This window comes from Cricetulus griseus, chromosome 2, assembly GCF_003668045.3.
Source record: "Cricetulus griseus strain 17A/GY chromosome 2, alternate assembly CriGri-PICRH-1.0, whole genome shotgun sequence".
Taxonomy (NCBI): domain Eukaryota; kingdom Metazoa; phylum Chordata; class Mammalia; order Rodentia; family Cricetidae; genus Cricetulus; species Cricetulus griseus.
The window spans coordinates 347146565-347218653 of record NC_048595.1 but is presented as its reverse complement, the minus strand read 5'-3'; positions in this window follow the sequence as shown (position 1 = coordinate 347218653).

Sequence of the window (72089 nt, the reverse complement as noted above, 5' to 3'; positions counted from 1 at the left end):
TCAATTGAGTTTGGAAACTCCCAGATATATATTCTCTGCATTATTATATACCAGTTTTGGATCCTAGTGATGGTCTCCATCTACTACAAAAAGTTTCTTTGATGAAGAGTAAAAGTTATGCCTGTTATGGGAATAAATATAAGTATTTGGAATAAAGTTACAATTTGTATTAGTTAGGAAAATGGGAGTAGAAGGTTCTCTTCTAAGGTCTATGACTTTTCCAGTCAGGCATAGTTGAGTAGGTTTATAGTACTGTGCATGATTTTTCTCCTATTGAGTGTGCCTTAAGTTGAAATGGACAGCACTGGTTACATCCAAGATAAATGTTACTACACACCACCAGAGGTATGTTGGTGGGCAAGTCATTGTGGGTCACAATATTTATAGCTGTGTAAGACTAAGAGTTGTGCCACATTTTTGACATCTTCCATCCTAACTTACAATACTATAAAAACCTGTAATCAGAAACAGGGTCAAAACTTCCAGGTCAGTCTTAGCTTAATTTCAGATATCTCTAAATCAGCAATCTGAAATAATACAAAAACTAACACTTTCCATAAGTAAGAAATTCTACAATACAAAACAATACAAATTATTGTCTAAAATCTCTGCAAGGTATGTATATATGGCATGAACTAAACCCATGCGCATTTCATGTTTTCATTTGGGTTTCATCCATAAAATACTTAACTATGTAAATGAAAACCTTCCAAAATTCAAATGAGAAACACTTGTAGTTCCAAGCTTTTTGGATAAGTAACACTTGACATGGATTTTAGAGTTAGCATAACTATTTTATCCTCAAAGAAACATAGATGGCATAAAAAGAAAGAAAAAGAAATCTTTTAAGAATAAGAACATTCTCAAATGCAATCAGGTCAAACTAGTTCAAGAATTAGTTCAAAATAAAATTAAGAAATGTTTAACCCAAGGAGAGAAATTCTCTCATAGCACACCCAGAAGATGAGGAAGCAGAAAGTGTGGGAAGGAAAGTCCCAGCAAGCTGCAATAGCTTAAGAAAGAAAATTTATCAAAACAAATATTAAAGAGAGCATATGAAATGAGTTCCACCTGTAATTTTGCCTCCTTCTTCAATTAGGTGAATCAGGCATGTGCCAGTTCACTTTCTTGCTAGTCACTGCCAGCCATTGGCTTATGTTGTTTTTGTACATAGTCTCCGTTCCTTTTGCAAAACAATATAGGCAAGGTTATGTAACCATTTTACATATTAAGATTCAAAACAAACATTTAGAAAGACTAAATCTTATCTTCGTATCAACTAAGCAATGTGTTAAATCACCAACATAACTTGATTTATATTGTAAATAATTTTGTTTTCACTAGAGTATATTCTCATCATGATTTACCCTCACTTTTGCTCTTCACCTCCTCACCCATTCTATTTGATGTCTATTTATCTCTTTTTAAAGAAAAAAGCAAGCAATAAAATGAATAAAATAAAATAAGAGAAAAGCAAAAAGTAAAAGCACAAGAAGCACACATACCATAAAACTACAAAACTGGAAATCATGATAGATACACAAAAGACAACTAAGGTTAAAAAAATGTCCAAAAAAAGCATTACTATGAGACATCTCCAAAAATTTCAATGAGTTAGTTTTATGTTGGTCATACACTGATAGACATGGCATGTCCCTTAAATGTGGTTTGTATACTCAGTAAGCCTCCACTGGAGAAAACTAATTTTTCCTATCTTGTGCAATAATTATTCTCTGTATTAATTCCAATACATTATGGGAGAAAGCTTTTCAGATTCTTGATGACTGAGACACTGATCTATAAGTATAGCAGAATGTCATTTTAGGGGTCATTTTAATGTGTTTTCCTTTAGTAGAACAATAGTATTTAGTTTTCCTGTAGGCTTATGTCTTCTCTGTTCACAAGCTCTTGGATAGCTGAGCAGTGTCAGGCTGGGTACCATCTCATGTAGTGGGCCTTAAATCCAACCAGATAATGGTTGCTTAATCTACATGCTTTGTGCCACTATTGCAAAAGCATATTAGACAGACCCATGACCACTGTAGATTGGTGTTTACATTTCTCTTTTGTTATCATTCAGATAAACTTCCAGAGTCATGAACAATAATCAGTAGGAGTAAAGTCTCTAGTTAGTCACCAATTTGACTTCTCTATTTGATGAGCATATAGGTGTTATCTTCAGCAATAATGCCTTTCCATCTGTTAGTGCAGAGCAACCAATAGCTTTGGCAGAAGCTGGGTCAGCCCTTAATGAGACTGAAATGTTAAGATTTGGTTTATTTAACATAGACAAGTTATGAATTCTGTGGTGCTGAAAAAAATACCTCCAGGGTGCTCAGGTTACGATGTCATATTGAACAGAAGTAAAAAATTGCTATATATAATAACATACTTTTAAGAAAAGTTGTATCTTTGGAAAATATAAGTGTTTCACACTAGACATACTTTCATCACTATCTTCCCTTCTCTGTCTGTGAGTTTCATAGTATCTTCCAATCAAGTACAGTTATGTTTACCAGAGCCAGACACTAAAATGAATTAAACTAAGACTGCATCTATTGTCTTTCTGATGTCTATATAAATTCTCTCACTACCAGTAGTAACTTTGAAGACATACTTTCTTTTTGAAAAAAGTCTTTGTTTCCAAATTTTTATTCAGTACTACACATCAGATTGAGTTTGAATAGAGAAATGTTACTATTCTTTGTGCTTTTAATCTTTGACAATTTTATGCTTTCCTCAGTCTCCATGAAAGAAAATGAGAGTGGCATGATGAATAAATTTTATATGTTAGATACTCTCAATGATAGTGTTATGCTAAATTCTCATTGACTTTCATTTGTTATCATTACAAAAAAAGAAAACAGTTATTTTATTTGTTTTATTTTACATGGAAGGTGAAGAATAAAATTATGTATTTTAAATCTTTACTATTCTATAAATATAATGGAACAGATTTTCCAAGATATTCAATAACTTTATTCATTTACAAAATGGTGAAAGATCTAGTAGAAATTTTTTGTTTTCCTGCCTCTCAAAACTTATATTTATAAAAATATACCCCCTTATGAAAACATGGTAGAGCTATAGGGTTTAAAACAGTGTTAGTATCTACATCCTGGAACTAACATTTCTATGAGTAGTTTAATTGTTTCTTTAAGTGCTAATGACATCATTGATTTTGACCTATTTAAAAAGTAAGAGTCAGACCAGAATGTAGTGTTCCAGTGCTTAAAGTATAGATAGGCACATCGCTTTGTTTTACATTCCAAGCACTGAAAAGTAAGTGAGAAAATACATATTTGTTCAGAAAAAACTACAGACATTGAAGTTAGATACAAATGAGCTGGTATTTTCAGAATACTTACACAAGATATGTGTGGGGAAGTTTATATTTTTTAATCACACAATGCAACTTCCTGAAAGATGGACACACAAAACATGTACTTTACAGATAGCCAGCCAAAGATATATGAAAAATTGCCAAAAAATTTGTTAGTCACAGAGCTCAGGAGTGCCAAAACTCATGTCCATCAAAAAGCAATCAGAATTATTTGCAATAATTAACATATGCCAGAAAAATTTCTTTAAAGAATAAATGAAAAGTAAAATAATTAATCTGCAGGTATTAGTTTTTCTCTCTTGTGGAATGGATGGAAAATCTCTCCTGTGTAATCAGAGACTGACGATCCATCTGCCTTAGCAGAAGATTAAGATTTCATGAATGCAAAAATAGAATAAAGAAAGCTACTGGGAGGACAGCTAAGAACGGTCTTTATAAGCTGTGATCAATGGCTTTGTGTCTGAGATCAAATTAGATCTGGCTGCTTAGAGTTCGTTTCCCAGCAGCAAGAAGTCCAGCTGTGTTGGTTGTTAGGATCCCCTTTGGTCAATTAGATGGACCAAGTATTTAACAGTCCTCTGATTTGTCTGCAATAGAGATTCTACCACTAGTGACAAAATAGAACACCAGACATACTGAACATGAAGCACAAATAACAGACATAAGAAACATAATAAAACCTTGCTGACAAATGTGTTTGTTGTATGTGGTGTGGTGCAAACTGTTGTGATCCCAATGTATAGGAAGTGGAGTCAAGTTCATACTTTGAATATGTATTAATCTCAAGGGTTTTCATATGTATCAAGGAAAATCCTGCATGAAAGGTAATTGTGTGTAATTATTTCCATACACATTTTAAAAGTAATAAATTGCACAATTGAGTTTGTGAATGAGTTAAATTAAACCTTCAGAATTGGGTTGATACAGTCAAAAGGCATGTAACCATGACTTTCATCACTAGTGTTTTAAGACTGTATGGAACAGAAGTTTAAATGTAGCTACCCATAAGAACTTCAAAATAATTCCTTATTCAGTTGACATATTTTCATTAATAATTATTGCTATTATTAACTATTTAAATTACACAATTTTATACAGATTTATAATAAAGCTGTGTATGATAAATTTACTGAATATATGCACTAAATTAATATGTATGCAATCCTCACTCTTGGGACTTGATTTCGAATTCTATGATTCATTAACTTAACTAGTTGCTGAGTTTGTTTGTGGAACCAAACTATGGATAATGTCATTCAATTCAGCTTCAGCTTCTATCCAAGCTCAAAGCAGTTAATCTTAATTAGGTTTTTAAGCTTGAAATGCAAATTTAGTGATATTGATGGAATGGATGTCTAGTGAGCTTGCTCAAACTCAGACCTGATATTAATCAAATGTTAGTGTGTCCCCTATAGCATTAAAATTATGTATGCACAGCAGAATGTACTGAGACCATCCAAACCACCTCCTTCAATTTGCACAGCTGGTATAAAAGACAGAAGTGATACAACAGATTTTTTGCTCTAAATTCAGTATTCTTTCTCCTATTAATTTTGAAAACTATATTCTTTATTTTGTTATGTCAGAAGTAACTTTTTCTTGATTTTTTACATTAAGTATAATTACATAATTTTCCCTTGCCCTTTTTTCCCTTCAAACCTTCTCATATAACTCTCCTTTCCCTCAATATTGATGATCTTTTCTTCATTGTCATGATATATACTTTTATCTCCATGTATATTTCTACACATATATAGTATTCTTAAGCATATAAATACAGTCTAGTTAGAACTGCATATGAATGCAGTATGTTCCACAGGAGTATAAGAAACCTACCATTAGCCATATATTCTTTGAAGAATGGGTCTCTCTCCCAAGCAACTATCTACTGCTAATATCCCCTCAGTAAAGATTAGGGACTGAAATCACATAGTCTACCTGTCAGGAATGATTGGCTTGATCCAGTGCAGGCTTTTAACCACAGATGCCCTGAGTTCATGATTGTGAAACCAAGACATGTCAATAAAATAGAATCTCACAGCACTCATCATCATACCTCAGCTCTTAAATTCTTCTTTCCTCTGCTCTCATGATGCTGAGTGGTCCTTGTAGGTGGTAGGCTTATCTTCATTTAGAGAAGAGTACTGACTGTCTTATTCTCAGCACACTGACACATTAAGTATGACTTCATTGAGAAGATGTCCTAATAGTGTCTGTAAATATAAACATAATTGTCTAGGAGCACTCCAATCACATGGTAATTTAACAAAATAATAATTGAGGGTTTTACCACAGGATTTATAACCTCTTGAGACATAGATTTTTTGACCAGGGCTACTGAAACAAGCACAAAATTCTTCCTGTGGAACAGAACTCAATTTCAATCAGAAATTGGTCAGTTATCCTGTAACTGTCATACCATTGTTATAACATATATCTTGCCTGGAAGGAAGGTATTGCAGGATACATAGACTTCTGAGGGAGAAATTAATCAGCTTGCTTTTTGAATAAGGTAGTCAGTAAACAAAATGCTTAAGGATTCTGAGCTGTAGCACAGCTTGCACCATTACAGTGATTTCTATAAAAAACACTCAAATAATGATATATATTTTTGAAGCACATGAACCAAAAACAAGTCATTTATTATCAAGTGTTGCATACTGAATTTATTTCTGTCCTATGATTTATGAATGTCAGTATAGTAGGTCTGATTATTCCATCATAATCACAAAAAATATGACTAATACCAATAGATACTGAAATCACCAAGAGATAGGAATTCTTCAGGTTCATTGGAATATTATGGGAAAACCACTAATTAAGCATTCTGCCATTGACCATAAAATCATTACTCAGTATATAACAATACTATTCATGTGGATGCTATTGTTGGAAATTCATATTATATGTTGATAGTATTTTTTGAAATTCATATTCCCCAAATTTCATGTGTTAAATCCTTACTTGCTTTAGAGGGAGGATTCAGAAAGTAGTATTCTTTAAGAGATTAGGTCATAAGTGTACAGGAATGGTATTTATGCTTTTTAGATGCATCTGAGAAAGCTCTTTTCAACTTAAGAGGACAAAGGAAAGGATCACCTGTGGTCCATTCAACCGAGTAGGACACAGGTAAGCATCACCTGTGGTCCAGTAAGTGATCACTTAAAACGCAAAAGACCTGCTAGACCCTAATGTCAGACTTTCGATATTCCAAAATTGTAAGAAATGGACATGTAGCTTTTGCATTGTTGATGGGATTTCTATTTATACAATTTTCCCTAGTAGCCCAAATGGCCACATATAACTGACAAAGTAAGGTTAACAGAGGAGTACTTTCAATAGCTATATAAGACTTGTTATGCACAATTATTAAATGCCAGCAATGTAAATTTCAAAGATTATGCAATAGTAAGATGCCAATAAAGGTAAAAAATAGATTGTTTTGTTAACACATGCTTTTATGCATCTATATTCATTTAAGAAGTATTTTTATTGGGGCTGGAGATATGGCTCAGTGGTTAAGAGCATTGCCTACTCTTCCAAAGGTTCTGAGTTCAATTTCAAGCAACCACATGGTGACTTACAACCATCTACCATGAGATCTGCTGCCCTTTTCTGGCCTGCAGTCCTACAATTACAGGCAGAACACTGTATATGTAAATAAATCTTTGAAAAAAGAAGTATTTTTCTGACCAGCTGAGTGACACTGTAAACTAAAATATCTGACTCTGATGAAACACATTAATATAGTATTTAGTATTTATAAAAAATTAGACAATGAATAAAACCAAAAGAACTCTTGTAATTGTGTCACTGGAATCAACTTGAACACTATGTTTCTTAGACAGATGAGAAAATTTGAAGGTGACATATACCTGTATGCATATTGAAGTGCGACGCTATGAAGTATAGGTGGATGACTGAATAGGGTCTCTATACAGTCCAGGGCCACATAGGGATAGGGTCTCTGACTCAGAACTCAAGCTCAAGAAGAATTCTTCTCAAAAATCTATTCACAAACCTGTGAACCAGGTTTTTATTCAGGTCGATTTCAGTTATTACATAATATTCAGAATAAAATAACAGCACGTTAAATAAAACTGTCAACTGCTAACAAAACAATTCCCACCTAGCATGATAAATTTAAACTTCTACATAAATAAAATAGAAATGCAATCTGCTTTGGTTTAAGGAATTTTTTCTTTTGTCAGTGCTTTTAGAAATTGGTGAGTCTGTGATCAGAAACATAAGTGTTTCTTTAAGCAAAAAGCATTCAGCTCTGTAGTGTTTCCCAACTCCTGTTTAAACACAACCAGGCTCTCATTGTACTGCTGGAGTAAGAAGCTATCCCTAAGTTACTTACAAAAGAAAATGGTTCTTCATTCATTCATTTCGTGTCTAAGCTTGAAACTTTTTGTGACTCTAAGAAATTGTTCTTTGCTGCTTTCACTTTCTCCCTTGATGCAGGGTGGTGTGGGAAACATCTGAATTCCTTTGTTTCAAAGGAATACTGTTGGCCCTTATTCAAAGCAGACAAACCATAGGCATAAATGTGGAGGTTACTGGCAATGAACTATGAAAGCAATTCCTACTTGCCAGAGCGCTCTACTTATTTATATTGGACAATAATGTTCAGAGTTTTGAACAAATTAGAGAAATATGAAGACAGGCAGTAACAAAAATGCTCACTAGCACTATTGATAATGAAAAAAAAAAAAAACTTATCCCATAAAAGAAATATCAAGTAACTAGAGATATGACATTCTAAATAAAAGTGTGCTTCAAACCAAAGAAGTATTTTTAAGGAAGCATCTCTTGTTTATTTTTCTTGCTTCTGTGAAAATTTCACAATGGATTGTCAGACTTTCTAAGTTAGTCAGTAATTTAAGAACCACAGACACAGGCAGGGGAGATGGCTCACCAGGTAAGATCACTAGCTGGTTTTGCAGAGGACCAAATGTCAGTTCCCAGCACCGACATGGCAGTCCCAAATCACCCACAGCTGCTGCTCCAAGAGAGCTATGACCCCCTCCAGCCCCCAATGCCACTAAGCACTCATGTGGTACATGAACATACATATCTGCAAAACACACATGCATACATATAAAAAATAAACAAAATCTGATTTTAATTAAAAAGAACCACAATCATGGGCTCTTCCTGGATTCTGTCTGTGACTATTCAATGCTTTGTATCCCTCATTGTATACAAGCATCACATGCCATGTTTTCTGAATTTTCATTTTACACACTTTTTCAAATTTGCTATGTCACAAAGAAATTTCACAAGTTTAAATGATCATTATTTGAAGAGATGTTTTTTTCATTTTCTCTACTTGCATTACCACCCTGGCCTCTTGTTCTGAAGACCATTAGTTTTTACAAAGCTGTACCTATAAGAATTAATATAAATTTGGTCAAAGTATTCAATTAGCAGGTAAGTTAATCTAGGGAAAATAATTAACAATTTGAAATTTATGGAAAGTTGTAGAGTAAATCTATTTATATGATGAAAATACTAGGTTGTGAGGCATTGGAAAATTTGTACCCAAAATTCAAATATTTTTAAAAGTAACACCTATCATTTCTGTTTCTTATGGATGGTTATTTCAGTTTCTCATTTCTCATTTCTGTTATTTAGTTCCAAAGTTGACATATCTCACACAAAAATTAGCTGTTCTCAGTCTTCTATGCCTTTCTTTTGCATGCAATAAAATTATCTTGCAATTTTCCACATCAGGAGAAGGTGCAAAGTAACTTCATTCCGTCTATTCTTATAACTTAATGATGTAAAACAAGCCTAAATATCAGGTTTCGGTAGTTCATAATTATTACTTTAACAACAAGTTATAAATATCAACAATATACATGGTATACCTTGACATAATCATTCATGCTAGTTTTCACTTACAATTTCCATTATGTATCAATATAAGTAGGTGATTTAAAATTCCATGAATTAAAAAAGTTTCAAGTTGCTTTTCTTCAAGAAAAAAGTCATTGCAGTTACCTGATTAAGAATATGCTGTAAGGACTCCAAGAACATGGTTTTCAGTGAGAAAACCTCGGAAATGTACAGGACCTCCTCTGTTCAGTATTTATCCCTAGCATAGGTGTGGACTTTGGGAGCCCTTTCCACATAGAGGCATACTCCCTGAGCCAAGAAACACGGGTGTGGGCTTAGGGCCTATCCCAAAGGATATGATAGACTCTGATGACACCCTATGGAAGGCAGAAAGGACATATGAAAGGTAGGGTTTTAGTTGGGGAGGGTGGTAGGGGAGGAGGAGAGGGAGAGGATTGTCGTGTAAATCAATCTTGTTTCTAATTCAAATAAAAACATCTGCAAAATAATAGAATATGCTGTAAGTGGTGACTGTGGAGCCATGTAAGCCTTTCTGTAATGATTAAGAATACAGACATGCTGTTTTTATATAAGGTTGAAATAATAGTGACAAACAAAATGTCAAATATTTAAAATCCTAGTATTTAATTTTAAAATTAATGATCTTACATTTAGTAAGTGAATTCACTTATGGCCAAGCTATTCTACATTGATACAAATGTTTCACATCAATAGTTTTAAGAAGTACATAGATGAGGCATAGCTGGAGGTATAACAGAGACTCAAGGTTAAGAAGTTAGTCTTTCTGTCTGAAACAGCTTCATTTTCTTCCTGGAAAGTCATGCATGAGCTGTGTGCAGCTGGAAGAAATGTATATCATTTTAAGGACCGTACTGCTTGCTTTCAGAAATGAAGGGGCTACCTTGCAATACTATCTTCATCCTCAAATGGAACATTTGTGTTTAAAAAAAGAACTTTGGAAATGGGGTTAAGTACAGAATAGCTACGTATTACACTCTTGAGAGAAGAGGTTAAGAAAACGAGTGGCAAATCAATGGCAGTCAAGATTACAGGACACAAAGCTAAAATAAAACTAGAGGATGCATTAAGCTTAACTCTCCCCTTGAAAACAGCTTTTATTAAAATAATTGAACTTAATTTCTTAAATAAAGCAGGAAGTATATTTCTGATTTTTCTAAGAGATTTGATTGATGATTCTATGGCATAGAGCTTTGTATTTAAAGCAAGTTTATAAAATGTCAGCTTTTGAAATGCTTCCAATATTAACTTCCAATGTTAAGTCAAAAGTTATAAAGTAATAAGAAAATTATTGTTATATTGAATATTATGTTCAAATAGAATTTGCTATTAAGTAGTCTTTTCAGGAGGAAAAACTATTCACTTTTTACAAGAAGAACTTCATTATCAGTCACAGGGCAACCGTTTCACTCTGCCATTGTTCTGAATCATGCAATAAAAGTTTCATCGGGTCTCACTTCAAACTCTTCCTAAGTATCCCTAGACAAAATTCTATCATTGCCATGATACCACCTTTAAATTACTTGTGAATCTAGCTCATGATCTTGTCTCAGTAAATTTCCTTGCTTGCCTACACTTTCAACTTGACTTGTTTAATGAGAGTTGGAATGATATTGTTTTGAAAGGAAGGGACTAGACTAGTCTCCCTTCCTTTTCCAAGTTGAGTGGCTTCAGGCAAATTGTTGCAGCCTATTGGGATGTGGAATCCTCATCTATAATGTGAAGCATTTTTCTTCAGGTCACTGCTACAAATATTCAGTAAAAGTATGGATTCTGAGCTGCCCACATAGCTTCTGAACACTAAAGGTATTAGAACATAACCAATATTATGATTGTTTAAATAACCTGCTTTTGAAGCTGTGATGTTTCCACATTATCGGTGTGGCACTAAATTCTTTCATGATACTAAAGGACTCTCTTGAGAAATCACAGGAATAGAGAGGGGATTAATACTGGAACACACAGTGCAAAATATTGTGAACTTATACTGGGAACATTTTATTATGTGTCATATAGCTGCAAAAAAGGAAAATCACATATGTTACCCATAGAATATGTGATAACTGATCAACTGTTGTACCCTCTTTTACAGATGGATTTATTTCCCTTACTGTACCTTTAATTATTTGTATTATTCACCATTTATGATGTATTCTGGCAAATTTATTAAAAATGAAGCATAAAATTAGAAGTACTAATTTTAGAAATGTAATCAGAGATAGTTCCTAAATTTGATAATATTCACAGCAACACTTTTATCAATGGGCTAATTTTTTTCAACAAGCTAAAACTGTGTGTACATAGTTGTGTATTGACATTCTTTCTTTTTATTGATTACAACTTCAAATTTTATTTAGACTAAACACATAAAAATCCTAGGACCAAGAAAATAAACAGTGTTGGTTGGTGCTATAATTTCCAATATTCCTGGGGTCCCACGACTGCATACATGGATGTCAGGATTCAGGCAAAATGCTTAAGTTACCCCAGTGTTAGCATTTTCAGAGTCAGTTGCAAATGTGCCATTAGCATTTGGATAAAATGCCTAGTCTTTCCAGGGCCTTGTGTAACTTCTGTGCATGCATGGTGTGGTTTTCAAAGGCCCCGTACACATGTGCTGGACACCCTTTAAAAATAGAGACACCTGCTCTCTTGTTGTCCCTCTCTCTTCAAATTTCTTCCAGACAGGCCTATACACCCCTTACTTTCCCACTCTCTACTAATAAAACTCTTAGAGTAGGTTTTGTTGTATATTTTGTGGTCTGTTCTCACACAGGATTAACAACAGAAAATGGTATAGTGAAGAATGAGAGATAACACAGGGCATTTTCATTGCTGTCTTCTTGTATGTTTTATCTGCAATTTGAAGGTAGCTGAATTCTACAAATGCTTGCAGGCTGAAACTAAAAAACTCAAGGATTTAAAAAAATTAACAGAAGCCAGAGGGGAAGGGCTATGCAGTAGTCAGTGGGTGGACTTTAGATAGAAATTCCCTATGTTTTGTCATATCTTCATATCTATCTCTCCGGCTCTATCCCCCAAGTCCTCCTTCCTCAAAAACTATTTTCAAGGCTCACTGTTTTTTCGGCAAGCACAGAGGCCATCACACTGCACCCACATTTTCCTTTCAGACCAGCACATTTAAAATACTGAAAAAAGTGCCCCCCACCAAACTCTGGGAAATATTCTGATTACTTTTTCTATTTTCCCTTTCTGTTTCCATTTGACCAGAGACATGATGAAAAACCATGCATGGGTCTGATTCTCAGTCAAAATCAAGTATAATCAAGGCCATTTGTGATGAACCACCAGTTAATATTAGAACTACATACAGTGACTTTCTAGGGGACAAATATATCCACAAAATTTGTCTCTGTAGGACAGTAGAAAAACATAGTCACAATATCTCAATAATGGAAATATTAATCTTTGATAAAAGACCTCTCAGTGCATTCATGGATTACTAGACAATTGTTTCAAAACAGTGTCAAAAATTATCTACATATTTGATGCAACTGCAGTGACATAACAGAGGCAGTCTTCAAGCTGAAATATCCTGAAAATTATTCACGTTCATGAGAATTGTATAAGATTTTGAGCATACGAATAAAACACATTCCTAATACTAAATAAATTCAAAATGTTTTATAAAACTTTTATATAGTAAAAACATCATTTTATTTGTTGTGGCTTACATCTGAAATGTCCCCTATTGGGACATTCCTAATGCAAGCTGCTGTCATTTGCCTGCAAGCACTGTCTCTCTGCCAGAACTCTGCTAACAGTGAGACTGAGAGTTCTTCAGTATTGTGCCTTCAGCAGCAACAACCATATGCTATGCTTATTCTTTCCTGTGTGTTGAACTATCCTTGTATTCCTAGAATTAATTCTAGGAAATTATGAAGAATCATCTTTAAAACATTATCTTTGGATTCTGTTTAGTGGTACTTGTAAAGGTTATTATTTGAACACTTGCTCTTCCTGTGTTACAATACTATTTGGAGACATTATGGGGCTTCCCAAGCACAGGTGAGTCACTGAAGATTGTGGACTTGGTCTATTGCAGGTTGACTAAATATGAAACATAGCTGACATCTAACACTGTGGACAGAGATTGCCCCACCTCCTGTCAGTTTCTGCCATGACAGACAGAAATCCTGAGAAACAGTGAACATCACAGGGATAAAACCAGGTTCTACTGTCAGGGCCCTCTCAGATAATCCAAGCTTCATAACTGTCTCCCACATACAAAGGGACTAGTTCAGTCCCAGGGAGTCTCTGCTGCAGTCAGTCTAGAGGTCATGAGTTCCCAAGAGCTTGGTTCAGCTGTCTTTTTAGATTTTTTCTTCAGGATCTTGATCTTTCTTGTTTTTTAATAAAAAACTAGTGGGTCAGGGTTAGTACTTGAACAGGAGAGTGTTCTGAGTATTAAATGAACATATACCAAAAATAAGGCTTATAAAGCTTTACTTATTTTAGCACGTTATAAATCCATAAAGTTGCTATTTTTTATTTGAAAACTAGGAAGAATGAAAAGGAAAAATGTGCTTTACCATAGAAAAAGCCAATGTGAAGTCAGGGAAATGGGGAGAGAGAGAGAGAGAGAGAGAGAGAGAGAGAGAGAGAGAGAGAGAGAGAGAGAGAGAGAGAATAGACAGTGACAGAGAGACAGAGACAGAGACCGACAAATGGCGGCTTTTGAAAACAGAATGCATTTTTAAAGATTGAGCCTTGCCACTATTAGTAGAAGCACCCATTTAAATGCCCTTTAAGTAATATGAGCCTTCCATTTCCTTTTCTCTAAATGATTTTTTTAAAGGTGATGGTGCTATTTGATTATAATTTTGAGGTACAGAAAAGAAAATTGGAGGCGTAGCTAAAATTTAAAATAATCTTCATACTTGAGTTCTTATTTGGTCTGAAAGCTCCTTTCTTTTTAAAGTGGTGTATTAAAAAAAAACTTTATCTCAGTAAAAGCACATGACAAGGGGAAAGCATGTGACAAGGGTTCTCTCTCCAACCAGACTAAAATCACTGCCTATATAAAAGAAGCCTACTGGGCTTGTTGTTCCTACCACCATTCATGGGTAAAATATGAAGATACCATTGAATCAGAAACTGCTCTGGAATAATCCTTTTATATACTGTGAAAAATTGTCACTTAGATTGGTTTAATAAGGGCTAAATGGCCAATAACTAGGCAGGGAGAGGTTAGGGTGGATTTGCAGACAGAAAGAATGCACATGGAAGAATGAGGTCAAGGTCACCAGACACATGCAGGGGAAGCAGGAGATGAACACACTGTGCTGAAAAAAAAGGGGGGTACCTCCATGTGGGAGACTGTAGATAAGAAATATGGATTAATTAAGTTGTTAACATAAGCTAAGTAACAAGCTTAAGCTATCATTTGAGAATTTATACTTAATAATAATTCTCAGTGTCAATCATTGTTGAGCAGGGTCCTGACAAAAAATTCCCCAACTATAAGAAACTTTGCCTCCTGTGGTCACCAAATCTGCAGCACCTGTCCCTCCCAGAAGTGTAAGCACTGCCTGTGTGCTCTGCACAACAGAAATGCCTTCTATATGGGACTTTAGGCAGCATCAGCCTGAATGACTAAGCAATGAGCATTACTATGGGGTTGTTATATCTTCTATATAATATTCTGTAGAATAATTTTCAAAATGGAGCTGTACCCCTAGCATTTATGTTGAAAATCCATGTAACTTAAAACCCAGAGGACCACCAGCTTAGAAATTTATTTGTATCACAGTTCCTTCCCTTCTCTTTAAAGAAGAAAGTTTAAGTAATGCAATTTCAATAGAAAAATGTTATTTCTTGACGGATATTCAAATTTGTGACCTAGAATCTTCCAGTGCTCTGTCCAATTCTTCTCCCAGAAGAAATATAAGATTTTGAATTTACCTTTCCTAATGGTCCCTTTGACAATGGTGACACGCACCTGCAGCCTAATACCTACACTCAAATGGAACACAGTTGATTAATAGCTCCATCTTCCAGTGCTCTGTGTGGGATGGACCAGCAGGGCTCCTTTCCTTTGGGATAATTTCACTTCAGTTGTGGAACAACCCAGTGGGAGCTGGGATACAAAAGACCTACAATGATAGATTTCTACATCATATTACAACAGGTTAAAAATAAAAGTCACTCTCATTTCTTCTCAAAATAAAAAATATCTCAGAAGATATTTTCATATTTGACCCCAATAATTGAATCCATAAGATTCTAAATTAATAAAGTCATTTAATGGTAGAAATTAAAAGAATGTTCCATTAGTTGTGATTAATGATACCTTTGATAGTGAAAACTTTGTGTCTACATGAATAAAATTATTAAATATTCCTGTTCTCATTATCATATATGTTTTTTTTTGTTTTTGAGACAGGGATTCTCTGTATTGCTTTAAAGCCTATTCTGAAACTCCCTTTGGTAGGCCAGCCTGGCCTTTAACTCACAGAGACCTGCCTACCTCTGCCTCCCGAGTGCTGGGAATAAAGGTGTGTGCCACCAACATCTGGCTTAGTATCATAATTTTAGTATAATTTTATCTTTGTGTTTATTCATTATTATTTTGGTCAAAGCTTGGTAACACCCACTTAAATTATTTCTTCATTCCAGTTTTACTTATGTAAGCACCATTTCATGTTGTCAGTTATATGCTAGACCAAATGTGAAAGCATTTAACCTCTGTAAAAACACACACAAATGCACACACAACACATTCTCATAACACACACATAGAAGACATACTCCCACAGTATCCACATAGGCAAACCCACAGGGACACACACATACACATAATCACACACTGACAATGCAAATTCACAGGGATTCCCAATGAGAAAAAACAGTATAATTTAAAATTTAAAACTATGTAAATGGTAAGCACTGCTAGTATCTTTGTAATTAATATAGCAGTTGAATTTATCATTGGCATTAGTTTTACCTCTCTTCAAGGATTATAAATACCCCAAGAATGTGTTAACCACAGCTTTAAATCTTCAGATGTTTGTTTGACTTAGAATGTTTGCAGACACCATGAAGCTAGAATAGGGAAATGGGAAGTGCAAGTGGCCTGAAGTTGATTAGGTAGTAAAATATACAGGAAGGAAAAGTGAGTGGGAGAACACTGGGGTCATAAGATTAAAACAGGAACGGGCTTCTGAGTCCGGGTACACCATAAGGTAGAAAAGGAGAGTTAACCAAAGCAGGAGATGTAATAAGTGATATGCACTCATTACTTAATAAGCTAATTAAAATGTATTCTCTACAAAGAATGATAAACTGAGATCCCCTAGATTATGCCTCTCTAGAAGCTATAAGTGATCAAATCAAATTTAAAAGCCAGGTGTAAAAATTCTTTTCCGATGAGTTATTGATCAGAAAGCCACTGAGCCTGCCAAAACAGCACAGACTGCTGCTGCTGCTCTTGCTTTTTCTACCAACCAGAACTGGGTGCTATCTCCATATTGTTGAAGACACTATATATCTTAGTTGAGAGGCACTGAGAAACATGGATATAACTGAACTGGAGGCTTCTTCCCTGTTAGAAGCTCTACATAAATATGAAGGGTCTCAGTGAGAGGAATTATCAACATTTTTTAATGTGATCTTACATATTATATTATTAACCTTCCAGGAAAGACACTATAAATACAATAGTGGTATGAGTTTAGGTATAGATAATAATTCTATTATTGAATCTGAAACATCTCCAAAGGAGATAAAATATGCTTGGTACTGTAACCTCATCAAAATCACCTGGCTAGAGAGGTCTTAGATCCCATGAACACATAGTAATCCTATTTGTGCTATGTGTAAATTCTATCTAACTCCATTATTATTGATTTTCTCTAGTATGGATGATATTATAGTACTCTAAGTTTTTGTAAAAATTTGTTTTTCTATTTTAAAGAATAAAATTTTGCAAATAAAAATGTCTAACTGATCTTCACTATCTCCCCTTCACAACTGTAAAACATACACAGTCCTCCTATGCTGTGCCAGTTCACTTATTCTGTTATAATCAATATCCATAAACCCCGAAGTTCTTTCAAAGAAGTGTGCTTTAAAAATTATTAGATGGTAAATCAGTTATTATCTGCTCGTCCACACCATACAACAAGTAACCTCCAAAAGCATTACTAGTTGTGTTTATTAGCATATTTATTTTGAAAATAAGTAAGTCACATGTATGCTACATTTCCAGGAGAGAGACTGTGAGAAATTGGTGCATTAGGGCTTCTTTCCTGCTTTTGTTTCAGGAGCAAGGGACCTGCTCATACATGATCCATGTTACCAGACTAACTAAATTATGTCTGGATCTATTTTTGAAAAGTCCACTTTCTTTCATGCAACATTGCTGTATCTTTGAATGCCATCACTTTTTCTCCTAACCCCCATTATAGAAAGTAACTTTCCTTTCCAAACAGATCAATTCTTCATAGCTGTACAAAAGAAAAATGAAAGAGTATATGTGCTTACCCTTTATGTATATAGGATCATGGAAACTTTATTCTGTTAGAAGATTTTTCGTGAGTCTACATTACTTTCTTCACATCCATGGTGTACTGTGGTAGCTGTCTTGATTTGTTTCTCTTTACTTCCTAAGTGACTCAGTAAGGCTACTTCTTTCTCTAAGTTTACTGACAACTTTGCTTCCTAACACGTTCCTGAATGCCCACAAACCTGGCTCTAGAGTCATATATCCAAATGAAAATGAAGCACTAAAAACCATACATATTAGTGGGCATTTCATATAGTAGTGGAACGTATAGTGCTCAGATTGTGGCTAGCCTGTCTTGCTATTTAGCAATGTGAGTAAATGGTGAGGTATTCAATTTTAAGTCTTGAAGTAAAACAGGAACACTTCATAACTGCTTTATTCTCTCAAAATATTCCCTTGTAGGCTACACACAATACTTCAAGAGTCTTTCACTGACCTGAACTCAACTGTGTGGCAAAGTAAGCTGGGAAATATGTCTTTGTGTTTGAAAAGTTAAGTGAAGTATTATGAAGGAATTAAAAAGAACATTCAGTTTTTTCTCAATTCTCTCTATATGACCACCATCTAGTACCAAGAACACCAACTAATTTCTGTTCCTTATTTAATGGTCCTTTATTTTATTACTAAAATACAAACTATTTTGATAATTGGCTAAAAACCTTGAAACCATCAAAACTGTCATGAATATCTATATATGTAGGCAGGGCAAACTTTTAACTCTCATGTCTTCACCCAAAACCAACACTAATATTTAACAGTTATCATTTCAGTTTTAAAATTATTAAATTATTCATGAATCTGAAGTAAATTAAATAATCTTTTTATATTACCCCCTTCTATTACTGCAATAACTAAAGAGGTAATAAGCTAATTGAAAGCAATGATTTGTTTTGTCTCTTAATTTTACTTGTTTCAACTCAAGATTATTTTACCCTATCACTCCTGGATTGCTTTTAATGGTTGATGGGGAAGTGTTCATTGTAGATATGAGGAAGAAGGAAGTCAATAGACTGGACCTGGTCATTGAGGCTTTGGATGACAAGAGATGAAGACAAAGAGAGGACCAAGAAAGAACATAGTCAAAATACCAGGTTATCCACTCCTGTATTTTTGAAAAGGCAATACATGGCCAAGTCACTCACTCTCTGGACAGAAATGAAAAAGTTAAAAACCGAGAGAGAGATTTTCACATTCCTCTCAAGTGTTTGCCCTAAATGACCAAATGCACTCACTAAGTCTGTTTTCCATCACTATGAAAGTCTGTTTTCCACCACGGCCATGGAAGTTCTTACAAAAGAAGGCATGTAATTGGGACTGGCTTACAGTTTCAGAGGTTAATCCATTATACTCATGGCAGGGAGATTGGCAGCATGCAGGCAGATATGGAAGCTGAAAGTTCTATATTATGAACTGAAGGCAGCAGGAGACAGAGAGAGAGAGAGAGAGAGAGAGAGAGAGAGAGAGAGAGAGAGAGAGAGAGAGAGGAGAAAGACAGACAGAGAGGGGAGGGGGAAGACAGACACAGAGACAGAGAGACTGGACCTGGCTTGAGTATTTGGAACTCCAAAGCCCCACTTCCAGGTGCACACTTCCTCCAACAAGGCCACACCTATGCCAACAAGGTCATACCACCTAATCCAACTTAAGTAGCACTATTCCCTAATGACTGAGCATTCAAATTCAGGAGCCTGTAGGAGTCATTCTTATTCAAACTAGACATTGTGTGATATATTGTTTATGATTTAGTAAGGATTACCTGAAGTATCAGAATACAAAGCCAGTCACACTAGTTATCTTTAGAGCTAAATGGTGGTATACACCATTAATCTAAGGACTCAGGAGACAGGTAGACAAATTTCAGTTCAAAACCACACTGAGCTACACAAAATTGATGTGGTCTAAAAGAGGAACAGCTCACACAAAGGTGACCTCAGCATTTGGATCCCTTGTTTTTAATCCCAGGATTTGAGAGGTATGAAAGGAAGAAGCAAAGGAACTCATGTGAGATGTATTCTTCAGCATGCCAAGGACAGGACAGCCCTTTCAGCCTAACGTAGAGGTAAGAGTGGCTGATACTTTGCTTATCTGACCATTAGCTTGAACCCAAATATCTATCCTTGGGTTTGTATTTTTTGTGTTACAAGATCCCATAGGCTTGTAGCCATAACACAATGCAAAATGAAATTAATACAACTTTAAATGTTCCCAAATTCTATAACAATCTCCAAGTTCAAAATCACCTCTGAGACTCGTGGCAATCCCTTAACTGTAACCCTTTTTAAAATCAAAATAAAAACTATCACATACTTCCCACACACAATATATTTCTATTCCAAAAGAGGGGAAAGGGAGCACAGTGAAAAATTACTGGACATAAAACATAAAACAATACCCCAAAACAGCTAGGTAAACTGCTAATGCTGCATTTTCATGTTTTGTGTCAAAGATATCTTCAGATCTACAACTGTTTATTTTTTAATAAATCCCAGGGACAAAAGTTCTCCCTTAGTGATTTCTGAACCTCTAACAATATCAAAGTACATTTTAGGGGGCAAAGTTATTGCTTAGTGGAGTGGCATTTATTTTCAGTACATCAGTTCCTGGTTCCATTCCCCAGCAGCAAAATGAATAAAAACTAAATTGATTTGACACCAGATACCTCCAAATAAAGATGATTTTGTATATTGTTGAAATTCATTTCAATATGGACCACAAAAGTGATGTTGAATTTACAATTTATGGAGTTTTAAGAATACCAATTTTCAGAAGATTCACTGGTGCTGAGACTCAATATTTAACTACAAAAATAGAGATAGACACTTGCAATTTCATCTATTATTTGTCTCTTGATCAAATGAGAAAGCTTTATTTTTTTAGAAATAGAATATTCAAGAGATCCAAATGTATAGTTTCAAACTACTGTCTGGATGTCAAAAAGTCAGGGAAATAACAATCTAAACAGACAAACTCAATATCAGGATTATAGATGAGTAAGACCAATGTGCAGAATTCACTATAACTGTGTAAATAAGTTTGGCAATTTGGGCAAGTTGATAAGGAGTCAGACAACCAATAATTTCCAATACAGCAAAGAACATAAACTTATGTGATATTGTATGCATTGTTTCTGCTAATTTTAGCCTGGGAAATGAGTAGTTGTACCTGCTCCAAAATATTAGGACTAAGCAAATCCTTAGGAATAAAAATTGTTTATCATGGGTGTATTTGTACTTATGTCTGCCTTGTGTTATCTGAAACAATGTGTCTCAGGATTAGGATTGATAGGATGAAACTCCATGAGCAAAAGCAACTTATGAAGGAATGAATTTATTCCCTTACTAAATCCACAATGCTGTTGTCACTGAAGGATGTCAAGACTGGATCTCAAACAGGACAGGAAACTAGAAGGAAGGAGCTGATATAGAGGTCATGGGGGAACACTACTTGTAGAGACTTGCTCCTTATGGCTTGCTCAGCCTGATTTCCTATGGAATGTTGAAGCATCAGTTCATGGGTGCTACCATCATCAATCACCAACCAAGAAAGCATTTTATAGGCTTGCCTGCAACCCTATCTTACAGAGCCATTTTCTGAATTGATATTGCCTCATCTGTGATGAATCCTCCTTTGATCAAGTTGACATAAAACTACCCAGCACAACACAATGTGTGTGTGGGGGGTGTAAAATCACATTCACCAAAATGAATGTGCGCGTGCGTGCACACAAGCGCGAGCGCGCACGGGCGCGCGAGCGGGCGTGCGCAAACACACACACACACACACACACACACACACACTGTATAAATAGTTGAACACATATTTTTAAAATGTGATGCTCTCTTCATCTCACCAAGTGTCATACTTGAGACTTCTCTAGCAACCTTCCCAATCTTAACCTTAGGATAAGTCTGCAAAATTGATATGCACTTGTAATAAGCATATCACCTATGAAAAATTCATATGAAATTATTTTAAAGATTTTATAGTAAAATAAAAACTTTACCCATTGGTTCTGTTAGAATGTTATAAAATTATCTGGTCATGGAAAATGAATAAAAATTGTTATGCAATATTTATGAGAATCTTTGAAAGCATCAAAAAAGCTTCTATCATATGACTATAGAAATATTACTTAGCAATTATGTAATTGTCTTACAATTTAAGTTTACACATTTCATTAGTAGGGAGTATTAACAGTTTGAATGTTTTTCCTCTGCTTACAGCTTTGTGCTTGAGAATATTGTCTGCAAGAAATGATTAGCCTTTCTCAGTTTTCCACTGGTATTTCCTTTCAATTTTATCACATATCTCATCTTGCTAAGATACCAAATCCATCTTTAAATAATAATGTGATAAAAGTATATATATCAGGAAAATGATACCCTTTATTGGAATTCAAATTGGTGTAGACATTTCAAATTTCATCTTGTTTAAAAGAGCATCATTTGCAAATATTAAGAAATTCTCCAGAGTGTGCTACTATATTCCAAGTGGAGGTTGGATTTAAATAATTAGTGAAATCACTATTTGGTCTAGAAATATGATATTTATTTCACTGCATCTAACTACTTTTTGAGATTAAATCCAGAAAGCTTATCTTCCAGGGGCTTGGAGAGTCATGGCCTTGATTGAGCCACAGGGAAAGTTTACCTACATTTGTGAGTCTGACTGTTTTGGTATAAGTGAATCATTATCTAAGAAGAAGATACAGAATTAACAGTCTCCTCATGGAAAAGCAGGACTAAATAATGAGCATAAAACATTAGAGGCAATTTTTCTTTTCGGTTTTTAATCAAAAGGCAGGATACAATTCTTTCACAGGTTTATCTCAGGGCTAGTCTGTTCAGGATGGGAGGGGTTAGTGGATGAAGAACTGGACAAGTGGCTTTGTGATTTATTTGGAGCCTCCAAAGAAAATGAATGTGCATGATAACCACATACACAGAACCTCAGCTTTTCAGTAACTAGGTAAACACCCAAGATGGATGGGATATCTAGAAAGGGCTTTGTGACTCCCTGATGTTTAACTATAGGAAATGTGTTTTCAAGTTAGAAATTAAGTAAACAGCCACTATATTAATGCCGCTACATTTATCATACTTTCATAATGTTTGGTATTTATTGAAAATCTAGAAAATGTCTTATGCCAGCATGCCATTTTAAACTTTTAGTAGAATGAATTTAAAATCTACAACAGGCCCAGCAAGATAACTCAGCAGCCAAAAGTGCTTGCTTAATGTCTTATTTAGGGTTACAATTGCTGTGATGAAATACTGTGACCAAAAGCAACTTGGTATGAAAGAGTTTATTTTGATAACAATTTTGCAACATTGTTCATCATCAAAGGAAATCAGGGAAGGATCTAAAACTTGATTGGAAAATGGATGTAGGAGCTGATGCAGTAACCATGGAAGGGTATTTCTCACTGGCTTGCTCCCATAGCTTGCTCAACCTGAATTTTTATAGAACTCAGGACCACTTGCTCAGGGATGGCCCTGCCCACAATGGGCTTGGCCATCCCCCATAAATCAGTAATTAAGAGCATGCCCTCCAGTCTTGCACTTTCTTGTGGAGGCTTCTTCTCAACTAAGGCTCCCTCCTCTTCATGGAGTTTGGCTCCTTCCAAGTAGAAAAGAAACTATCTAGTACCCTGAGCAAGCATGATTCTTGAGTTCAGTCTCAACAACCCAAGGTAGAAGAGGGGAAGCAACTCCTGAAAGATGACGCTTGACCTCTAAATGAGTACACTCACATGAGCACACATCAAACACTGCTGCAATAACAAATAAATTTTCATTCTCTCAGCCTAGATACATAGGGGAGTGCCTAGACCCTGCCCCAAATGATGTGTCAGACTTTGACGATTCCTCATGAAAGGCCTTACCATCCCTGGGAGTGGATGGGGGTGGGATGGGGGACTGATGAGAGGCATGGGAGGACAGGAGGGAGAGGGAACTGGCATTAGTATGTAAACTAAGATTGGTTTCAATGTAAATAAAAATTCTAAATCAAGAAAAAACTTAAAATTTCCATAATTCACAGCATGTGTGTCCAATTTGTTTTACTTATATGCTTACACATGACTACTACATTCATTCCACCAGCAGTTATTAAGTCTTACTAGAATACATGGCCACATTTACATCTGTATCTGACCCACACCCCAGTAAATTGTTGACAGAACACTGACAAGCTATTAAAGCATCATTGGGAAATAACTAAGAAAAATGATTAAGATTTAGATTTCTTTCTAGGTGCTCTATTTTTAAACCACACATATAATTTTAGAATTTTTGCCTCCATGACAGGTTGTGACATGAATCAATCAATACTGGACTCATCACCACTTCCTGGCTTGTGGGCAATTTTAGAGCAATTGTCCTACACTATTGTATTGATCCATAGATAATGGCAGAAAGTTTGACTGACAGTTTTAAGGTTTTGTGGAAATTATGAAATGGGATCACTCAAAGATATAAAGTAAAGCATCTTACCAGAAAGAATATGGCTAATGTAAATAGGATATTAAAAAGAGAAAATAGTAAGTTATAATATACTTCTTATCATTAATTAAATTCACAAACGAATACATCCTCATGTTCTCACAGCCAGTTGTGTTTAAATATTAAAGGGTTAGAATCAGTAGTATTGCTTTTAGGAAAATAATGTTGAATAAATTGTGACACAGTAGAAAGACTACATGAAACCTGGGACCTACTATGAGGACAGTGTGTTTTGAATTATTAGATGCCACAAAAGAATGTGGTATGTGATGAGTATGAAATGCCCTTCTTCATCTCTTTTGATTGATTTTAGTTTAAAGTCTAATTTGTTAGATATTAGGATTGCTACACCAGCTTGTTTCTTGAGCCCATTTGATTGGAAAATCTTTTCCCATCCTTTTACTCTGAGGTATCGCCTGTCTTTGAAGTTGAGGTGTGTTTCTTGTAAACAGCAGAAGGATGAATTCTGTCTTTGTATCCATTCTGTTACCCTATATCTTTTTATGCGTAAGTTAAGACCATTGACATTTAGGGATATTAATGTCCATTGTTCATTGGTTCTTGTTGGATTCATTTTTGGTGGTGTCATTGTGTGTGGATTCCACCCACCTGTTTCTTTTTGTGTTTGTTAAAATTAGATTATCTATTGCCTGTGTTTTTGTGAGTATAGTTATGTTAGTTGGGTTGGAGTTTTCCTTCCAGAACCTTCTGTAGTGTTGGATTTGTGGATATGTATTATTTAAATCTGTTTTTGTCATGGAATATCTTGTTTTCTCCATCTAAAGTGATTGAGAGTTTTGCTGGGTACAGTAGTCCGGGTTGACATCCATGCTCCCTTGGTGCTTGTAGGGTATCTATCCAAGACCTTCTGGCTTTCAGAGTTTCCATTGAGAAGTCGGGTATGATTCTGATTGGTTTGCCTTTATATGTTACTTGGCCTTTTTCCTTTGCTGCTATTAATATTTTCTCTTTATTCTGTAGATTTGGTTTTGATTATTATGTGTCAGGGGGATTTCTTTTTGTGGTCCAGTCTGTTTGGTGTCCTGTAAGCTTCTTGTACTTTCATAGGCATATCCTTCTGTAGGTTGGGGAAGTTTTCTTCTATGATTTTGTTGAATATGTTTTCTGTACCTTTGAGCAGTGTTTCTTCACCTTCTTCTATACCTATTATTCTTAGGTTTGGTCTTTTCATGGTGTCCCATATTTCCTGGATATTTTGTGTTAGGGATTTGTTGGACTTGAGGTTTTCTTTGGTTGATGAATGTATATCCCCTAGCAAGTCTTCAATATCTGAGATTCTCTCTTCCATCTCTTGAATTCTATTGGTTAAACTTACATCTTTAGTTCCTGATTGTTTATCCAGTCTTTCCATTTCCAGCATCGCCTCATTCTGTGTTTTCTTTATTGTGTCTATTTCAGTTTTCATGCTTTGAATTGTTTCAATAACTTCCTTCACTTGTTTGGATGTTTTTCCTTGGGTTTCTTTAGATTCTTTAAGAGATTTGTTTATTTCTTGAATTTTTTGGTTTGTCTTTTCCTCCATTTCATGTAATTATTTGTTTGCTTTTTCTTCTATTTCTTTAAGGGATTTTCTTGTTTCCTCTTTAAAGGTCTCTATCATCTTGCTGATATAATTTTTGAAGTCCATCTCTTCATGCTCTGTGTTGGGCTTTTCAGATCTTGCTGGAGTGGAGTCCCTAGATTCTGGTGGTATCATAATGGTCGGGGTGAATGATGGTTTGGGCTGGGGTTGGGTAAGGGCAGAGGCTCACTCACCTCGTTCATGGGTTGTTCGGTGGAAAGGGATGGAAGGTATGTAAAACAGGTGCTAGAGTACTTATACATTCAAATTTGAGAAAAGCATTCATTGATAGAGAATGCAATAGGACCTCAACAATCTACCCCTCTCTTATTCTGCTGAATTAGGAAATTGGGTGGGTCTCAATATATAATGACTAAAATGAGCATGCCTAGCCCTATACCTTTGTAGAACAAATAATTGCTTACAGGAGAGTACAACTTTTGATGTATCAGAGGCAGATGAGGACAGGAGTTCTAGGATAATGTGCAAGTCAATAAAAACCAAGAGGCAGGGACCTTTAATTTACATGGAAAAAAGGTTTTCAGTGATTAATTTTCAAGAACTAATTATCACAAGTAATTGTGAACTTCTTTGTGTCCTTTGATTTGTCTAAATTTCATGCACTGTTCTTGCTGAAGAATCAATGAAGGACGACACATGTCTGAAGGAACAGACCCTTCAGTCCTTCCAGTTCTCATAAGATAATACCCTGATATTCATCAGAGAATTTTCTTGATGTGAAGTTGTGTGACCACAGATCACAAAAGTTTCAGAATAACATGTGTTGGTTTTGAAGTATTTATTAGTATCTTCCCTTCTAAGGAGTCAAGATTAATTTCTATTTTCTTTCTTGAAGATTCTAATGCATAATTTAACCTGGTGATTATATTTTGCTGATCAAGAATTAATTAGGAAACAGCTAATGCTTCATTTGAGTTCTGTTTGTTTGAGTATGTATTCAGGGAGTTTGTGTAATAAACATATTTCTGTGATCTATGAGCAACTGTTCATATTTGATTATTCCTAGTCTTGAAATGAAAAATCATACACCATTCACTGTTTAATTTGCAAACTCATGAAAATGTAAGAAGCTGGTTTCTTCCAATGGCATTCATTAATGTACTGGTGTCGTAGGGTTACTGTTGTTGCAATTAGAATACTTTGTCCAAAAGCAATTTTGGATAGATGAGGTTTATTTAACTTTACATATTCCAATCATAAAGAGAAGTCAGAGCCTGAACTCAAGGCGGGAACCTGGAGAAAGAAACTGAAACACATCCCGTGGAGGAATATTATTTCCTGGCTTGCTCACCATGGATTGCTAAAACTGCTTTCTTATACCTCCCAGGTCCACCTGCCCATAGGAAGCCTACCGTTCAATAAGTTACAGAGTCTCACATCATTTATCTTTCAAAATAATGACCTACAGACATGACTACAGGTGAACACCATGGAAGTATTCCCTCAATTAAGATTTCCTTTTCTCCAACATATCTAGGATAGTGTCAAATTGACAATTGCAGTCAGAAAAAATGATGTTTGGGGAATATTTAATATGTATCAATATTTCAAATTCTAAAGAAGGAACCTAACTCAAACACAACTATTAACAATTGTGTGTCTGACCATGATTAGTAACGTCTTCCTACCAAAGGCAAGGACATGTTAGTAACTTCAAGAAAAGTCTGCAGAAATCAATGTTATATTGTTCTTTCTGATGAATTTGTGAAACTGAACCTCTGTTTACATAAATATGTAAATAACATATGAACACACATGCAAGCACATCACATTGACACTCTGAAAGCCCTCTTTAACTAATGTTTTGTTCCCATGAAATATAGTATTAATTTTATTAAGGTTGGGCAAAGTGACTATTATAAATGTAAGTTAAATATGAGTTCATTTAAGTTTCTTCTTCTTTCTGAAACTTTTCAAATATGCAATACTCTGTGAAATCATAGAATGCTAAAAGTGGAAATAATTTTTCAGCTTTTTACACCATTTTTTCCTGTAACTCAATGGGGCAAGAGACGTCTCCAAAACAAGTAAGCAATTATACTAATTGTATCATTGTATCATTTGTTGTTGAAGATCCTTGTTTTTGGATTAACTTTGAAATATAACTTTGTTGAAATAACAGTCTTAGCAGGTAATTTGCTTTCAGGGATTTGAATATTTTGTCACATGTCATTTTGCCTTCTAAAGTTTCTAATGAAAGATCTGCTGGATGAAGGCTATAGGATGGCATATAAGTTAGTAATTAATTGCATTATCAGGGTAGGGCATTTAAGGTAGCCTCTCCACTGTTGCTTAGATGGTTAGTTGGTGTCATCCTTGTAGATTTCTGCACATTTCCCTTTGCCTGTTTTCTCTTTAAACATACACTGGCTCCGTCTCTGATGGTTTCTCTTATCTTTGGGGCCTCTAGTAGTAGATCAGTACTAGGCAGCATGGGAATGGACTTTGGGAGCCCATTTCACATAGAGGGATATTCCCTCAGCCTAGACACATGGGGGAGGGCCTAGACCCTATCCGAAATGATACAGCAGACTCTGAAAATTCCCCCATGGAAGGCCTCACTCTTCCTGGGGAGCAGAAATGGTATGGGTTAAGTAGGGTGTTAGTGGGGTACAGAGGAGGAGGGGAGGGAGAGGGACCTGGGATTGAAATGTAAAACAATTTTTACATGTTTACATAAAAAATAGAGAAAAAACTCAAATCAGAAAGAAAGAAAGGAAGGATGAAAGAAAGAGAAAGAAAAGAAAGAAAGAAAGAAAGAAAGAAAGAAAGAAAGAAAGAAAGAAAGAAAGGGAGTTATTCTGATGTCCCTGCCTTTGTACCTGAGCAGGCATTTTTCCTTATGAGATTCTTGTTCTGTATCTTTATCTTGTACTTTACATTGTGTTTATGATGTATTATGGAGAGGTTCTTCTAATGTGTTTGGGGGATTCTAAATGATGTTTTGCTTTGGTGACTAATTCTTCTGGTGGGCTTGAGAAATTTTCTATAAAGATAGCATTAGGTATATTGAATTAGCTGTATATTTCTACTTTTACCTCAGTCTCACAGGCTACTTCATGAATAATTTAGTTTGGTGTCTTGAATCCATACCAGACCTATATTTATAGATCATGATCACTCAAAATTGACTACAGAATAAACAACCTTGTCCTCCATTTCACCTGGGAACTTTTCACCTGGGAACTTTTCACCTGGGTATTTTGAATGAGCAAGGCTTGGCCTCCCTGTCAAATCAAACAGTCAAAGCTTGAAGAAACTCACAAAACTTATAAGGATCAGGAAGTTCATAAATGTGCAAGATTCATAAGGCCCCTCCCATAGGCTATATCAGCAATAATGTTCACTGAGGAGTAGCTGTTCACTGCATGTCATGCTGTCTTCCAGTTGTTCAGGGAGCTGTACAGATGTTGCTTTCATGAGATATCAACCTCAATAGGGTTGGTTGCTTGGTGATTCAACTGCCTTTGACTCACCCTGATTCCAGAAAATAACCCCAATAAACTTACTAATTCACTAAACTAGACTTGCTAGTTATTATTATTATTATTATTATTATTATTATTATTATTATTGTAATCATTTTATTAATATTAATTTATTGTATTATGTCAACTTTGTCTCATATATAGCAAATAACCCTTCCCATTTTCCAGGGAAAATCACACAACAACATGTATAAGCAGAAAATTACTTCATTAAGTTTTGGAAGCTAGGAAGCCAAGGTCAGAAGATGTTTTGTACAGAAAGCACTCTGTTCCTCATAGCTACATCTCCTGCTAGATCCTTCCTATGGATAGGAGGGATAACACCTGAGAACCTGTTATTATTTACTGTAGGACATTAACTCCATGCATGAGCAGAGAATCTTGTGATCCAAGTCTCTCTTAACATTCACAGGAGAGTCACATTTCAAAATAGGAGCACTGTGACCATTCAAACCAAAACACAATGAATTCAGATTAATACACATTAGGGCATTCTTTAAAGTGGTATGCACTTTGTCAACTGATTTTCTAATAGCAGCAGGAACACAACCACTAACAACAAAAAAGACTAACAGAAAAATGTCTTTCCCTTTCTATATAGGAGAGAAGAATTGAGGAAGGCAAAGGGGGATAGTTCATTTTAAGCATCTTCATTTTATTTTTCATAAAATTTTAAGCCTCATTATCCAGAATTCTTTTTTCTTAACATTAACTAAATTTTTTATTTCTTTTTTATTTAAATTCTTTAATTACAACTCATATTTATATCTCCACCCCTATTCCCTCGCCCTCCCATTCTCCCATGTTCCCCAACAACCCCTCCAACCCACCCCAAAACTCTCCCCAGGGATAGTAAGGTCCTCCACAAGGGACCTTCAAAGTCTGTCATATTGTTTGTGGAGGGCCTTGGTCCTCCTTGCTGTATCTGGGCTGTATTAGTATCCTTCCATAGGGAATGGGCTCCCAAAGTCCATTTATGCTCTTGGGATAAAGATTGGTTCCACTGTTGGAGGTCCCATAGACTGTCTTGGCTGCCTAGCAGGCACCCACATTCAGAGGGCTTGGTTTGGTAGGAAATACCCTTGAACAAATTGGTACAGGAGACTGCTTTTTGAACATAACACCAGTAGCACAAACACTGAGATCAACAATTAATAAATGGGACCTCCTGAAACTGAGAAGCTTCTGTAAGGCAAAAGACACAGATCAAGACAAAATGCCAGTGCACAGAATGGAAAAAGATATTCACCAACCCCACATCTGACAGAGGTCTGATCACCAAAATATACAATGAACTCAAGAAGCTAGCCACCAAAACACCAAACAATGCAATTAAAAGTTGGAGTGCAGAACTAAATAGGGAATTAATTCTCAACAGAGGAATCCAAAATGCCTGAAAGACACTTGAGAAAGTGCTCAACATCCTTAGCCATCAGGGAAATGCAACTCAAAACCACTCTGAGATACCATCTTACTCCTGTCAGAATGGCTAAATCAATAACACCAATGACAATTATGCCGGAGAGGATCTGGAGAAAAAGGAACACTCCTCCATTGCTGGTGGGAGTGCAAACTTGTACAATCACTTTGGAAATCAGTATGGTGGTTTCTCAGGAAATGGGAATCAATGTAACTCAAGGTCCAGCAATTGCTCTGTTGGGCATACACCCAAATAATGCACACTCATAATATAAAGATATAAGTTCAGCTATGTTCATACAATTATTTGTAATAGCCAGAACCTGGAAACAACCTAGATGCCCCTCAACTGAAGAATGGATAGAGAAAATATGGTACTACTCAGTGGGAAAAAAATGGAATTTTGAAATTCACAGGCAAATGGATGGAACTAGAAGAAACCATCCTGAAAGAAGTTACCCAGTCACAAAAAGATAAGCATGGTATGTATTCACTCATTTTTGATCTTTAGAGATAGAGCAAAGGATCACTAGTCTACAATCCACACTGCCAGAGGAGCTAGGAAACAAGGAGGACCCCAACATAAGATTGTATAGTCCCTCAAAGAAGGGGATGGGGACAAGAACACCTGAACAAAATGGGAGCCTTGGGGTGGGGAGAGGAAGAAGAGAGAAGGGGAGGGGAGAGGAGAACAAGAGGACTGAGAAATGAGAGGAATAGAGGAGGGCAAGAAAGGAGATGCCTTGATAGAGGGAGACAGTACAGGTTTGGAGAGATTTCTGGCACAGGGAAAATGTTAGGGGATTCACAGGGCTCACCCCAACTAAGAAGCCAGGCAGTGGTGGAGAGGATGCCATTGATGCCCTTCCCCTATAATGAGATTGTTGCCTACCATGGTTACCATTCCTAGAGCCTTCATCAAGTTGTTGTTTGAAGCAGAAACAGGCACCCACAGCTAAGCACTGAACCCTACTACTGGAATTCAGTTGTGGAGAGGGAGGAGGGATCAGCAAAGGAGTCAAGATGGGGCTGGAGAGACCTGCAGAAACAGTGGACCTGACATACTGATAGCAAGGAGACCCTAGTCATAAAGCTGGGGAATCAGCATTGGACCAAACCAACCTAGACAGATTTTTTTTAGGACTAAATTTTTTTATTAGTTCAAATTAGGAACAAGCTTGTTTCACATGTCAATCCCTTCTGCTTCTCCCTCCCCTCAACCCCATCCCTCCTCATCCACCTGCAACCTACCCCCCACCCCATCCACCCTCTGCTCACCAGGCAGGGCAGGGTTTCAACCAGGGCTCTACAAATCCACCACATCATCCTGGGCTGAGCCCAGGCCCTTCCCCATGTGTCCAGGGCAAGAATGTATCCCTTCACCTGGGATGGGCTCTCAAAGGCCCTTCTTAGACCAGGGAAAAATACTAACCCACTACCAGGGGTCCCCTGGAGTGCAGAGGCCTCCTCATTGACATCCATGTTCAGGGGTCTGGATCAGTCCTGTACTGGCCTCCCAGACAGCATCTGGAGTCAATGTGCTCCCCCTTGTTCAGGCCAGCTATTTCTGTGGGTTTTTCCAATCTGGTACTGACCCCTTTGATCTTCATTCCTCCCTCTCTTCAACTAAGTTCCAGAGTTCAGTTCAGAGTATATCTGTGGATATCTGTCTCTGCTTCCATCAACCACTGGATGAGGGCTCTAAGATGCCATAAAAAGTAGTCATCAATCTCATTTTAGGGGAAGGGCGTTTACATTATTCTCTCCACCATTGCCTGGATTGTCAGTTCATGTCATCCTTGTAGGTCTCTGGAAATCTCCCAACCTAGACAGAATTTAATGATCTAAATATATCTCAGAATTTCAAAGCAGGGATAGTTGTCAAATAATATCGCTGTATTTTTTTCCTGAATAAATGGATTATGTGAGTAAAGAAATTTGGTATTTACAAATTAAAAAAAAATGGCAAAAACGCCATTTCAATATTTACCTATCCCATTAGAATGTAAATTTAATATAAGCATATACCTGACACTGAAGCATGTACCTGACATAAGTAAGTGTATATCTGGCATTGAAGACAAACGCCACCATTTTCTCTTTCAGAATTTCCTGAGTCTAGTCTGACTTATTTATTCAGTGGAAAAGATTGTTATCCTCTGGAAAATCATGAGCCTAAAGAATCTTTGACAGCTGACTTTCAAAAACTTATTTCAGTTAACCCATGCTCCATAGCAAAAGGAACAAAAAAAATGGAGATTTGATTTTTCACACTGTGTGTCATTGATAGCACCATTGTGATCATAGCGACTATGGATGAGGAAACTAACCTCTTTATGCATTAAAAGTCGTTAGTATCACAGCTAAAATTCATTAACACTTCCTAAAATAAGTTTGATATTTTAAAGAGCTTTGAGTATATCTGTGTTTGAAATGGAAAGTTTCATGAAGAGCTCTTATGGTCTCTGAGATAATTAGCAGCATTGCACCATTTCAGAATCTGTTTTAGCCTCCAAAGTCATTTCATATGTTCCCAGTACAGAGCACCAGGTCTTGTCAAAGGGAACAGGATGAAAATCTCTCAGATAAATGAGGACATCCAAAAACAATGTAAACAAAATCTTTCTAATCAATATCAGTAATTATCCTGGTAAGACACCTCTAAAACATGCCCAAAATGTTTAAAAGAAGTTTTAATTGAGTCATTGGTGTGGATTTAGAACTGATAATGAAGGCAAACCAATGTAAAAAGGGAGACAGCAACTTGTTCATACCAGAAGTACCTCTTGCACTGACATCCTGAAATCCTAGTACTCTATCTCAGCACTGCCTCAGCGAGAGCATAGCCTGGTGCCAAAGTCACAGAATCTGTGCCTAGCATATGACGCCAGATCTGGTCCCCAGGTCCATCACTAATAGTAAGACAATAAGAAATTGATTATTGTTATCATTGGGATGACTAAAATAATTGAAAACTAGACTCAATATAATTAAAAACATAAGATAAGATTTATTGTAGGAAGTTAATTTATTTCCACAAAGCTATACAGAATGCCTCCAACAAAATATTTTTGCTTGATATTAGATAAGTAAAACTAGACTATAAGATCAGATTTTGCTAGTTCATATCTTGTTGATTTGGATTATATTGGTCATATACATATAATTACTTATTACCAGCTGCCTCAAAAAAAATCCATCTAAAATTGTATTGGAAAAAGTGGTTATTATTCCTTACCCCAACATACAGACTATGGATAATGATTGTCAAAATCAAGATCTTGATTCCACTGAATTATATTGGACTCAGTTCATATCTCTTAATAAACCATATATTACATTCTTATACAGGTTGTTCTTGTCCCACTTTTCACCAGCTTAATAAATTCTTTCACTTCTGGGAACAATCCCAAGGGACCTCCGCCCTTTCCCATCCTCACAAATGCAAGGTGCCTATTTCACCAGTTACAATTGCAGTCCTCCTCAGCTTGGGAGCTGTAGGAGCAGGTACTGGTACTTCCTTCATCATTGGCCAATCCAGCTATATTGAGCTCAATGCCACTATAAACAGTGATGTCAAATAACTCCAAAATCAGATAAGCTACTTAGAGGAGTCCCTTCAATCTCTAGCTGAAGTAGTTTTACAAAACGGAAGAGGCCTAGATCTACTCCTCCTCCAACAAGGGGGCCTCAAGCCACTCTCAAAGAGGAATGCTGTTTTTACATTAACAGTTCAGGAGTCATTAAAGATAGCATGGCCAGAGTCAGAGAGGGCTTAGAAAAATGCCAAAAGGCAAGAGAACAACAGGAAGCCTGGTACCAAAACTGGTTCTCCACTTCCCCATGGCTTAGCACCCTCCTACCTTCCCTCCTGGGACCCCTTGTGGGACTTCTGCTATTGGTATCCTTTGGACTTTGGGCCTTCAACCGACTAGCAGCCTTTATCAAACAGCAGGCAGCATCTGCCACTAGGCCTATTCAGGTTCATTATCATAAATTCTCCTCCAAGGTGGATGACCTTGGCTACCCCAACACCACTCACATTGGGCTGTTCCCCCTGAAACGGAACTAGCGTTATGACCCCCATGGCCAGCTTCAGAGGTGCAGACCTGGATGGTACTACAGAAAGATTAAGATCACATCTTTCGAGGAAAATGCCTGCATAAAACAGGGTCTATGTTCCATATCCCCGTCCCCACAAAAGAACATCAGGCTATCAAACCCCTGGGATGGATCCAAGTACCTGTCCTGTGGGACACAAGAATCTACCCTGCCCAATCTGCTAGGGGTCCAGGCCTCTATCCCCCCTCTGCTACAAAACTTGGACTTTTCCTTTAATACAAGGAATGGGGAATATGTTGGGAGCCATACAGCTTGGCATGAACCTTTAGGCCAAACTTGGCAAGTCATGTAGTTATAGAACTGTCTTTTGATTATAAATGGCTTCTAGAAGCATGAGCACCCAAAAAGAACAGCATGACCCAGACATCAATCATTTGTTTCAACCACAGGCCCACTTACCTAGGCAACCTTCCCTCACCCCATCACTTACCTAAGCAACCCTCCTGTGTCCCACCACTCACCTAGGTAACCCTCCCTCTCCCCATCACCCATGAAGTTTTTACCCAGCCAATATCTTCCTTCTATAGTTTTCTAACATCCTGCTTAAACTAACACCTGGCTCTTGGCCTCTTCTCCCCCTCCCCTTTCCCCTATACTACTTAATATATAAGGTAGCCTCGAAAAAATAAAATTCACCACTTGATCAGAATCCTGTCTTGTGGTCATTCTCTGGGTCTCTTGTCCCCATTCCCCTCCCTGGACTTCTTGCTCTAGGTTGCTGTCCCGAAGGTCAGGACAACTACAAATCAGGTCCCCATATTTTAGACAAAGGATGGGATGTTTCTTTTATAATTAAGCAATACTGGCCCTCTAATTTATACACTCAACCTGCAATTTTGGATATTCAATGGATTAGTCACAAAGGTAATCTCCTAAATTGTGAAGAAAAGGTATGTGCAGGTTTTTCAAAATCAAACTGTCATGCTTCAGCCCTATATTTTACTGTTACTTTTTATTCTTTGGGTAGAAACCTCTTGTGTCATTGGTGCTGTAGCATGTCTATAGGGATGGCTGAAAAACAAGTAAACACATTTTCTTTGATATAAGTTTCTCCCTTTCAAAAGGATTAGTGTGCAATTAGTTAAATCACATATCAAAGATTGTGTTTGTTGGTATGTGTAGATTACAGTTGTAGCTTTGTATTATTTTTTTGCTTTGCTTGCATTTTTTTCTTTGCTTTCCCTCTGAATAATCCTTTAGGAAGGTGGATAATAAACTATGGTTTCAATTGCTTAGGACCACTAATTTTTAAACTGGGTCTTTATGTTTATCTACTATTTTCTTTACATTCGACTTAAAATTAAAGTAAGTTGTAACATAATAAGTTTTCTTGCAACACATATAAAGGTATGTTGACAAATGCTGTCTTGCATGTGTAAGGATTCAAGCATTATGTTGGCCTGCCTCTGTCCCCCTGGCAGAATGCAATCAAGCAGTACCCTGGTCAGCCCAGGTGCAAAGGACCTCTTTAAAAGAAAGACCTCTTCTCACTTACACTCTTCTTCTGCTCTTTCTTTCTGCTCTCTATTTTTCCTCTCCCCTTCTTTTCCCCTGTGGCAGTCAGGATTTTAACTGTCTCCCTCTTTTCTTCTGTCATCTCTCTGTTTCTGTGTCTCTTTACCTCTTTTATCTTTCTCCCACCACTCACCTTCCCTTTCTATTAAAACTTTTCACTAAGCTCTGTCTACCTGGCATGTTTGTTCCCTGACTTGATCAACATCCATGCTTGCCATGGAATCTGCCAAGGTCCCCCTCAATCTTTATTATAACAGTACATTAGTATGCTGATTTCAAAAATTTAGGGAGGCTAGAGAGATGACTTAGTACTTCAGAATTCTTGCTGTTCTTTCTTAGGTCTCTATAGTTGACTATTGAGTGTTCAGCCCCCAGAAGTCAACACTAGGGTATAAAAATTCCACAAATGTAGAAGGGGCTTAGGAAAGTTCTTATCTATCCAATAGTTAGAACTTTTCATCTAAGGGAGAAAAATAAAGAAGCTTTCTGAAAGTAACTTTCTCTTTATCTTGAAAAAAATCCTCTCTCAAAAATCTCTCTTGTTTTTTTCAGTTTCTTAATTAACTCTGTATCTTTCCTCCCAATGTTCTATTCACCCACTTCTTCCTAATTAGCTATATCCTTTTTCTTTGTTCTCTTCTTCTCTTTCTCTCTGCCCTGCCTTTGTTGTTATCTTTCTCCCTTTGCTTCTCTCTTGCTGTTTGCTGCTCTGCTTCTCTGTCTTCTGCCTTTTACACACTATCTTTGTCACAGCCAAACTCTGGACAATCATAGGTCATTTTACAGCATCCTACCCAAAGTCAAAGCATAAGTTTTGTCACATAATTTCTCTCAGACTAGTAATGTCACAATGACCCATGCAGGTAGCTTTAAGTTTGTCAGGGTTCCCAGAGAGAAAATGACATTGGAAATCAAGACTTAACAATAACAATTAGTTAGCTGGACCTTTTTCCTAGATTGAGACTATGTTCAGACTGAAGTTGTTTCAAGCTCTGGCTTTGAGTCAGTAAATAACACCTTGGAAAATGAACTTGTGTGTGTGTGTGTGTGTGTGTGTGTGTGTGTGTGTGTGTGTGTGTGTGTGTGTGTGTGTGTGTCTTCGGAGGAAATCAGCTTGCTTTGAATTTGCTCTGAAGTTTCAAGTTAGCTTATCTGTGTGAAAGGCTGTCTTTGTGATTGAGAATCCTATGTCAGTCTGAGTAATGTAAAACATCCTCGTATTATTTCTGTGCATCAATATTATATATATTAAGCAGAAAATCATCTGCTGGCCATCCACAGTTAAATGTGTGCCTAACAAGTAGAAAAAACACCACCAAAAGCCTGTGTAATGGACCTCACAGCTGTTTTTATTAGGGAGGCATAGCAGTGGTACCTGAGAAAGTTACAGAAACAACAAGTCATTCCGTCAATAACCCCACAGCTTTCCCAAGTGAGAGTCCCCAAAAAGACTGGTGAGTTTGCTTTGCCAACTAGGACCCTCCAACAACTTCTAGTGGGCCAACTTTTTAAAAACTAGTTGTCACTGCTGTACAGTCTCACAGCCCTCTTAAGGTCGAAAGTCAGCTCCCAGATCAATGTCAGGAATAAGTAACTATTTCTAAACAAAGTCCCAAGGTTCTACTTTGTTGTCCCTGAAGGCACCTGCATATATGTGGTACACACATGCACATAAATAAATACACACATATACATGGTGTACGTATTTCAAACAAAGCCTAATTTTAAAATTCACATATTTCTGAGATAATAAAGAATATTTTTAGTTTTTCCAAATACTTACTTCATAGGGAAAACTGATGTCTTACTGTGTTAATCCACTTTTATTCACTGTAACAAGACTTCTGTGATAAACTACTTTATAAGACATGAAATTTTGGCTCCTAGTTCAGGAAACTCAACAACATGAAACATCAGCATGTTTCTCGTCAAGACCTTATGACATCACTACCGTGGAAAAATGGGGAAAGACCCACAAAAAGAGGCTGAAGAATAGTTTAGCTTTTTCTCATAATGTTCTTGCAAAAAACTAACTCACAGGACTCATGGAAACTATTTTAATGTTTTCCTATGGAACATCCCAGTGTCCTCGGAATTTCCACTAGCTGCCATCTCCTTACATCACCAGTGGAGAACCATGATTCCATGAAGTTGTGTCATTCATTAATTATAACTAGAGACTGCTAAAGAAAGTATAAAAGGGTTCTTTCAAACAACCATGTACATACATAACTGTATATGCATGTACAGATATATAAATGTCAATAACCTATCTTATCAGAAACAGTATTCAAAAAAGGTCAAGATGAAAGAAGTAAAATGAATGTATCATGGGGAACGTAGAACATAACTTCTGCATTTTTAAGGCAAAATGACATTGCAAGATGCTAAGCTAATGTGGATATACAATGTGGCAGTAAATAATGTGAGGTAGTTCTACTTTCCTGTGCTCTGTGATTCACTTTAGTTAAAATGTCCCACTTAGGGTATGAGATGCTTGACTTTCCCAAAAGACCTAATGCAGAGTCTCATTGGTGTCATACGGAAACCATCTCTAACTAGATACCACAGGAGTATTCGTCACCTTTAAGTGAAGCATGAGTTCAATCTTGCTCAGCACACATATGCACTAGAAGGCTGGATTTAAAGTGTATGGAGATATGGCTTGGGTTCTAGTCTTTCTAATATTAAGCTCAAACATTGCAGACTAAAACAACTATATGTAGCACATAAGTGGGCATGTGTGGGTTTCCAAGGAACCATTTCATAGAAACTAACACTTCAAATTTGCATATTTTTCACATTCTCTAATGAACAATTTTTCCTGTGTCCCTGCCTGTTGTAATATCATAAAATCATACTACATAAAAACTTGTGCCTTTCTACTTTAGCATAAAGCTCCTTATTTGTTAATTTGTACTAAGCTATACACATCCACATGAACAACCTCAAAGATTATCTTGAGTGTAAATAGGTTATGTAAGGAGGTAAGTGTATCAGTTGTCTTTTACCCTTTAATACAGAGTTAATGAAGTTCTGAATCTCATCATCAATGCTCATTTCTATTCATGTGTCAAGTTGGCTGCAATTCAGCTACCAGTCTGCTGGACTTGCTTCTATCCTGAGATCACAGCTGACCTATGACTGAGCAGGAGAATAAATATTTAAGTGTCATAAAATTTCAACAAGGAGGTAGCAAATTCCATGGTTCTGCCTGAGTTCTGAAGGGCAGCACTTTAGATCTCATGGAAAGGAATATGGATATTTCTTTAATAATAGAGAAACACTCTGGCCAATATGCATAAGAATGCCACCATCCACACTAGATAAGGTAGACCATTTCAAAACAGCCAAATATCATAATAGCTATATACTCCTTTAAAAGACTGATTATATTAAGATTAATAACTTAATGTGATAAAATTTATTTGGGGTTTAAAATGAATAAGACTAATTTGCAAGGTTTCAAGTGAAAATTATTACCTAAAAGAATTTAATTATCTTGCATTATTTGTGACAAAGTTAATATACATACAGTATATCTTATGTATATTTATTTATTCATAATATATAGATTAATAAAAGAGGGGCTGGCTTAATTACTAAGAGCACTTGCTTCTCTTCCAGAGGACTTGAGTTCAATTCACACTACCCTCATCATGTGTTTCACTATCACCTGTAACTCCAGAAGTCTCAGCAACTTCTGGTCTTTATGAGTTCTGAACTCATATGCACCTATCTGCACAAAGATACACAAATAAATATAAAATAAAAATTATTTTTGGAAACAATAAAAATAAACAAAAAGTGAGAAAACATTGCAATTGAAAATAAATCACCTTTATAATTTCATATCATCTTCTAAGAAAGCAATTAGGTTACTAGATTTCTTCAAAATTTCCATATTATTGTAGAAAAGAATCAATATATGTCAGAAAAAAAGTGATTTTAATTATAACACAATTAAGATGTTGTGGAGGCAAATTTGACTTTAAGTACAATTGCATTATCTTGACCAAAATTGACAGAGTAAAAATGTATCCCTAAGAGCTTTGTCTTACCCTTGACACAAACAGTATTTGAAAATGTATAATAATTGTATACAATTGTATACATAAAGAAATGCTACTTATGGTACTAGTTGTGACAAGGATTTAACCACTATTAATCTGCATTCTCCTTTCATGTGATCTTACCTGCTATCTCGTTTATCTTAACTGCCCATAAGAGTATGAGGGAACTTTGCTTATTACCTTGAGACATGTGTAAATAAAAGAGCAGTGTCCTGCAAGTGCTGAATCTGCACTTCTCATATAATGGACAATTTTAAATTAAGAATAAATGCTTGAAGGTTATTGTCAACTTTGTTGTAACCTGAATATTTAAAACATGTATATTCTAACATCAATTTTCAATGTATTTTGTTCTTCAAAGTTCCTTGAGAAAACAGATTGTGTGTGTGTGTGTGTGTGTGATCTTGGGAGTTTCCTTTCACTTCTGTAACATATCTGGAACATAGAACTATCAATTAACTGGATGGTGGGGATGGGGATAGGAAAGCAGAGTTTTCCTCTTTGAATCAAAGTTGCCACTAAATTTTACATTAACTATAATGGTAAATATTAATGATTTTACAAACATTTCTAAAGTAATACAAAATAAGTGATACTCTTTGACTCTGTTGTCAATAGCAGTAGCTATTGTTCCAGTCCACCTTGTAGGACTGTATTAATTCTGTGTAGGACAAACAAGCTCTTTAAAACCCCCCACCATGTGCCCACCACACAAACACTGTTCCAGTCCACAGTTTTGCCTCTCTAACAGTTTATTATGCCCTGCCATCACTAACTTACTTGACAGTGCAGCAATTCCTCATGAGCCTGAGTACACCTCTCACACTGGTCCTGGCATTCTGATGTGTTACCTTTTTCATCATTTTTTAGAATATAGCAAAGCAAGGGAACATTACAGGCAGTTTTTAAGTGGACAAATGCTAAATGAAGACTGGATAGATGGATGACTTTTCTGATTTTACTATTCTCTTATCAAACCAGATAATGAGAAAATCGCTTACTCTATGATTGTGATTTCCTTCTTAACTTCTAACTACAAATTAAAGTACAAGAGATAAACTAAATATTTGGGATGCTTTAAATTTTAATTGCTTCATAATTAATCTTAAATAAGGAGACATATTCTTTAAAATCTTTCATTAAAACACTCAAATAATTTAAGAATATCACTGTTTCTGCAACAAACAGTTAGGGAAAATCCTTATTTTACTTGCATCATAGTATTTTTCAAAGTGTTTGAATAAGTGAATATGTAAAATGAGAATTTTAAATTGTTTCACTTGGAAGTTTAGAAAGGATAAATAATCAAATACATTTTTGTAAAATTCCATATAATATATATCTTTCACACATATATATCAGACAAAGGTCTACAGTAGAAACAAAATTGAGGCTTAGAAATCCAGAGAAATTATATTTTTTAAACTGTCTAAACTATCAAGACATCAGGCAACCATGCAGGACCTTAGCAAGAAACTCAAATAGTAGGGCTTGTGCACTTACAAGGCATAAATCCTATCTCATACTCCAAAATCATTAAATGATAAAATATTAAATTTAGACAAAATTGATTTTATGCCAACATTATCTGTCAGTTGCAAGGAAAGCATGGGCATATCGTTAGAAGAAATTAAGTGAATTTAACATCACTTTATGCTAGACATATATTGTAAATCAATTACATTACAGAAAATAAAGCAAAATGATAAAACTAGAATAGCAATAACTTACTTGTATGTAGATTTTAATTATCTCAAAATAATGTAGAATTAGTATGTCAAATTTTGCATTAGGCTGGAAAACATCACTAAGAGAGACACTGACCACCCACATTTAGGATATATTTCCCAATGATTAAAAATGTTCAATGTTATTAGGATGACGTTTTCCTCCAAATTTATCAAAACATTCAGTGCAAGTGCATGTTTATGAGTGAAAAATCATGGTAAGGTTCATAAAAGTTTTCCTGAAAAATAAGTCAAAAAATGGGTTACTTTATAAAAAAAGAAGGAAAAAATATGAAATTTGTTTTATTGCAAAAGTTAATACCACATTACAATATTCATGAAATATAGTTTTACTACAAAACAAGACAAAATAAGCAAAGTAAAAGACAGGGATCCAGGAATATAGCATGAAGGAAGCCACCTGTCTTATGGCAAAGCTCTATGTTTCAATAAACCAGTCTGAAACAAAAATTATAAATATATGAGGAAAACAATATAAACAAGATAATTTTTTTCCTTTTTAAATGAATCTTACTTTATTTTTTACTTTCTATTCTGAACTGAGAAAGCACAAATGGCATCCTGAATTATAACTAATCTTCTATTTTTATTGTCTTAGGGAGGAAAATGTGTTGTTTTTCAGAGACCATGGTGCAGAAATCAAGGCAGCAAGATTGTACTACTCCCACAAGTGAAAGCTGCTATTCATCTCTGTTTCTCTATTTGAACATTACAGGGTTGCAGATAGGGAATGGTGCTACTTAGATTATACGGAACTTCCCACTTCATTTGATGTAATAAAAAAATCAGTTAGAAGTGTTCTTTATTTATATTTATTACTATCATTATTATTGAGGATTTCATGCATTAATACTATATTTAAATTATTTCTGTCCTGCACTTTCACCCGAATGCTTCCTTTGTTTCCAATTCCCAATAAATTTCATGATATTCTCTGTTTTAATTACTACACACACACACACACACACACACACACACACACACACACACACACACACAGCTGTAGAAAACCTGCTAAGTCCATTCAATGTTCTTCAACCATATATGTGCAAAGGGATGGCAACATAGGACTCGATAACATAGCTGATGACTTGTCTCTGAAGAAAAATGATTCTCCTTTTCTCTATAGTCATTAATTTCCTGTATCTCTTCATCTATCAGGCAAGCCCTTCAAAAATCCTCATCTATATTTTTACATTAACTGACACGGTTCGATTAGGTTATTTCTGGGCAACTATACTGTGTTTATTTCATGAAGCAACTACTGATCACATATAGAAGATAGTACATTGGAGCAAATATGTTGTTCCTCTGGTCTTCAAATCTTTCTGGCTCCTCTTTCACGATGCTTCCCCAGCTTTAGTTGTACCCATTTGGCTATAGTAGGTACATCATTTGGGGATGGGTACATTACAATCATTTGGTCTTGAAATTTGATGACATGTGGATTTTTGTGATGATCTCTAGTTGTTGAATAGAGAAAGTGTTTTAATGTTTCAGAGTTATGCTGACACTAACCTTAACCCTAACTTTAGAATAGAGAAAATGTGGTACATTTATATAATGGAGTACTACTCAGCAGAAAAAAGCAATGGAATCTTGAAATTTTCAGGCAAATGGATGGAACTAGAAGAAACCATCCTGAGTGATGTAACCCAGTCACAAAAAAACAAACATAGTATGTACTCACTCATATATGAATTTTAGACATAGAGCAAGGGATTACCAGCCTACAATCCTCTTCACAAAAGAAATTAGGAAACATGAAGGACTCTAGGGGATAAATGCTTGGACCCCAGGAATGGGAGGGGCCAGGAAATCCTTGGCTGATTGGGAGCATGAGGGTAGGGGAGAGGGATCTGCCAGAATGAGAGCAGGAGAAGAGCAAAGGAGAGGAGGAAATGGAGGATCAGAAATGTTGAGTTGGGGGAAGAATAGAGGAGAGCAGGATGAGAGATACCATATTAGAGGGAGCCATTATAAGTCTGAGGAGAGATCTGGCACTAGGGAGAATTCCAGAGACCTACAAGGATGACATGAACTGACAATCCAGGCAATGGTGAAGAGGATAACCTAAGTGCCCTTCCCCTAAAATGAGATTGATGACTACTTTTTATGGCATCTTAGAGCCCTCATCCAGTGGCTGATGGAAGCAGAGACAGACATCCACAGATATGCTCTGAACTGAACTCTGGAACCTATTTGAAGAGAGGGAGGAATGAAGATCTAATGGTTGGTACCAGGTTGGAGAAACCCACAGAAACAGCTGGCCTGAACAAGGGGAAGCACTTTGACCCCAGATGCTGTCTGGGAGGCCAGTACTGGACTGATCCAGACCCCTGAACATGGATGTCAATGAGGAGGCCTCTGCACTCCAGGGGCCCCTGGTAGTGGATTAGTGTTTTTCCCTGTTGTAGAAGGGTCCTTTGAGAGCCCATCCCAGGTGAAGGGATGCACTCTTGCCCAGGACACATGGGGAAGGGCCTGGGCTCAGCCCAGGATGATGTGGTGGACCTCACAGTGCTACCATTGAGAGCCCTACCCTGCCTGGGGAGTGGATGGTGGTTGGAGTGGGGGGTAGGTTGGGGTAGGGTAGGAGGGGGGGTGGTGATGGGGAGAGAGAGGGAGAAGGGATTGACATGTGAAACAAGCTTGTTCCTGATTTGAACTAATAAAAAATAAGATATGGAACAATAGAAAAAGAGAATACTGTTGTGAATTATACTAGACAGGAAAGTGAGAGTAGCAGATTCTCCTCCAAGTTCCATGCCCATTATCAGCTACAGGGAATGATCTAGGTTTACAGTATAGGGCATGAATTCCCATTAAGTTTGCCTTAAGTACAATTATAAATTGCTGGTTACTTTTTAAAAGTGTCTATTATACCCTTAGGAATATGTTACCATGATGGCCATTTCTGTGGTTTCAGCCTTTACAGCTGGCAAAGGACTTTTAATTTCTTTTTCCCTTAGTAATCTGCATAATTGCCATGCAACTATTGTATAAGAGTTAATCCTTATAGAGTAGGCATCCAACAAGTTCCAGCTTGACTCCTCTAATCCTGAATCCAAAGTGTTTGGTGTATCAAACAACAGCTACTTAGCTTCAAGTACTAGGAAGCAATGAAATAGCACAGCAGTAATCTATATTATTTGAAAGTTTTGTGGTCACAAATGGAGATATCCCATGCATGGCACTCAGGTTTTTTTTTTAATAATCTATGGCTTTTAAGGGACCATTATCATCCCATATGTCTTCATTTAAATTACATACGTGTGTGTATGTGTACACAAATACATGTATATGATATTTATTTTAAGTAAATATAGCACCCCCATGAATTTCTCAATCATTGTTAGTGTTGTATATGGTTCCTATCCAGAGATCTACAAGGATGATACCAACTAACCATCTAAGCAACAATGGATAGGCTACCTTAAATGCCCTCTCCTGATAACGAGATTGACAACTAACTCATACACCATCCCAGAGCCTTCATGCTGCATCTGATGGATGCAGAAGTAGAAGCAGATACTCACAGCTAAAAACTGAACTGAATCCACTTGCAGAAAAGGAGGAGTGATGAGCAAAGGTGTCAAAACCACGCTAGTGAAACCTACAAAAACAGCTGTCCTGAACAAGCGGAAGCTCTTGGCCCCCAGACTCATCACTGGGAAACCAGCATGGAACTGAACCAGACCCCATAAATGTGGGTGTCAGTGAGGAGGCCTCAGAAATCTATGGGGCCTCTTGTAGTATATCAGTATTTATCCCTAGCGTAGGAATGGACTTTGGGATCCCCCTAAGATAACTTTTTGTAATCCAAAATGAAGTATCCAGACAGGATGGGCAGACACAGGAAAATATACAGGATCCTCAAACAGCGCTTGTTGAGATGCAAGTGATTATAGTATTGCTGTTGGCTAGAACTCCACACCTACTCCAATATCTTCAGGCACAGGAGGGTAAGAGTGCACAGTCCCTCTGCTCACAGGCACTGCACTTAAACACAATGACTGGATGAAAAGTGGTGGAAGATCTTACTGTCTGTCTCTGAAATTACCACTCCAGAAATGGTTGAGATTCTCACTGTAAAACAAAATAAAAATCTGACCTCTTTATGTGGCCTAAAATGACTGACTGTTGACTTTTTGGCCGTGCAACATGTTGTGATCTATAAAGTTGAAACTAGAAATCAATGTAATTGAATAAAGGCAAAAATGTAAAAGCACTTTGTGGTTTCTTAAGTAAGATTATTGTTTTGTTTTAGGCAGACTCATAGCTGTTCTGGAAGAATGTGACACAGGAGGTTGAGTCGAAATGCCTGGCTCACTGCTACAAAAGACAGAGATTCATTCCTTTAACAGATGAGGATGGAAATTGTACCTCCAGATTCTTTTCACTGAATACACCTATCCATGATAAGGCCAGTACATTTCAGCGTGGTTTTGACTAGCTAAAAGTGTCAACAAGGCTTTCTCCTAAAGCTTTCCTGGCATGAGTGAGGGTGGGGCCAAGTGTGCTTTATGATATTGTCTAGCATAGAACAATTCACATATGCCTCTCTTGCTTCATGGTCTTATTCTGGTTTGCTGCATAGTGAGAGAATATTTCATGTGTGGCTTTTATTATTGCCTTCATTCAAATACACTTCCAGGTGGTTGGCTTCTTCAGCCTCCAAGTCTGGGTTGATTGAGGCAATTGAAACCCTCAGGGACACATTGCCAACTTTCCACTGATCCAGAGATCTGTAGCCTGTTGCTTTCATCTTCTGCTTTCTGAAGCCTTGTTATGCTTGATCTCTAACATCTATAGTTTTTATTTTAGTTTTTATTCAGCAAGAGGAAAAATGTACCTCTATTCCATCTACCATGAATAAAATTGCCCAACTACTGAACTTTTCTGCTTTGTTTGGAAGTGTTTCCTTTCTACATGAAATATTTTCTTTCAAAGAACAAACGTGTCAACGTATTCAAAATTTAGATTGTGGTTTCTGTTTTAAAACTTGGTTTATGATTAAAATTTTATTTAAATTTCATACAGAATATTCCCTATTTAGGTATTAAAAGCAAGGTCTATAATTTCCATGGAGTACTGGAAAAGGAGGGTTATTTGGAATGTTTTATTTCTAGATGATCTAACAAAAGAAACAGTTGTAATTTTTCAGATTGAAAATAGTAGAACACCATAGGAGGCTTTGGTTCATTGCATTTTCTGAAGGTTTATAGGTAAATCATTTAAAAAAGACATGTAGTTCTCTGAGTAATGAAACCGTGAAAGAGCTCTTGTGCTACATAACTAAGAAATAGGTTCCTAGTTTTATGGAAAAAAGAGATTCAATTAATATAGTGCTAATAAATATAAATTTGTCTAGATATTTTAAATAGTTTATAATCTTAATTTTTCTTTAAATATTCATATATTTATTTGTGTCTATAGTGTGAGTATGTGCAAGTACTTACATGTTTCTATGTGTATCATATTCCTATCTTGTCCCTGCAGAGGTGAAAAGTTTGTGGCTGCTCTACACAACTCTCCTATGGGAGCTGAAGTCAAGTGAGTGTGAGCAACCATGCTAGCGAATATGCTTAAATATACTCTGCAAAAGCAACAAGTGATCCTAACTACTATGCCATGTTTCTAGCCCCTCATCTTCTTAATTACATATTTTCACTTTATTCTTGGACTTAGGAATTTGTTCAGTGACAAGTGGAATACATTCACAGTTACTAAATATACACCGGAAGGCCATTTAGTAAATAAGAAACTAAAGTGAGAAACTATGTTTAAAGGAGAAAATCATACAAATGTCTGAATACTTACATGGTATATTGATAAATTTCTGTTTTTCAATAAAGAATACCAAAATTCGAGCTATTAATGTTATGTGCTATGATAACTGTTATTTTACATAATTAGTATGCTGTACTGGACTGTTAGCATCATGTTGGAGGGATTCATGAAATAAAGCAATGTTGATCAGCTCTTATTTCTTTTCCTCACTAGCTATTTTGAGCAAATAGTCCTATCTCATTTGACATTCAATGAAAAATAAACAGATTATTTGCCATGTTACATACCATATTATTTGAAATAGCAGTAAGAAATGAAAAATAATGATTTTACTTATGACTTTTTTCACTGATTAGCATGAAAGAGGGTACAATATATGATGGGAACTAAGTAATGAGTTCTATACTCATCTCCCTAAGATTAAAGATATTTTGCTTGAAAACACTTATTTTGATCTCTCCTTATCAAGCATATTCTGATTTTATAAGTAATGTAGCATAGCATTGTATCCTACATAATATGTAAATACTTTTTAAAACATACCTATCACATATTTAAAATTTTTATGTTTAAGAAACATGAACGGAATAATATTAGTAGCAGGGCAAAAAACTCAGAATATATTTTTAAGTAAAAATTTTTAAATTAATGAAAAAGTTTATGTTCAAACGTTGAATGTTTTATGTACATGGGCACATACAGACAAATAAGTAAAACAATATTTTTTAGATATTAGAGTGACATCTCCATGGTTAATGTGCTTTCTATAGAAGTACAAGGACCTCAGTATCCACATTAAAACCCAGGAATGAGGTACAGGAAATTTCAGCTTTGAAACTGGTTGCCACAGAGACAGACAAATCCTGATGATTCACATCCCTGCCAGTTTAATAAAAACAGTAGCTCGAGTTTCAGGGAGAAACTTTGTCTCAAGAAACAATGATGAGATGTTAGAGGATAAGATGTGACATTATCCTGTGGTCTTAATTTACACACACACACACACACACACACACACACACACACACACACACACACACACCTCTCTAATCTGTGACTATGTCTGCATATTCATAAATGAATGTCTCAATATAGAGACACAAGTAGTACCATTTTAAGTATGATCATATCATTATACATTATGTCATTATGATATACCCAAACACAGTCAGATTGAGTAATTGCAAAATATTGTGACCTCATATTTTAATTAAAGTTCATCCATCATCATATAGAGCAGTGGTTTTCAACCACCTAATGCTGTGACCCTTTAATACAGTTGCTTACATTGTGGTGACCCACATTCATGAAATGATTTTCTTGCTACTTCATGACTGTTATTTCACTATTGTTTTGAATCATAATGTAAATATCTGAGATACAGGATATCTGATATTTGACACCCAAAAAGTCATGGTCCATAACGTTGACAAGCACTGATACACAGCACTTTAGAGTCATGAACTATGTCCACAATTTATTTAAAAATCTTCATAATTATGCAGTAAAACATGGCCAAATTAACTTAATATAGAGTTGATTCTTTATGTAGTATTGGGGATTTGTATATGTTAGCTACAGTAGGTAGTCTCCAAAAATTTAGAGTAATAAATGATCTTAATATTAAATCTTCTTGGAAAGCCTTTACTCTAATCCTCATTTTCACAAAAGGGTTATTGTCTATAGTTTAAAGACCAACATGAAAAATATAAACCTGAATTTCAGGGGAATGACTTCATTTTGGGGGTGTATGATGTCTTTCCAAAATACATGTTCATCTGGATCCATGACTTGTCTGTATTCACATATAAGACCATAGACATAATTATTTAAGTTACATTGAAACCATACTCGATCAAGATTTTTGACTAGTGTCCTTATAAGAAGACCATGCACAGAACACAGAAAGCAGCTACTTGACAGCAGAAATAGAAATTAGAGTGATGGCTAAACTTTCACACATCTTGAAGAGTGAAAACAGCTTGTAGTACCTTGATTAAAGACACCTGTATGCCCACTATAGAAATATATAAATTATATATGTGCATCATATTACATAATACTTTATATAAATACATAAAATTCTGTTGTTAGAAACCAGTTTAGAATAAGTTGTAATGAGTCTAGGCATTTAAATTTCAAAATAATCTTAATAAACTATTATTATCACTTCAAAAACTATTTATTTTATAATTTTAGTTGATAATTATTTCATTTACTCCTTCCCTTTCCTCTCTTTAAAGCCTCCCATATACTCCTCTATATATTTCTTAAAAAACCATGATATTTTTTCATAATTGTATCATACATATATGTAAATGTATGTGTATACTCACAAACACATATGCATTTCTAAATAGAGAAATACAAGTTACATGGTCTCTATAAATTTACTTGTTGTTACTTGTATATATGTTTTCAAGAATGAGTATTGGTTAGTGGATAATTAGCCAGTCTGTTCTTCCATGGGGCAAAATTTTTCTCCATCTCACGTATTCATTAACTCCCCTAATTATTTATGTAAGGTTGAGGCCTCATGAACTTTGCCCTGTCCAACTTACATATCTATTTGTGTTATCTTGTTCTGTTCATGTTAAACCCCCAAGTGGATGAGGTCTTTCAGGCATATCTTATAATATACCTAAGAGTCATAATCTCACATTAAGTACCATGACCTACTGGCTCTCACAATCTTTCTATCCCCTCTTCCAAGATGATTCCTGAACTTGGGTGCAGGAGTTGTTTCATAGATGTATTAGTTGGGTCACAGCTCCACAACTTGCATTTTGAATGGTTGTCGTCTCCTGAAGGTCTCTTATCTGTTGCATGGAGAAGTTTTCTTGATAAAGAGTGAGAAATACAGTAATCTGTGGATATAAAGCTAAATATATGTAAGACACTTGGGGATTGTAGTGGTTTAACAAAGTGGCAGTTTGACGATCTACTCCAAGACCTATGATTTTACAAGTCCTAAGTAGCTGGCTAAGTTTACCAGATATGATTCTATTCTTGACAGTTGGGTCTCAAGTTCAATTACAGTGTTGTTGGTTCCTGCCAAGGATTTCATCCCACAACTACTCTGTTAGTCTTATCCTATTATGCTGATTGTTGTGGTTCATAGGTGTCATAGTTGGGTAACAATGTTTGTTATTGCCCTCTTTTTGCAGCCTTCAAGCACATTCTAGTACCAGGAAAGCTAATCCTCAGGGAAGAAGCTTCACCTCAGTTCCAGAACAGAGGCTTCTGGGACCTGTTCCTGAAGCTCATGGTGTCTTCAGCAACACTGATTTACCTTCCATTTCTAGGAAGCAACCACAGGCAACAGCAATAGTCTATGATGTTTTGGGCCCCTTACAGAGCCCTAGCCACCAAAACTCTGTTTCTCAATGATCTGTGACTCTGAGAGGATGATTGGTAGTGAAGACTGGAAAATTTCATTTAAATCAGATAACTTTATTTATAGACTGATTTACATGCATTATAGGCATTTTGAGGTAGATAGTTAAAAGTATTATCTCACATAGCCTCCCAAATAATTTTTTTATTTCCCCCTTCAGTTCAATTAGACCCTATATTACTCCCTTTACCACTTTCTTACCTCCTCATTCCTTCACTCCCGTATTCCAACAATGGCCCCCTTTGCTCTCCTGGCTATGGAGTTACTTGAGGATATATACTCACCATTGTATAATTGGATGTAGAATACTCAGGAGAAGGAGAACTTTTGCTTTCTGGGTCTGAATTTCCTTAGTCAATAAAATCTTTTCTAACTCATCTATTTACTTAAAAATCTCATTATCTCATTTTTCTTTAAAGCTGAGTATTATTCCATAGTGAATAGTTATCAAACATTTATTTTCTATTCACCTGCAGAAGGTATTTTCAGGTTATTTTTATTCCCCAGGTATTGTGGACTGAACAACAATGAACACTGCTGAGCCAGCATTTGTTGAGTAGGACCTGGAGTACTTGGTATATGCCAAGGAGTGGGATAGATGGGGAGTATGATAGATAACTTTTAAGAACCAGGGAACTCCTACAGCTGATAAACATCTGCAGCAAAGTGGCAGGATACAAGATTAACTCAAAAAAATCCATAGCCATACTATACACCAATGACACATTGGTGGAGAAAGAAATCAGAGAAACATCACCCTTTACAATTGCCACAAACAACATAAAGTAGCTTGGGGTAACACTAACCAAAAATGTGAAAGACCTGTACCATAAGAATTTTGCATTTCTAAAGAAAGAAATTAAAGAAGATACCAGAAAATGGAAAGATCTCCCATGCTCTTGGATAGGTAGGATCAACATAGTAAAAATGACAATCTTGCCAAAAGCAATCTACAGATTCAATGCAATCCCCATCAAAATCCCAACACAATTCTTCACAGACCTTGAAAGAACAATTCTCAACTTTATATGGAGAAACAAAAGACCCAGGATAGCCAAAACATCCCTATACAATAAAGGAACTTCTGGAGGCATCACCATCCCTGACTACAAGCTCTATTACAGAGCTATAGTCCTGAAAACAGCTTGGTATTGGCACAAAAATAGACAGATAGACCAATGGAATAGAATTGAAAACCCTGATATTACCCCACACACCTATGAGCACCTGATTTTTGACAAACAATCCAAATTTATATGATGGAACAAAGAGAACATCTTCAACAAATGCTGCTGCCATAACTGGTTGCAGACATGTAGAAGACTGCAGTTAGACCCAAGCCTTGCACAAAACTTAAGTCAAAATGGATCAAAGACCTCAACATAAATATAGCTACACTGAACCTATTAGAAGACAAAGTGGGAAAGACCTTGAATTAGTCGGTACAGGAGACTGCTTCGTGAACATTACACCAGTAGCACAGACACTGAGGTGAACAATTAATAAATGGGACCTCCTGAAACTGAGAAGCTTCTGTAAGGCAAAGGAGACAGTCAGCAAGACGAAATGGCAGCCCACAGACTGGGAAAATATATTCACCAACCCCACATCTGACAGAGGGCTGATCTCCAAAATATAGAAAGAACTCAAGAAGCTAGTCCCTCAAACACCAAACAATCCATTTAAAAAGTGGGGTAGAGAACTAAATAGACTCAATAGATTCTCAATAGAGGAATCTTAAATGGCTGAAAGACACATGAGAAAGTGTTCAACATCCTTAGTCATCAGGGAAATGCAAATCAAAACAACTCTGAGATACCATCTTACTCCTCTCAGAATGGCTAAAATCAAAATTACCAATGACTGTTTATGCTGGAGAGGATGTGGAGAAAGAGGAACACTCCTCCACTGCTGGTGGGAATGCCACGCCTTCTTAGGGGCTACATTGCTCTCATGATGGCTGGCACGCTTTTGGTCAACTGTACTCTGACGGACGATCAGGGTGCCCTCCTTGGATGGGGTCATGGCTGGCACATGAGAGCAATGGCTTTGCGGGTCGCATTCACCTCTTGCCAGATCTCTTACAGCAAAGCCATTCCTCCTCCACTTCCTCCACCTCTTCCTCCCCATCCTCCAGCCAGCCGGTGGTAGTCTGTACAGCAAGCAGCAAAAAGAGAAACCGAAACCAAACACGCAGTCCCCCTACTCACTCTGACCACGCCCTCACAAGCCCTCAGGTACTCTTGTAGCCAGCCCCTAAGAAGGCGTGGCTACAGCTTCCCCTACACACAGCCACTGTGGAAATCATTATGGCGATTCCTCAAGAAAATGGGAATGAGTCTACCACAAGATCCAGCAATTCCACTCCTAGGCATATACCCAAAAGAAGCACGTTCATATAACAAGGACATATGTTCAACCATGTTCATAGCAGCATTATTTGTAATAGCCAGAAACTGGAAGCAGCCTAGATGCCCTCAACCGAAGAATGAATAGAGAAATTGTGTTATATTTACACAATGGAGTACTACTCAGCAGAAAAAAAACAATGGAATCTTGAAATTTGCAGGAAAATGGATGGAACTCAAAGAAACCATTCTGAGCGAGGTCACCCAATCACAAAGACAAACATGGTATGTACTCACTCATATGTGGACCTACTTTATGATACATACTAGTGACCATGCTTTATCAGAGCTATTTTTAATGATGTTGCTCAGAATGGTTTCCTCCCAGATGATGACTGAGAAGCTAATTTAAAAAAAAATGGTGTCAAGTACCACAAGAGTAACAGAACTGTGCTGTTTTCTGGGATTTTGTTTTTTACTTGTTATTGTTTGTTTGTTTGTTTGTTTTTGTTTTGTTTTTTGTTATTTAAATGGAGTGTGCTGGATGTCTCTACAAATTTGTTCAAATGACTGCAGAAACTGGAAAAGCTGTTGTTGCTATTAATTCATAACATATTGCCATTATTGCTCTCTCTCTCTCTCTCTCTATATATATATATATATATATATGTATGTATATTTGTATATATATATGCTAATTGAAACTCAAATATGTGATGAATACAAGGTGTTTCAGAGAGTGCTCACCTGTGCATGCAAATTTGATTTCATCTTTAGTAAGTAGTAAAGTTATATGCTTGCCAAAAAAAAAAAATAAGTGACACCGTAAGACAAATGTCACACAATTTCAATTTTATGTGTAACCTAGAAATGGTGAGCTTATGGGAACAGAGAGCAGAATTGTGGCTATTAGGCTTCAATTTGGGTCTTTTAACAATGGGGAAATGATTGGTTTAAGGATATAAAACTGCATTTGGACAAGAGACATGGACTCTGTGATGTCTTGAGGTCTACTGAGAGCATGATAAATATGGTTGATAACAATATGCTATATTTTAAAAGTTGTGAGATAGTATACTTTAAGTGTTGTCAAAACAAAAATGATGGATTTGTGTGATATAACATGCTAATTGGTATAATCTAGCCATGCAATTGTGAACATACTGTATTGTGTATCATAATTGTGCGTGACTTTATTTATGAGCTAAATAAATGAATGAAAAAAAGAAAAAAAGAAAAAAAAAAGAATTCACAGTAGATGCTCTGTTTTCAATCCTACTAATTGAGACAATTTTGATTTGGTATGTCTGCTTATAAACAGCTACCTATATATTAACATTTCCATGTGTAATACCTCCATCTGAGTTGATAACAGTTGTATTTCACATCAATGACACCATGACAATCAGTCAGAGTATCATTTTGTTATAGAAAATTTCAGAGTTGACTACCCTCTTCCTAGAGCCAAGCTCTGGTCCTGCAGGCTCCTGTGGCCTTCCCTTCTCTCTGGTCCCATCTCTCTAGGGCTGGAAGAACTCAGCAAGGGGGGTTGGTTTGAGGGAGTGTAGGGGTACAGGAGGAACCCAAAGGCAGGGTGGTAACCTTGCAGGGATCTCTGCAGTTTTCCATGTGATGCAAGCTCAACTGGGCACCCGCATGACTCTGGTGTGGTGTAAAGTTCAGATGACCTAGCTGAGGACCCACCACTCCTGAGTGGACAGAATTTATTTCTGCAACATCAGAGTTGATTTGTGAACTTATATTTTCCCTGAGCTGGATTCACTGGGGCCCAAGTCCACACCAGCCTCTTCACGCCTTCAGTCATCCTGCATGCCTTCGCATGCCCCAAGCTTTTTGGCACGGTGTCCCAAATGGCCTTGGCTTGTGGCCAACTTATTCCTGCCATTCCCCATTCCTAGTAGTCACAGAGACCTGTTTACTCTGGGTTTCCCATCCCCAGCTCCAAAAGTGGCCAGTGGCTGTTGTCTGAGATCAAATGGCCAGGTATAGCTTGGCTGACCCTGAATTGACCTTGGCTCTAGCATGTGGAGACATGATGCAGTGTCCAGTTTGTAGGGATCTCGGGCCCATGCACCAATACCTTGTGGGGTTGGACTGTACCTGCAGTAGAAGATTCTGGAATGGCCTCCCCCTTTCAGAGCTCATGTTGAAGATTAAAGTCTTGGGAAGCTGGGGGGGGTGTGTGAAGAATTTTCAAAAGCACTGTTCTCCTTTGAATCCCTTAAAATTGTGTCAAAGTTAGATAGCATAACATTATTTTTCTTACTTTATCAAAATTCCTTTGTCCATTCTGAAGAATGGACAAGGTCTCAAATCCAATAATTAAGATTCCTGGCACATTTACTAATGAACATGTCATACTTCTTGAAAGCTCAAATTTTTACATTATTTCTAAGCCAAGGACTGACAATACTAACATCTCATCAGCTTCAGTGCTTATATAATTAGTGTGAAACTTTAATTAATAATTTATGAAACATGCTTAACTTTGGTTCAATTAATGCAATTAAGAAACTGGATAACAAGTCTGAAGTTACTGAGTTACCCAAGAAAAATACAATAAGCTTCCTTTTGTATAATTGATACAATTATGATTCCTGACTAGTTTTATTTTTAAATGTGAAAAACTCACAATATTGCAAATAAAATAAAAAATTACCTCATTCACTGATAGTCCCCTTTATTTGTTATTCATTTATTCATTCTTTCACCCTCTCTCTCTGTCTTGCCTTTCCTCCCTCTCATTCTCACACACACACTCACACATGCATATGCATAAACACACATATGTACATGCACACATACACAGCATTAATGACTACCCTTTTCTAATGTTTTGAAACAAGATTCTCAATAATTCAGTATTTTCCCCTAACTACAGGCATTCTTCTCATTACTTCCCTATGACCTTCAATTGAAAAACAAAACAAAACAAAACAAAAACATTGTTTCTGCCATCTAATCCAAAGCATCCCTCTCTGGCCTAATTCCTACTTCTAAGTGTTCTCAATAATGGATTTCCCCTCCAAGATCAAGGTCCCATCTAGGAGTATAGATTTCATTTAGTTATCTTATTCCATTTTTTTAAAATTTTCCTGTCCCTCATCACTGTAGATTTTATGACTCTATACTCCTGTATTCTTTATCAAGGACATGGCCCTGTGAGGTGTTTTCGTATAACCACACTCCTGATCAGAAAGTGGTGACTGAAATCCAGGCTGATTTGATATTTACTATGTAATCAAAGATGGACTAAATTTTGTTGTGATGTTTCTTCCCTAGCCTCATAGCTATGATTCACCACATTGAATTAAGTGATGCCTTCTTTCCCAGAATACCAAAATATTATTATGTTCTCAATACAGCATCATAAGTAGATGCTGCTGACATTTTCATGACAGCTGTTACTGGCCTCAATTACTTAAACAAGCTAGTTATCCATGTATCTTCACCAGCAGGTAACTATTGAAATGAGATATGACTGTTTTTACTACTACTCTGAAAGAGGCCAATAATCCCTTCTCTAATCTTTATCAAACCCACTCATCAGCCTTGTATCATTGATGATATCAAAATCAATCACATCTTTGCCTCTTTAATTGTTGCCCTGTTTTATTAAACATGATTTCTTTTAATTTATTATGGGATGAATGTTGTTTTCCTAAATATAAAGGCATTAAGTTCATAGTACCATCACCTCGGTGTATGACAGTTTTGATGCTCGGATTTAATAAAGAAAGGAATTAAAGAGCTGTCAATTGGATGATAGCTCATAAGATTAAATCTATAATGTGAGTTAGCACATGGTCTATGCATAGAAGGGGGGATCATATGAAGACAGTAAGAAAAGACTACCCTTAACATGTCAAGTGGGCCAGAATCAGAAGAAATCAGACATGCTAATACCTTTATCTTGAACTTTTAGCTGCTATTATGTTAATAATAATAATTTCTATTGTTTAAGCTCATTAATATATGGTGCATTGGGACCATAACCATGGCGATTCATTATTATTATTCAATGGACAATCACAAATTTTTTATTCAATGAAATATAATCAACTTCTACCTATTTTGATGTTACAGTTAACTAAGTTTAAACAAGTTGCTGTATTTTTGCAAGGACTCCCCTATGCTTGGGCATATGTTCAAATTTTTATTACTTTCGTATATTCTGGCACAGACAATTTCATATCCATCCCTACTGTTGTCCTAGAATTACACACTTCTACAAGTAATCATAGTTGATTTTAATGGATGGTGGAATTAAAATCTAATATCCAATGTAGTTGTTAGTTTCACATATTTCTGCTTGCATGGCCAGAAAATTTTATATAATTTAGTGCATGGAATCTTGCTTATTTCTCAACTTTACATGTGTTGTCAGTATATTAATCCAGTGAGTATGCTTCTATTGTAATACTCTGATAATTAGCAATGTTTAGTGGTTATTATGCAGTTATTAACCACTCATGTTTTGAGAGCTCTGCTTTTTTTACTTTATTGTTTTAGGTAACATTGATTTACTTGTTTGGCCCTTTTTACTTTTGTTATTCACTTGATATTGGGCTGCTGTAGTTCTCCATATATTCTGAATATGAATCATACATTAGCCATAATTAGTAAATACAATTTTAAGTTGTCTTCTATCTTGATTTCTTTGCTGAGAGACACATGAGATGTAATTTAAATTTTTGTTATCAAAAAGAAAGAAAATAGAAGGGTGAGTTAAGAAGAAATGAAAGAGTAGAGGGAGGGGTAGAATTTAGCCAATAAAGTTATGCATGGAAATTTACTCCCGTAAGCCACAGATTTGGAGTTGAGGATTGAAAATTAACATGAGCACCTTGTGCTGGACAACAAATTCCAACGCATTTTGAGGTATCCAATTGTATCATAATTAAAACAAATACCCAAAAAACAAAAGGGTGAAGAACACTATGGAAAGCAATATAGAGGTTCTTCCATAAACCTAAAGATAAAACTAACACAGGATACAACAATCCACTACTCAGTATATATCTAAAAGCCATGAAATCAGCATGAAGATAGAGAACCCTGCATCTCCAATCTTATTGTTGAACTATTCACAATGGGACTGACAGAAATGGGACTGAAAAAAAGTCTGTCAGTACACAGATGGATTTCATGCACATGTATGTAATAGATTATTATTCGTTCAAGAAAAGAAGAAATAATTTCATTTTCAACAACATTAGTGCACTTGGAGGCCATCTCTTAGGTGAAATAAGTCAGTTACAAAAAGAAGCACTTTTCACAGTGAATCTGAGAACAAGATGATGGTCTCACAAGTGACAAAAGAAGCACAGCAATAAACAAAGAATGGGGGAAGAAGATGAAGGATGAGAGTAGATCTGAATTGCAGTTAACACTAATGGGTTCTGTGTTTCTCAGACCCACCATGGTGAATATAATCAACAACAATGTATACATGTGTCAATGTGCCTAGAAACTTCCTTTAGATGGGGTAAGGCTCTCTCCAAGTTACTCAGGCTAATATCAAATTTATGGTCTGAAACCATTCTCCTATCTTAGTGTAAGTAGCTGGGACACATTCCTGGCTAAAAGAGGTTTTGGAAGCAGTAATTATAAAATCTAAGTTGAGTAATATGATAAAAATATCTTGAGAATCTCCACCTACTATGCACACAAGCTAAAATTAAGTATCCCATAAATACATATAAATATCATGTATATATCTAAAAAGCAAAATTTAATATTTAAAATAATGTTTCTTTAAGAGCAAAATAAGTGAAGTCATCAGAGAGGAAGACAGTACAGGTTTAAAGAGAAAACAGACACTGGGGAAATGTCCACAGATCAACAAGGATGACACAAACTAACCATCTAAGAGACAGTGGAGAGGCTACCTTAAATGCTCTCCCCTGATAATGAGATTGATGACTAAATTATGTGCCATCCTAGAGCCTTCATCCAGGAGCTAATGGAAGTAGAAGCAGACAGCCACAGCTAAACAATCATCTGAACTCGGAATCCAGTTGCAGAGAAGGAGGAGTGATGAAGAAAGTGGTCAAGATCAGGCTAGTGAAACCCTTAGAAACAGCTGACCTGAACAAGGGGGAACTCTTGGCCCTCAGACTGATCACTGGGAAAACATCATGGAACTGATCCAGAACCCATGAATGTGGGTGACAGTGTGGAGACCTCGGAAATCTATGGAGCCTCATGTAGTATATCCCTATCATAGGAATGGACTTTGGGATCCCATTTCACATAGAGAGATACTTCCTCAGCCTAGACACATGGGGAGGGCCTAGGCCCTATCCCAAAGGATATGACAGACTCTAATGACTGTCTATGGAAGGTCTCACCCTCTCTGGGAAGCAGAAAGGGTATGGGATAGGTAGAGTGTTAGTGGGGGGCAGGGGAGGAAGGGATGGAGAGGGAACTGGGATTGACATGTAAAACAATCTTGTTTCTAACTCAAATAAAAAAATGGATAAAAAATCTTTGTTGAATATTACCAATATCTTACATGCTTGCTATATTCTATTTATATATTTTATTTTCATTCAAAAATATTTCTTATTTTACCTACCAACCACAAATCCCCTCCCCCCTCTCCAGACTTCCCCAAACCCCTCCCCTGCCTGCCCACCTCCATTCTCACCTCTCCTATACTTTCGCTTCTCTCCTTATACTCTTAATTTCTTAAATGTGTTAGGTAGCCTACTGCCATCTTCTCTTGGCTGAAATAAAAGGGAAAAACCAGGCATACTGGGACATACTCAAGGAACCAATACTCAAGGAACCATAAGAAATGCAGACAAAAATAGAAAGGAAAAGGAATGAAGAAATGTGGAATATATATATATAATATATATATATATATATATATATATATATTCTCCTTATTGAGACCATAAACTTTCTTTGAAACTTCCTCAATATCTTTCCTTATTGCAAACATCATGATAAAGAATGTGTCATTTATTTTTCACAAACATCATTATTCTGTCAAAATTGGATGGATGGTTTTACTGCTTCACAAAAATCTGGAAAACATTTTCACCTAGAGAATGTGTGTGTGTGTGTGTGTGTGTGTGTGTGTGTGTGTGTGTGTGTGTGTGTGTGTGTTTAGTATAACATACCCTAACTAGATCTACATCTACATACATGATCATACAAATTCATGTCTGTTAAATATATCGACATTCTATAATGTATTATTTTCATTTTATCCCAGGAAATTCTATTTCCATGAAAAATAAAGTACCACTAAGGACAATATACCAAGAGAAAGAAATAAAAGTAGATACAAATAGGGAATTAAAATTTTCTTGTTTGTAGGACTTTGCCCTTGAAAGACTTTATCAAATATTGGTGGTTATCAAATGGCCATCCTTCCCTTCCACTGCTACATGTGGTCTCATTTTAAAATAGCTGGCAGTCTCCTACACGTCAATGTAAATCTTTCTGCTATGCTAGGTGACTAAAGTCTTCTCAGGGACATTATATGCAAAACATCTAGTATAAAATTATGGCAAGTGTTATCTCTACCATCCATTGTAGACTAAAGAAAAGTGCTTCAAACTGTAACAAACTTCTTAAGCCACAAACTGAATTGTGAATGTTGGGCATGTGCTGAGCCAACAGTGAAGAATAATTAATCTTTGGAAAGACAGCACAGCATAGATATAATATGATGTTTAACTTGCCATACTAACTTGACTAAACTACTAGATGTTCCTATACTTAATATAATTTTTAGTATTTGATATCAACTTGACAGAACCTTGAATCACTTGGGGGATGGGGTTAGGGAAATGCCTGGGGACAATTATCTTGACTTTTTCTTTGTGTTTCCTGTAGCTTTCACTGCCCCACCAGTATAGAGTGTACCCTGGAATGTTGAAGTAAATAGATCTCGCCTTCTTAATTAGCTTTATCACAGCAACAGGGAGAGAAAATAAGAAACCTGTAATCTTTTTCTTAGTATGTCTGTGAGGTTATTTGAACTCCATAATATGTATAAACCAGATAGCCCTCACTGATGCAGAGGAGCAGTGTCTAAACCAAGCCTTAACTTGAGCATAAAGATGGAGGTAGATGGAAGCTGTCCTTCTTGTTGAGCTGAGGTAAGTATCTCTGTCTGCCCTTGGACAGCAGTGCTTCTGGTCTCAGCCTCACAAACACCAACTAGGTTTTCCATGTCTGCCTTTCCTGGTCCTGTAGACAGTGACTGGAAAGACACTGCAGATTTTCCAGGGCTTCTAGTTTGCACACACATTAAGCTCTCAATCACAAACTCTGTCTTTGGCCAACTATGTTTTGGAGTTTTTCTATTTAGATATCAATAGTTCTATGGAGAATCTCTAAGATAAATATAGATGAGTTATCTTACTATTAACCTTCAGATGAGATAAGTGAGTCCATTCCTTGTTGAATCAAATGGACATATTACTCCCAAACCTGAGTAAGGCAACATACATATTAGAACATAAAAACAATGACCACATAAGTTACTAAATTCATCCTGAGTCTTCAACTTACATATTCTGTACTTTCTTTCTGTATTAGTATATGCACATGCACAATTTAAAATGCTCAAGAAAACATTTTCAACAAATGGTGCTTTCAAAACTGGATGCTGGCATGTAGACGACTGCAGATAGATCCATGTCTATCACCATGCACAAAACTTAAGTCCAAATGGATCAAAGGCCTCAACATAAACCCAGCCACACTGAACTTATTAGAAGAAAAAGTAGGAAATAGCCTTGAATGAATTGGTACGGGAGACTGCTTCCTGAAAAAACACCAGTAGCACAGACACTGAGATCCACAATTAATAAATGGGCGCTCCTGAAACTTAGAAGTTTCTGTAAGGCAAAGGACACAGTCAATAAGACAAAACAACAGCCCATGGATTGGGAAAACATATTCACCAACCCCATATCTGACAAACGGCTGATCTCCAAAATTTACAAAGAACCCAAGAATCTAGTCTCCAAAACACCAAATAATCCCACTAAAAAGTGGGGTACAGAAGTAAATAGATGATCCACACTAGAGGAATCTAAAATGTCTGAAAGACACATAAGAAAGTGTTCAACATCCTTCACCATAAGGAATATGCAAATCAAAACAACTCTGAGATACCATCTTACAGCTGTCAGAATGGCTAAAATAAAAAACACCAGTGAGAGTTTATGTTGGAGAGGATGTGGAGAAAGGGGAACACTCCTCCACTGCTGGTGGGATCCCAACTTGTCCAGCAACTTTGGAAATCTGTATGGCTATTCCTCAAGAAAATGGCAGTCTACCACAAGATTCAGCAATTCCATTCTTAGGCATATACCCAAAAGAAGCATATTCCTACAACAAGGACATCTGTTCAACTATGTTCATAGCATCATTATTTATAATAACAAATACCTGGAAGCAACTTAGATGTCCCTCACCCAAAGAATGGATAGAGAAAATGTGGTACATTTACACAATGGAGTAGTACTCAGAGGGAAAAATAGGCAATGAAATCTTGAAATACCCAGGCAAATGGATGGATCTAGAAGAAACCATTCTGAGAGAGATAAGCCAGTCTCAAAAAGACAGGCATTGTCTGTACTCACTCATATGTGGATTTTAGACGCAGAGTAAAGGATTGCCAGCCTGCAGTCCAGGTTGCCAGAGAGGCTGATAAACAAGGAGGACCCTAAGAGAGACATACATGGTCCCCTGGAGAAGGGGAAAGGGACAAGATCTCCTGAGCAAATAGGGAGAATAAGCAAGGGTTGAGGGAACTAGGAGAATAAGAAGAGGAGAAGAGGAGGGGTGAGGAAGACATGATGAGACAGGGAGATTGAACTGGGGGAAGAACAGAAGAGAGCAACATAAGAGATAATATAATAGAGGGCAACATTATAAGTTCAAAGAGAAATCAGGCATTAGGGAAATGTCTGAAGAGCTACAAAAATGACACCAACTAACAATCTAAGCAACAGAGGAGTGGCTACATTAAATGCCCTCTCCTGATAATGAGATTGATGACTAATTCATATGCCATTGTATAGCCTTCACCCAGCAGCTGGTGGAAGTAGAAGCAGACACCCACAGCTAAACCTTGAACTGAACTAAAATTCAAATTCAGAGAAGGAGGAGTGATGAGCAAAGGGGTCCATACCAGGCTGGTGAAACCCACAGGAACAGCTGACCTGAACAACAGAAAACACTCGGTCCCCAGCCTGATAGCTGGGAAACCAGCATGGGACTGATCCAGACCCCCTGAATGTGGGTGTCAGTGAGGAGACCTTGGAAATCTATGGGGCATCTTTTAGTGGATCAGTACTTATCGCTAATATAAGAATGGACTTTGGGAGCCCATCCTACCATGGATGGATACTCCCTGAGCCTAGACACAAGGGGGTTGGCCTAGGCAATATCCCAAAGAATGCGACAGACTTTGAAGAACCCCTATCGAAGGCCTCTCCCTCCCTGGGTAGCAGAAAGGTAGGGTGATAGCTGGGGTGGGGGGAGGACAGGAGGTAGAGGGACCTGGTATTAACATGTAAAATAATTTTCTTTCTAATAAAAATATGAAAAAAACATCATTTAGTATAATTTGGTAACATTTGGCCTAAAGTTACCAAATTATACTAAAGAACTAATACAACCTTTAAAAAATAAAATAAAATGCTTGTTTATTAAGTGCTTCATTTTAAAATAAAAAATTAATTATTTTGTTCATTGATTTTTACTAGACATAGCTTCTTTCTTTCTATTGGATTTATTCATTCATTCGTTTGTTTGTTTATTTATTTTCATTAATTGGATTCAGTGTTCTTCAGGTAGAGTTATGGAAATAAGTTTTCTAGAATATTCTATTGTTTTATTCAATTTCAACGTTAGAGTAAAAATACATTGAAGTGTCGAATGATTTCCTTTATTTCTCAAGACATCTTATAAGACCACACTGTGTAGACTAGGATAGACTCAAACATACAGTCCTCTTGCCTAAGCATGCTGAATTGTTTTTACCAGTAAGTATCACCACACTTAGCCCTCATTATCTCATTTTTCCAAATATTGAAAACTATCCTGAAATCCGTCGATTTTACATCTCTTTTGGTTAATTATATCTTCACTTTGCTAGATTTTATTAATTTCCCCTTCACTTAAAATGTATCACAATGTTTTGAAATAGATAATTCTTTTTCTTTCTTTCTTTCTCTTTATCTGATTAATGTTCAACAAGCCATTCTAATCTGAGGACCATGTTTTCATTTCATTGTCAGAAAAATTCACATGAATGGTCTTGAAAGTGTATGTGTGATCATCATACTCTTTTCACCTATTATCTTAAGTATTTTAAGTATGGAAAATTGATGACTCTTAAATTTTAGTAATAAATTAAGAGAAAGTGTAGTGATAGCTAATATATAGTTTGTTCAGCTTTGAAAAATGTGCCAATTTTTCTAGCACCCTAATTAAAATAAAAGCTGAAAATTTGCTTTAAATTGAAACTTTCTGCCACAAAACTTTAAAATTTATTATTACTCTTTTATTTTAGCAATTGTTCATCTAACAGCACAGGTAGTCACAGTTATGACTTCTATTACTAAAGAAACAGCTAACCTTCCAGACTCAATATATTGTACCATATACCTTGAGTCATAGGAAGTGCTTCTGTGCCTGACTTCTTTGATTAAGCATGGTGACTTGAAATTAATCTATACTTTTCACTAATTGAAGGGGGCTCTATTTTACTCCCAAATGGATATAACAGTATACATTTATAGCTTGATGGATATTTTACATGAGTTTGGATATTACAGCTATATTGTATCAAGTCTGAAGTTTATATTGAATTCTGTGTGTTCACACATTTTCCCATTTTCCTAGTAAATACAATGGAAAAGAATTTATTGCATAATTATACCTGCCTGTAATTTCTATGAAAAAATTGCTAAACTGATTGCCAAAATATTCACACAAACTACTAGTAGCTCATTCATTATTGGACAACAGTTCTCATGCATATGGTATATCTGCATCCAACCCTTTGTCAAGCGTCTACTCAAGACTGTTATCTATGTTTTATTTCCTCATTTTTGTACTTTTTAAAATAGATTTCTTCATGGATTATGCAAATGGTCTTTTGGGTTTTTTGTTTGTTTGTTTGTTTGATCCTGGGAATTGAATTCAGGGTATCACACATTTTGGCAAATATACATCCGTAGTGCAGCAATAATGGTTTGACATCCTTCAGTGAACATATATTGCTTCTCCTTTACCAATCACAACATCTTAGATCAACTACTTTGGATTTCTGCAAACTATTTCATGGTTTCAATTGTTAAATTTAGGTCTAGGGCCTATCTAAACTTGGTTTGTCTCTACTGCATAAAAAGTTCATGCTTCCTTTTTATTTCATATGGATTTTCAACAGTTTCACCACCACAAGCTATTAAGATGAAATAATTTTCCCATTGTATTCCTTTGATTCTATTCTATCAGTGATCTAAATTATGTTTATTAGCATAGCTCTTAACAGGTATTGAAATGGGATTAATATAAATTATTAGCATTATTCCTTATTTCAAGTGTTATTCACTCATCACTGTCCATACAATTTTTGAGGCTTCTTTACTATTACCTGTTTTAATTTGTGTAAGTGTGTTTCCACTTCCATTCATGTGGATGAGCCTATGTACATATTTCCCTATTTGTGTTATGATCAGATGATAATCCCTGGTGTCAGTTGTCAGATGCCATCTACCTTTTTTCTTCAGACATGGACTCTTGCTAGCCTGAAACTTGCCAAAGTAGGCTGGAAGAACTATAGACCCTTGAGATCCCCTTGTAGCTGTTTCTCCAGAACAGGGAATCTTGTGTTTGCTATGAAAATAATTCACTGACTAGATGTGGTGGTTTGAATGGAAATATACCCCAAGGCTCAAGAACTTGAATACATAGTCTCTAATTGGTGGCTCTGTCTAGGGAGGATTAAAATGTGTAAGTGACCTTGCTGAAAAAAAGAAAGTCACTAGGGGCGGGCTATGAGGACTTAACCTTGCCCCACTTCCAGTGATCTCTCAGCATCTTGATTCTGCCACTATGCCTGATGGTTGCTGTTATTCCGCCCCCCCCCCCACCATTATGGACTCTTACCCCTCTGCAACTTCAGGCCTTGAATAAATCTCTTCCCATTATAAGCTACTTTTGATGATGGTGCTTTATCATAGCAGTTGAAATCAAAGCAGATTACCATGCCATATCCCTGGAGCCTAAGTTTTACTATTTTGAATGTATAATAACCCTATAACAAACAGTTTTACTTTCTCCTTTCTAAACATTATGAATTTATTTTTCTTGGTTTTCATTAACTTTCATCTGTAGTAGAATGTTACTAAATTTCATAATAAGAAAAATTCCTGGCTTCTATGTGTTAAAATGAAGATGTAAATTCATCATTAACCATACTGTAAGCTGTAAATTGTCATGGTAGATTTTATAAAATAGCCTAATAAGCCTCAATTTTATACTGAGTCTTCATCATAATAAAGTATTAGCTGATTTAAATACAATATACTATGTACAATGAGAATAGCATATCATTTTTATTAATATGTTTAATTATATACCCTAAATTTGACTCATTCTTACTGGGAGTTGAGGAATAGGGTGTTTGAAGCTGTAGTATGCCATGCTTGAGCATTGTTCAAAATAATAACATTAGAAAAATCACACCTGATATGGTTATTGAATTTCAAAATGGGCAATAATGCAAGATTCTTAAAAATAAATATTGGATAACAATTCACAATTAATTAAAAGTCTGTGCTCTGGTATATTACAATAGACACAGATTCCCTCGAGTTTTCTGTCTATTCAGGCCAGCAGAAATATTGAAGATCCAACTGAGTGAACAAAAAGTAAAGAATGATAAGAAAAAAATGCCTGATATCCTGCCCTGGCTATTACTTAAACATACGGATACCCATGGTCATGAGCATACAAATAGACAAACATATAATACATGTACTCACTGCTAAACAGATTGTTTTGCCTTTCTTATTTAAAAGTTCTCGAATACAGTGATATTATATTGTCTATCTGTGTACTTTTTGGCATTTAAATATATAATATTTTCATATGTTGTGCCAGAGTCTAGCTGGGATTGTCCATATCGTGCTCTTCTCCACGAATACTCAGAAATCTACCATATAGCCTCAGTCCCACATCCAGTGCCCTATCCTACAGAAGTTGTTACTTGGGGAAAGATATTACTGTGAAAAAGCTGATCATGCTGCTTTGGGACAGGGAAATATGAAAGACTAAGAATTTCAAACTTGGAAAGCAGTTTAACAGAGTTAATGGGGCTTATTGGGTTGTCCTATTAGAAGTTTAGAAGACAATAGTTCTGAGAGAAATATGTACTCTGGAGGTCCTGTTCAAATAAACTAAGATGGGAACAATATTAGCAACTAGGCTAGACATCAGTCTTGTCATATTTCAGCAAAGAATGTAACTGCTTTTTGTCCATCCCCTAACAATGTTTCTGGTAAACATTTTAAAAATAATGAACTATATTTTTGGTGGAGGATATTTCAAGGCAGCCTGATAATGGCTATGCCATGTGGTTATCATTTGCCACTCTATATAGTCTACAATGAAAAAGACCAACGATGTCATAAAGAAATACAAAATGTACTTAGAAATGAAAAGGGGCATCATGAAATTTAGAGGTTGTAGTCAAGACTAGTGCTGAATGACATGAGAAAGAAATTAAAAAGGCCAAATTTGAAATGGGATAATGGACAGGATACCCCTGGAGCAAGAATCCAGCTAAGCTTCCAATTTGGAAAAACAAAGTGTCTAAAGGATTTCCTTCTCATAAAAAGAGATATCAAAGGCAATCCCATGCAAATGTAGTTCAGGAGATAAGGCTTCATCTCATGTGGTGGCATACTTGGTGCTGCAGTGCCATGCAGGTCTACCTGCATGATGGTTAACTGTTCTAACGCTCTTAAATTGCAATCCCCCAATGAATTCATTCTTCTATTAATTTCCTTGGTTGTGGTATCTTATCACAGCACTAGAAAAGTAACTAAAATAATACTTCACCAAAAATGTGCATATATTTATATTTGAAATCTATTTTGTAGTCTTAGAGATACTGGCAAAGAGCTCTTCCCTCATTTGCCTTTTTCTTCAACTGCACAATTCCAGTGAGCTAAACTTTAATCTGGCTCAAAGATGTAGTTTAGCAATCCTTCCTACAACTTAAGAGCGCACTTCCAACATACTTTGCCCATTAGGACTACTGCTTATCCAAAACACTGTCTAGAAAACCGGAAAAATCAACATGCATAGAGCCCTCCTTTCTGTACAATAGATTCCCCAACCCACTGCCATTGACCAGTAAATGGTAAGAATCTGCTCCAATATATGAAGACTATACTCCTTACACTTTTCTATTTTATTAGACTTACACACATAAATAAATTCTGTCTTAATTTAAATTGGGAGATTCTGTGTCATAATAAATGGTGAGCAATGTGTACAATTCTCTGAACTCATAAAAACTGGGTATTAACATACCCCAAACAATGGATATCACTGAAGATGCTGTTTAGTTATTTTAGACTTACACAGCATTCCTCTTGGCTATTTGAAAAGTTACTACCACATTCACCAGTGAATTCAGGGAAGTTTATATACATACTGTGGGGAGGGAACTTTTCTTTTTTTATATAGTCTTATTCATTTTTTTTCTACAAGTTATCACACTCAAACTGCATCCTCTGAATATTGAGCAAAAACAAATATTTCAGGTTTCTGTTTTTTTTTTTTTTTGCTATCTTGTCCCACTGAAGATGTATCATGTTCTAAGAACGAAATATTCTTATAATGTATCTCATACCCTGTTTCAAGGATGTAATTCTACTTTCCCATTTTCATATATGTTTCAAGTTAATAAAAACTTTACAGAAGGTTTTCAATCTATTATTATTTATAATTTGTTTGGCTAACATGTTGGTGATTTGCAGCAATCAATATCATTGTGATGTTATTATACCACGATTTCAAGATCCAGAACTTCAACACAGAAAGTACTTTCTGCAGGAAGAATTCTAGTTGGTCTTAATAATAAAAACTCAGAGACAGATATTGGGGTTAAAGCTGAAGATCAGAGCAACAAAGCAGCCAACCACTAGAGAAGTCTTACCTCTCCCCAAGCTCAGATGGAAAGGGTGATTCTGTCATCAAACTTCATTTCCAGACTGAGTCTGTCTCCACCAAACCTCATACTACATTCTTCCTAGACTGAAAGCTGCTTTATATTCTCTCTGCTCAGCTACATCACTCCTGTCTCCCCCTCCCTAGTTCTGGGATTAATGTCATGGGATTTCAAGTGCTGGAATCACCTTTGTTTGAGCTCTGTATCTGTTAGACAGATTCAATCTCATGTAGCCCTGGTTAGCTTCTAACTAGCAGAGATCCCTCTGCTTCTGTCTCCTGTGTCCTGCTATTAAAGGTGTGTGTCTCCACTCCCTAGGCTCTAGCTCTGCACTCTCATCTTCAGGCAAGCTTTGTTTGTGAAAACAGAAACAAAATAGCACTGCAACTTTCTGGAAAATTAATGGTATCTTGCTAGTTCTCAATAAATTTCATCCTCAATATTTCATACATCTTAAGGTGTGAGTGTAATCTCTATTTTTGCAGACCCTCCCCCACCAAATCCATATATATATATATATATATATATATATATATATATATATATATATATATATATATATAAGAAATTTCTTCTCTAGTTAGAATTCTTCATAGCTCATAGTTGCAGTGAGTTCTTTTAATTGATATGCTTATAAAATCAAATATCATTTACCTAATTTCAAGTAATCTGTCCCAAATATATTTTACATATTTTCCTGTATATAATATCTTTTTATTTTGCATAGAAAGGTATTTTATGTAAGATATAAGACATCTTTTTCCCTTTTTATTTCACTTAGAAATAAGATTTTTTTACATGTCAATCCCAGTTTCTTCTCCCTCCCGTCCTCCCCTGCTCCCCACTAACACCCTACCTATCCCATACCATTTCTGCTCCCCAGGGAGAGTGAGGACTTCCATGGGGGGTGTTTCAGACTCGGTCATATCTTTTGGGATAGGTTCTAGGCCCTCCTCCTGTGTCTAGGCTGAGGGAGTATCCCTAAATATGAAATGGGCTCCCAAACTCCATTCCTATGATAGGGATAAGTACTAATCTACTACAAAAAGCCCCATAGATTTCCGAGGCATCCTCACTGACACCCACTATCATGGGGTCTGGATCTGTTCCATGCTGGTTTCCCAGTGATTAGTATTGGGGCCAAGAGCTTCCCCTTGTTAAGGTCAGCTGTTTCTGAGTTTCACCAGCTTGGTCTTGACACCTTTTCTCATCTCTCCTCCTTCTTGGCAACTGGATTACCCTTCAGTTCAGTGTTTAGCTGTGGTTATCTGCTTCTACTTCCATCAGATGCTGGATGAAGGCAACAGGATGGTATATAAGTTAGTAACCAATCTCATCAGGAGACAGCATTTAAGCTGGCCTCTCCACTGTTGCTTAGATGGTTAGTTGGTGTCATTCTTATAGATGTCTGGTCATTTCCCTAGTGCCTTATTTCTCTTTAAACCTATATTGGCTTCCTCTCTGATGGCATCTCTTATTTTGCTCTCCTCTAATCTTCCCCCTACACAAGCCTCCTCCTCCCTTATGTCCTCCTCACACCTGCTCTTCTCCCTTATCATTCTCCTTGCTCCCTGTCCCCTTGCCCCATGCTCTCAATTTACTCAGGAGACCTTGTCCCTTTCTACTTCTCCGGGGGAACATGTGTGTCTCCCTTAGAGTACTCCTTGTTGCCTAGCTTCTCTGGTGGTATGAGTTTTAGGATGATAATTCTTTGTTCACTGTGTAAAAATTCATACATGATTGAGTACATACCACATTTGTCTTTTTGTGACTGGGTTACCTCACTTAATGGTTTCTTCTAGTTCCATCCATCCGCCTGTGAATTTCAAGATTCCATTGTTATTTTCTGCTAAGTAGTACTCCATTGTTTAAATGTATCACATTTTCTCTGTCCATTCTTTAGTTGAAGGGCATCTAGTTTGCTTCCATGGTCTGGCTATTACAAATAACACTGCTATGAACTTAGTTGAACATATGTCCTTGTTGTATGTATGTGCTTCTTTAGGGTATATGCCTAGGAGTGGAAATACTGGATATTCTGATAGACTAATCCCATTTTCCTGAGGAATCACCATCCTGAT